The sequence below is a fragment of the Delphinapterus leucas genome, chromosome 6 (genome assembly GCF_059928025.1).
Source record: "Delphinapterus leucas isolate spDelLeu-1000000601 "Yukka" chromosome 6, BTC_Dleu_Yukka2, whole genome shotgun sequence".
Classification (NCBI taxonomy): domain Eukaryota; kingdom Metazoa; phylum Chordata; class Mammalia; order Artiodactyla; family Monodontidae; genus Delphinapterus; species Delphinapterus leucas.
Genome location: NC_143134.1, coordinates 28,812,472 through 28,884,560, shown reverse-complemented (window position 1 = coordinate 28,884,560; position 72,089 = coordinate 28,812,472). Strand labels below are relative to the sequence as shown.

General features: G+C 40.0%; 1 pseudogene; it reads left to right on the top strand.

Moving 5' to 3' along the window:
- Nucleotides 1-36,434: 36,434 nt before the first annotated feature.
- LOC111171385 (nuclear pore glycoprotein p62-like) lies at nt 36,435-39,133 on the top strand (annotated as a pseudogene).
- Nucleotides 39,134-72,089: the final 32,956 nt, after the last annotated feature.

The window sequence follows — 72,089 nt, the reverse complement described above, 5'->3', positions numbered from 1 at the left end:
TGTACACATTCATGTACTTTATTATTATAATTTTGCTGTAGTTCATCTGAAATTTTGAAATCAATGGAATGGCAAGTTTAGGAATTAGATAATAAGATGTATCACATCCTATCACATCAGAAGTTCACAATTAACCCAAGGTTGCCTGTTTGCTAGGAAAACACTGGTACATGTTTTAAAGTGAAAAAAGCCATCCAGGCCAAGCAAGATTGGATGCAACTATGAAGCCCAGCTGCTTGTCCCTCCAAGATACTCGCAAAAAAGGCATTTATCTTCCAGATTAATTTTAATCTTCATAACAACACTATGATAAAGGTATTTTTCATTTTATTATTCTTTACATTTAATTTTATAAATGATGTTGATAACTTGCCCAAGTTAAGGCAGGGTATTTGAGTGCAATCAGTCTGAATCCAAAGCCTGTGTGTTTAATCTGCATATTCTGTTATACTCTTCTCTACTGGACACGGCTCACCATCATCTAAACTGGTCCTAGTAAGGTACTCAGTATGGGAGAAAGTAGACACAAATATCAGACAGAAGAGATTATTCAAAAATCCTGTAGTCGTGAATTTCAATTGAAAGTATTAGTATGAACTCATGATGCATTTTATCTTATAAACAAAAGTCCTAGCTCTACTCACAGAAAAGTTCTAGAACCTATTACCTGGATTGCAATCTTGAAATAGTATTGCCAGCCCAAAGGAACCAGAGCTTTATGGAGACATGGCTGATTCCTGATTACGGCAGGAATTGTGCAAGTTAAGCCTGAAGCATCTTGTCATATAAGAATGCAAGAAAGTTGTCAAAGATTGCTAGGGTCATGTCAAAGGGTTTGGAGACAACTCACGCAGGCTCCCACTGGCCAAAAAACAGAAGATCTGACCTTCAAAATGGATAGAAATTGCACAACTGTTATGACTATTTATAGTTTTGTCGGCTAGTTGTACATCCCAACAGACTGCAGTTCAGTTGATTTCTTAGATTTCTTTGTATTCCAACTAATTTTTTAATATAATCTTTCTTATTCTTATAATTTATCCATTGAAAAACTCAGGTCACTTGATCTGTAGTCTCCCACAGCCTGGATTTCATTGATTCAAACTCAAAATTCAGGTCAGCATGTTCCTTTGTCCTGTGTGTTTCTTGGCAATTGGCAACTAGACCTGAGGTTCTAGTAAACTCAGGTTGGCTTCCTTTGGGTAAAACTGTCATACTGTCAGTGATGGCATTTCATTTCATCATGATACATATGAGTATTATTAGGGTATGTTTCCCCTCATTTATTCTTGACTTAACCAGTAGTACAGCTCATTAGGAAAGAGAAGATAAACGCTGATTCTATTTCCCAGTTTCCAACCTAGCAAATTGATTCTTTACCATCCTCAGGGAATCATAAATTATATTTCATAATATGATTATGAATTCATGGATTTAAATATATTTGAATGTGTAATCTGTTGTAATTATATCTAGAAATAGTTAAAACAATTTATGAGTTCATACTGCTATTCCCAATTTAAATTCAGGACTACAGGGTTTCACTTTATCTTCATTGCTTTATGTCTGTATTTCCTTACTTCCACAGTGAAAATTTTGGTATTCAAAAACACAAGAAGTAAGAGAATTAGAATATCTCATAATTTCTAATTTGTTACTCCATATTACACATACAATAAACTCAGAATAACAGTGTTAATTCTACCGCTACTGATTATAATTACTGGACACAGTTGATTTTTTAAATATGTATCTCTTTTTTCCATTATTTTTAAAATGATCATATCAAATCTACATTGTCAGGTCACATACCTGATATATATCTAAATACTCTCTTTTAACCCTCACTTATTCTTCTACAAGTAATTAAATATTTAATGTTCCCCACTGTTAATGCTCTCTAGATAGTTTGGTTTTCTGCAGCTCTTTCTCTAGCGTAGTACTCAGAAATATATTTCCTGGATTCTTGTAGGTTAATTATACTCATTTTTTCCCCTGAGGATCTTTAATATGTTTGTGTTTCTTCTGGCAGTGCTTCAACAGGTGTGATGATAGCCTAATTTACTTTCCTTACAAATCATAGGCTCTTTTTGCTTAGCTGCTTTTTAAGTTCAGTCATTTTACTAGAAATATCTTTATATTGGTCATTCTGGATTAATATGTGTAGATATGTGGTGTTTCAATATATAGATTAAAATCATTTTGTTTAAAATTAAGAAAAGATTTATTAAATTATATTTTAACTATTTGTTCTGTCCTCCTTGCTTTGGTTTCTCCTTCAAGGATTCCTGTTATTCCTGTGTTGGATCTCATTTGCCTACATTCATCAGTGTCACTTCTCAGGTTTTTTTTTACATCTTTCATCATCATTTCTTTATTTCTTTTTTTTTTTTCTCTTAGTACTCGTGCTTCTCTCAGCATTGTTCTCAAGTTGGCCTGCTGCACTTTGCAGTGAATACCTGCAGACTCTTTTGTGTCCTTATACCTGCAAGTCCATCAGGGGTTCTACTGCTTTCCTCAGCTTTCTCCTGCACAGACGTGGAAAACAACTAGGTCTTGTAGCTGTTGGTATTTTGAGATCCATGGGAACAAACACTTAGTCATGTAGCTTTGTTGTAAATGTTGTCCATGGTTTGTGGTTTTCTTATCTAGTTTACTACACAATTTTACTATCTATTCTTGCATGGGAACTTGAGAAGATTAAAAAACTAAACTAGTTTCCAGTGCTGCCAGTATCACCCCAGAATCTATCTGATTTCTGGCTTCTTTTCATTGAAAATGCTCTTTCAAGATCAGAATCTGGGCATAGGGATGTTCTTTCCTACTGAATTGGCCATGAATTTTACCTCTACCATGAAAAGAGCTAGTCGTTTACCATGCATAGAACTAGGAAATTATTTAAGAAATTAAATTTGAGCACGATTAATTCTCTAAATCCAACTAACAATTATAAAAATAGCATATACACCAAACGAAGTAATCAGCAAAACACACACTATGAGAAATTCCATAAGACAATGATTTGAGTCCTTGTCTTTCAGAAATCTGCTTTTAAATTACTCAGTGGTGGAGCTCCAGGAAGATAGCAGAAGAGTAAGAGGTGGAGATCACCTTCCTCCCCACAGATACATCAGAAATACATCTACACATGGAACTGCTCCTATAGAATACCCACTGAACACTGGCAGAAGACCTCAGACCTCCCAAAAGGCAAGAAACTCCCCCACGTACCTGGGTAGGGCAAAATAAAAAAGAAAAAGCAGAGACAAAAGAATAGGGATGGGACCTGCACCAGCGGGAGGGAGCTGTGAAGGAGGAAAGGTTTCCACACACTAGGAGCCCCTTCATGGGCAGAGACTGCAGGTGACGGAGCCGGGAAGCTTCAGAGCCGTGGAGGAGAGAACAGCAACAGGGCTGCGGAGGGCAAAGGAGAGAGATTCCCACACAGAGGATCAGTGCCGACCGGCACTCACCAGCTGGAGAGGCTTGTCTGCTCACCCGCCAGGGTGGACGGGGGCTGGGAGCTGAGGCTCAGGCTTTGGAGCTTAGATCACAGGGAGAGGACTGGGTTTGGAGGCATGAATACAGCCTGAAGGGGGATAGTGCGCCATGGTTAGCTGGGAGGGAGTCCGGGAAAAGGTCTGGAACTGCTGGAGAGGCAAGAGACTTTTTCTCCCTCTTCGTTTCCTGGTGCGCGAGGAGAGGGGATTAACGGCGCTGCTTAAAGGAGCTCCAGAGACGAGCGTGAATCATGGCTATCAGCGCAGACTCCAGAGACGGGCATGAGACACTAAGGCTGCTGCTGCCACCACCAAGAAGCCTGTGAGCAAACACAGGTCACTATCCACACCGCCCCTCTCGGGAGCCTGTGCAGCTCACCACTGCCAGGGTCTCGTGACCCAGGGACAACTTCCCCGGGAGAACACATGGTGCGCCTCAGGCTGGTGCAACGTCACGCCGGCCTCTGCTGCCACAGGCTCGCTCCGCATCCATACCCTCCTTCCCACTGGCCTGAGTGAGCCAGAGCCACCGAATCAGCTGCTCCTTTAACCCTGTCGTGTCTGAGCGAAGAACAGATGCCTTCTGGCGACCTACACACAGAGGCAGGTACAAATCCAAAGCTGAACCCCGGGAGATGTGCGAACAAAGAAGAGAATGGGAAGTTTCTCCCAGCAGCCTCAGAAGCAGCAGATTAAAGCTCCACAATCAGGGGCTTCCCTGGTGGCTCAGTGGTTGAGAGTCCACTTGCCGATGCAGGGGACACAGGTTCGTGCCCCGGTCCGGGAGGATCCCACATGCCGCGGAGCAGCTGGGCAGGTGAGCCATGGCCCCGGAGACTGCCCGTCTGGAGCCTGTGCTCTGCAGCGGGAGAGGCCACAACAGTGAGAGGCCCACAATAAACTTGATGTACCCTGCATCTGTAGAATAACTGAGTAGACAGCGAATCATCCCAAATTGAGTAAGTGGACTTTGGGAGCAAGATATATTATTTTTTCCCCCTTTTCCTCTTTTTGTGAGTGTGTATGTATATGCTTCTGTGAGAGATTTTCTCTGTATAGCTTTGTTTTCACCATTTGTCCTAGGATTCTGTCCATCCATTCTTTTCTTTTTTTTACTTAAAATTTTTTTTAATAATTATTTTTTACTTGTTATTTTAATAACATTATTTTATTTTATCTTTATTTTATTTTATCCTCCTTCTTTCTTTCTTTTTTTCTTTTTTTCTTTCTTTCCTTCTTTCTTTCTATTTTTTCTCCCTTTTATTCTGAGCCGTGTGGATGAAAGGTTCTTGGTGCTCCAGCCAGGAGTCAGTGTTGTGCCTCTGAGGTGGGAGAGCCAACTTCAGGACACTGGTCCACAAGACACCTCCCAGCTCCACATAATATCAAACAGTGAAAATCTCCCAGGTATCTCCATCTCAGCACCAAGATCCAGCTTCACTCAATGACCAGCAAGCTACCGTGCTAGACACCCTATGTCAAACAACTACCAAGACAGGAACACAGCCCTATCCATTAGCAGAGAGGCTGTCTAAAATCATAATACGGCCACAGACACCCAAAAGCACAGCACCAGACGTGGACCTGCCCACCAGAAAAACAAGATCCAGCCTCATCCACCAGAACACAGTCACTAGTCCCCTCCACCAGGAAGCCTACACAACCCACTGGACAAACCTTGGCCACTGGGGACAGACACCAAAAACAACGGGAACTACAAACCTGCAGGCTGCAAAAAGGAGACCCCAGACACAGTAAGATAAGCAAAATGAGAAGACATAAAAACACACAGCAGACGAAGGAGCGAGGTAAAAACCCACCTCACCTAACAAATGAAAAGGAAATAGGCAGTCTACCTTCAGCTCTATTTACAATAGCCAGGACCTGGAAGCAACCTAAGTGTCCATCAACAGATGAATGGATAAAGAAGATGTGGCACATATATACAATGGAATATTACTCAGCCATAAAAGTAAACGAAATTGGATTAAAGACCTAAATGTAAGACCAGACACTTCAGAATAATGATAGTAAAGATGATCCAATATCTTGGATATAGAATAGAGAAAATGCAAGAAACATTTAACAAGGACCAAAAAGAACTAAAGAGGAAACAAGTATTGGTGAACAACACAATAAATGAAATTAAAAATACTCTAGAAGGGATCAATAGTGGAATAACTGAGGCAGAAGAACGGATAACTGACCTGGAAGATAAAATAGTGGAAATAACTACTGCAGAGCAGAATAAAGAAAAAAGAATGAAAAGAACTGAAGACATTCTCAGAGACCTCTGGGACAACATTAAATGCACCAACATTCAAATTATAGGGGTCCCAGAAGAAGAAGAGAAAAAGAAAGGGACTGAGAAAATATTTGAAGAGATTATAGTTGAAAACTTCCCTAATATGGGAAAGGAAATAGTTAATCAAGTCCAGGAAGCACAGAGAGTCCCATACAGGATAAATCCAAGAAGAAATATGCCAAGACACATATTAATCAAACTGTCAAAAATAAAAGACAAAGAAAACATATTAAAAGCAACAAGGGAAAAACAACACACAAAGGAATCCCCATAAGGTTAAGAGCTGATCTTTCAACAGAAACTCTGCAAGCCAGAAGGGAGTAGCAGGACATATTTAAAGTGATGAAGAAGAAGAACCTACAACAAAGATTACTCTACCCAGCAAGGATCTCATTCAGATTTGATGGAGAAATTAAAACCTTTACAGACAAGCAAAAGCTGAGAGAGTTCAGCACCACCCAACCAGCTTTACCAAAAATGCTAAAGAAACTTCTCTAGGCAAGAAACACAAGAGAAAGAAAAGACCTACAATAACAAAACCAAAACAATTAAGAAAATGGGACTAGGAACATACATATCAATAACTACCTTAAATGTAAATGGATTAAATGTTCCCACCAAAAGACACAGACTGGCTGAATGGATACAAAAACAAGGCCTGTATATATGCTGTCTACAAGAGACCCACTTCAGACCTAGGGACACATACAGAATGAAAGTGAGGGGATGGAAAAAGATATTCCATGCAAATGGAAATCAAAAGAAAGCTGAAGTAGCAATTCTCATATCAGACAAAATAGACTTTAAAATAAGGACTATTAAAACAGACAAAGAAGGACACTACATAATGATCAAGGGATCGATCCAAGTAGAAGATATAACAATTGTAAATATTTATGCATCCAACATAGGAGCACCTCAATACATAAGGCAAATACTAACAGCCATAAAAGGGGTAATCAACAGTAACACAATCATAGTACGGGACTTTAACACCTCACTTTCAGCAATGGACAGATCATGCAAAATGAAAATAAATAAGGAAACACAAGCTTTAAATGATACATTAAACAAGAAGGACTTGATTGATATTTATAGGACATTCCATCCAAAAAAACAGAAAACACATTTTTCTCAAGTGCTCATGGAACATTCTCCAGGATAGATCATATCTTGGGTCAGAAATCAAGCCCTGGTAAATTTAAGAAAATTGAAATTGTATCAAGTATCTTTTCTGACCACAACGCCATGAGACTAGATATCAATTGCAGGAATAGATTTGTAAAAACTACAAACACATGGAAGGTAAACAATACACTACTTAATAACCAAGAGATCACTGAAGAAATCAAAGAGGAGATGAAAAAATACCTAGAAACAAATGACAATGAAAACACGATGACACAAAACATATGGGATACAGCAAAAGCAGTTCTAAGAGGGAAGTGCATAGCAATAAAATCCTACCTTAAGAAACAGGAAACATCTCAAATAAACAACCTAACCTTGCAACTAAAGCAATTGGGAAAGAAGAACAAAAAAAACCCAAAGTTAGCAAAAGGAAAGAAATCATAAAGATCCAATCAGAAATAAATGAAAAAGAAATGAATGAAATTATAGCAAAGATCAATAAAACTAAAAGCTGATTCTTTAAGAAGATAAACAAAATTGATCAACCATTAGCCAGACTCATCAAGAAAAAAAGGGAGATGACTCAAATCAATAGAATTAGAAATGAAAAAGGAGAGGTAACAACTGACACTGCAGAAATACAAAGGATCATGAGAGATTACTACAAGCAACTCTATGCCAATAAAATGGACAATCTGGAAGAAATGGACAAATTCTTAGAAAAGCACAACTTGCCACGACTGAACCAGGGAGAAATAGAAAATATGAACAGACCAATCACACGCACTGAAATTTACACTGTGATTAAAAATCTTCCAACAAACAAAAGCACAGGACCAGATGGCTTCACAGGCGAATTCTATCAAACATTTAGAGAAGAGCTAACACCTATCGCTCTGAAACTCTTCCAAAATACAGCAGAGGCAGGAACAATCCTAAGCTCATTCTGTGAGGCCAACATCACCCTGATACCAAAACCAGACAAAGATGTCACAAAGAAAGAAAACTACAGACCAATATCACTGATGAACATAGATGCAGAGATCCTCAACAAAATACTAGCAAACAGAATCCAATAGCACATTTAAAGGATCATACACCATGATCAAGTGGGGTTTATCCAGGAATGCAAGGATTCTTCAATATATGCAAATCAATCAATGTGATCCACCATATTAACAAATTAAAGAGAAAAACCATATGATCATCTCAATAGGTGCAGAGAAAGCTTTCAAAAAAATTCAACACCCATTTATGATAAAAACCCTGCAGAAAGGAGGCATAAAGGGAACTTTCCTCAACATAATAAAGGCCATATATGACAAACCCACAGCCAACATCATACTCACTGATGAAAAACTGAAACCAATTCCACTAAGATCAGGATCAAAACAAGGATGCCCACTCTCACTACCATTATTCATCATAGTTTTGGAAGTTTTAGCCACAGCAATCAGAGAAGGAAAAGAAATAAAAGGAATCCAAATCTGAAAAAAAGAAGTAAAGTTGTCACTGTTTGCAGATGACATGATACTATACATAGAGAATCCTAAAGATGCTACCAGAAAACTATTAGAGCTAATCAATGAATTTGGTAAAGTAGCAGAATACAAAATTAATGTCTAGAAATCTCTGGCATTCCTATACAGTAATGATGAAAAATCTGAAAGTGAAATTTGGAAAACACTCTCATTTACCATTGCAACAAAAATAATAAAATACCTAGGAATAAACCTACATAAGGAGACAACAGACCTGTATGCAGAAAATTATGACACTGATGAAAGAAATTAAAGATGATACAAACAGATGGAGAGATACACCGTGTTCTTGGATTGGAAGAGTGAACATTGTGAAAATGAGTCTACTACCCAAAGCAATCTACAGATTCAATGCAATCCCTATCAAACTACCACTGGCATTTTTCAGAAAACTAGAACAAAAATTTTCACTATTTGTATGGAAACACAAAAGACCTCAAATAGCCAAATTAATCTTGAGAATAGCCAAATTAATCTTGAGAATGAAAAATGGATCTGGAGGAATCTGGCTCCCTGACTTCAGACTATACTACAAAGCTACAGTAATCAAGACAGTATGGTAGTGGCACAAAAACAGAAATATAGATCAATGGAACAGGATAGAAAGCCTAGAGATAAACCCACATGCATGCCTGGTCACCTTATCTTTGATAAAGGAGGCAAGAATATAGAATGGAGAAAAGACAGCCTCTTCAATAAGTGGTGCTGGGAAAACTGGACAGGTACATGTAAAAGTATGAAATTAGAACACTCCCTAACACCATACACAAAAATAAACTCAAAATGGATTAAAAACCTAAATGTAAGGCCAGAAACTATAAAACTCTTACAGGAAAACATAGATAGGACACTCTATGACATAAATCACAGCAAGATCCTTTTTGACCCACCTCCTAGAGAAATGGAAATAAAAACAAATGGGACCTAATGAAACTTCAAAGCATTTGCACAGCAAAGGAAACCATAAACAAGACCAAAAGACAACCCTCAGAATGGGAGAAAATATTTGCAAATGAAGCAACTGACAAAGGATTAATCTCCAAAATTTCCAAGCAGCCCATGCACCTCAATAACAAAAAAACAAACAACCCAATCGAAAAATGGGCAGAAGACCTACATAGACATTTCTCCAGAGAAGATATACAGATTGCCAACAAACACATGAAAGGATGCTCAATATCACTAATCATTAGAGAAATGCAAATCAAAACTACAATGAGGTATCACCTCACACTGGTCAGAATGGCCATCATCAAAAAATCTAGAAACAATAAATGCTGGAGAGGGGGCGGGGAAAAGGGAACACTCTTGCACTATTGGTGGAATGTAAATTGATACAGCCACTATGGAGAAAAGTATGGAGGTTCCTAAAAAAACTAAAAATAGAATTACCATACGACTCAGCAACCCCACTACTGGGCACATACCCTGAGAAAACCATAATTCAAAAAGAGTCATGTACCAAAATGTTCATTGCAGCTCTATTTACAATAGCCAGGACCTGGAAGCAACCTAAGTGTCCATCAACAGATGAATGGATAAAGAAGATGTGGCACATATATACAATGGAATATTACTCAGCCATAAAAGTAAACGAAATTGAGTTATTTGTAGTGAGGTGGATGGACCTAGAGTCTGTCATACAGAGTGAAGTAAGTCAGAAAGAGAAAAACTAATACCGTATGCTAACACATATATATGGAATCTAAGACAAAAAAAAAAAGGTCATGAAGAACCTAGGCGTAAGATGGGAATAAAGACACAGCCATACTAGAGAATGGACTTGAGGATATTGGGAGGGGGAAGGGTAAGCTGTGACAAAGTGAGAGAGTGGCATGGACATATATACACTACCAAACATAAAATAGATAGCTAGTGGGAAGCAGCCACGTAGCACAGGCAGATCAGCTAGGTGGTTTGTGACCACCTAGTGGGGTGGGATAGGGAGGGTGGGAGGGAGGGAGACACAAGAGGGAAGAGATATGGGAACATATGTATATGTATAACTGATTCAGTTTGTTATAAAGCAGAAACTAACACACCATTTTAAAGCAATTATACTCCAATATAGATGTTAAAAAAAATTACTCAGTTTACTATAAAAGACAAAACGCATAAACAAGAAACCAAGAGAGATAAATATGGGGGAATCTATAACTTAAAATAGATTTAAGGGACACCAATCACAATGTATTCACCCAATGTTGATCCTGATTCAAACAAACATTTGAAATATGTCATGATATTTCTTAGACGGTTAGAAATTTGAACATTCAAAGGCATCATTTAGTAGTGATGATTAGAATGACTATGATGATGAGGTTTAAAGGACTAAAAATCATAGGTGACATATAGTTATTGTAGAGGGAAAAAAGCAGTGACTTTTGACATATACTGATTGGTTATCATGTGCCAGGCATTATACTAAGCAATGCACATGTATTACTACCTCCAATATATCTTAGTTGCTGTAGGCATCAGCATTATGAAAGCTTTCATTAGTCAATTAAATCCCAGAGCTCTTTTTTGTGGGCCATTATAATCTTTCCTGAGGCTGGGGACCCCATTCTTAGTGCCCTGACTCCCTAAGCCCACCATAGCTTCAGCATCTGTGAGATCTCACCGTCTCTCCCAAGAGATGCAGAAAAAAATGCAAGTGCTGTTGATACTGAAGAATTCCCAGGCCCCTCTCTGCTTCTCAGCTGATCTCTTTCCCCCTCACCCATTCAGAATGTCTTGCATGTGTAATCTCCTCTCTGGCTGAGGCTTATGCTCAAGGTAGGCTGCCAAAGGCTGCCTCTCTTCTAGGCCAAAATTCTCAAGGCAAGAAATTTCAAAGCTTTGGTACCTGCTGGAAATATGGAGCAGATACTGGAGGAAAATTAAATAGATATTTAAAGACAAATTGTTTCTCAGCACTTGTTCAGAGATGTATGTGTTACTCAGAACTTGTTCAGAGATGTATGTGGCTAACAAATTAGTTTTTCTTGGATGGGAAACATCCATTTCCCCTTGGTCCAGCTCCTGCATTGGACCACAGAATGCTCACTCCATTGTAAATATGGTAGCTTCCACTCTAAGTCCTCAGGGGATCCCAGGGGTTTCATCTTGTTCTAGAGTCCCTGCCGGTAGAGTGCATGTGCAGGGAGGGCTGATGTAAGGCCAGGGCTGCCCTAGACAAAAAGGAGGGCTGAAAGGTGGGTATCCAGATTACCGCAATGATGAGAGTGCTTGCTCAGTTCTGTTAAGTTAGTTTGGTTAACTAAGTATGAAATTTAGGTCCAAAGCACAATGCATTTTTTAATCTATAGGTTATCATAGACTTCAGTGGCCTGCTTTTCAAGGAAGCCACAAAGCCCCCGTCCGATCCAGAGCCTCTGTATATTCACATTTTGTTACGACGGGACTTGCAAGGCCCCAAGCATCGCTGCTTAGATGGAGAACGCACAACTCAGTGCCGTTCTTCCTTGATTCAGGAAATCCTGAAGAGGAGCTTCTCAGCTATAATTTCAATGAAATCTAGCAGGATGATGCCTCATCTGCTTTGGAAATGCAAAGAGAAAATCTTCACTGCCATCAATTTCTCCTGATCAGACACTAAGGTAATTAAAAACCTAAAGATTCTACAGAGATAATCAACCACTGAGGTTCTTCTGAGTCTCTATGTTGAGTTTCTAAGTTGCTGGTTGGATTGTAAACTTGTTGACTGTCACTGCCTGCAGTTCCCGGGCCCCCACTGAAGTCCTGTGATGTATAAAGAAGGCAGGGAGGGCTTCCCGGCTGGTGCGGTGGTTGAGAGTCCGCCTGCCGATGCAGGGGACACGGGTTCATGCCCCGGTCCAGGAAGATCCCACATGCCACGGAGCGGCTGGGCCCGTGAGCCATGGCCACTGAGCCTGCGTGTCCGGAGCCTGTGCTTTGCAGAGGGAGAGACCACAACAGTGAGAGGCCCGTGTACTGCAAGAAAAAAAAAAGAAGGCAGGGAATATAAAATCACAAATGCAAACCTGCCTTTGAAGAGCTCTTGGACAGATGTTACACTCAGAAGTGTTAAATCAGAATTTATTGTCTAGATTGTTAGTTTCCTCCTCAATATGTTATGTGCATTTGAAAGCAATACTGCAAAATGCTGCAAATCAGCTCTCCTTAGAGTCTCTAAAATTCCATTTCATACTCAGGAGCTGTAGAGTAGAACTTCTGTGGGTCCAGTCATGTTTAAAAATAGTAAATTAATAAAGTCCCCAAAATTACCAGGACATGCCACCAGTTAATACAGTAGATTCATATGTGAATTGATCGTGAATTCAATGAAAATTACACAGTAACTAAACCCAAGGGCAGCAGAGAGCACCCTAGCAGGATTGCTCTGCCCTCTTTCCACCCAGAGTATGTCTGCCCCAGGAATATCAGGGGAAGTGAAAGATGAACCTACTACTTACACCTCTCACTCCCCATGAATCTTATGTGAAATGAGCACACTTCCAGGTTAAACATGAATCTTAAATTTTATAGGAGATCAGAACATGCCATTCTGAAATGTACCACTTTAGCATAAGGACTATTTTGAGCTGGAGAGAATTGAGAAACAGCAGACACCAAAAAATGTCTCTGCCCTCCTCACCATTTGTGTAAAAGCAGGCTTAGAGTTTTATTCCATCAGAGAATCTTATCAGCTCAGAGAGAGGAGGAAAGGATTCTAGGTGACAAAAGTTACTAAGATGAATCTTATCTTCCATTAATTCCCCTCATATATTTACCTTTCTATATCTGCCACCCCTAAAATCCTGATCCTGTATCTTGTCATTTCTATACAAATTTGTCATTCTTTGTTAAGAGGCTATGTTAGCCCAAGTTCTAACAAAACTTTGAGTTACTCATCACTGAGGGCTCACATATAAGTGTGATGCATTCATAAATTCTGTTTGTTTTTCTGTGCATCATCTGTCATTTGTCAGATTAATTTGCAAGGCCCCAGCTGAGAAGGATAAGGGAAAGGGTTTTATCCTTCCCTTACAATTTTAAAATGTATGACTGGGTGGCTTCAAGATGGCAGAGGAGTAAGATGTAAAGATCACCTTCCTCCCCAGAAATCCAATAAAAATACATCTAGTGGAACAACTCCTACAGAACACCTACTGAACGCTGGCAGAAGACCTCAGATCTCCCAAAAGGCAAAAAACTCCCCATGTACCTGAGTAGGGCAAAAGAAAAAACAGAGACAAAAGAGTAGGATGGGACCTGCACCTCTGAGAGGGAGCTGTGAAGGAGAAAAAGTTTCCACACACTAGGAACCCCTTCACTGGCAGAGACTGGAGGTGGCAGGAGGGAAGCTTCAGAGCCACAGAGGAGAGCACAGCAACAGGGGTGCAGAGGGCAAAGCGGAGATATTCTCGCACAGAGGATTGGTGCCGACCAGCACTCACCAGTCTGAGAGGCTTGTCTGCTCACCTGCCTGGATGGCTGGGGGCTGGGAGCTGAGGCTCAGGCTTCGGAGGTCAGATCTCAGGGAAAGGACTCGGGTTGCACTTCCTGAAGGGGGCTAGTGTGCAACAGCTAGCCGGAAGAGAGTCTGGGAAAAAGTCTGGAACTGCCGAAGAGGTAAGACACCATTGTTTGGGGGTGTACAAGAAGAGGGGATTCAGAGCACCACCTAAACGAGCTCCAGAGACAGGCACGAGCTGCAGGTATCAGCACAGACACCAGAGACGGGCATGAAACGCTAAGCCTGCTGCTGCAGCCACCAAGAAGCCTGTGTGCAAGCACAGGTCACTATCCACACCTCCCCTCTCAGGAGTCTGTGCAGCCCACCACTGCCAGGGTTCCGTGATCCAGGGACAACTTTCCTGGGAGAACACACGGTGCACCTCAGGCTGTTGCAACATCACACCAGCCTCTGCCACCTCAGGCTCACCCCGCATTCTGTACCCCTCCATCCCCCCTGGGCTAAGTGAGCCAGAGTCCCGTAATCAGCTGCTCCTTTAACCCCCTCCTGTCTGGGCAAAGAACTGATGCCAGAGGGTGGCCTACATTCAGAGATAGGGCCAAATCCAAAGCTGAACCTCAGAAGCTGTGCAAACAGGGAAGAGAAAGGGAATTTCTCCAAGCAGCCACAGGAGCAAAGGATTAAATCTCCACAGTCAACTTGATGTACCCTGCCTCTGTGGAATACATGAATAAACAACGAATCATCCTAAAGTTGAGGCGGTGGACTTTGGGAGCAACTGTAGACTTCAGGTTGGCTCTCTGCATATAATTTGTTTCTAGTTTTATGTTTACCTTAGTTTAATAGTTAGAGCTTATCATAATTGGTAGATTTGTTTATTGATTTGGTTGCTCTATTCCTTTCTTCTTTTATATATGTATATTTTGCTCCCTTTTTCTATTTTTGTGAGTGTGTATGTTCTTTGTGTGATTTTGTCTCTATAGGTTAGCTTTTACCATTTGCCCTAGGGTACTTTCTGTCTGTTTCTTTTTTTAGTATAGTTTTTAACACTTGTTATCATTGCTGGATTTATTCATTGGTTTGGTTGCTCTCTTCTTTCTTTTTTTTAATTACTTTTTTAATTTTTTAATATTTAAATTTTTTTTATTTTAATAACTTTAATTTATTTTATTACTTTTTTTCCTCTCCCTTTTCTTCTGAGCCACATGGCTGACAGGGTCTTGGTGCTCCTGCTGGGTGTCAGAACTGAGCCTCTGAGGTGGGAGACCTGAGTTCAGGACAATGGTCCACGAGAGACCTTCCAGCCCAATGTAATATCAATCGGCCAGAGCTTTCCAAGAGATCTCCGTCTCAATGCTAAAACCCAGCTCTCCTCAACTACTAGCAAGTTCCAGGGCTTGACAGCACATGCCAAACAACTAGCAAAACAGGAACACAACCCCACCAATTAGCAGAGAGGCTGCCTAAAACCATAAAAAGTTCACAGACACCCCAAAACACACCACCGGACACGGTCCTGCCCACCAGGAAGACAAGATCCAGCCTCAGCCACCAGAACACAGGCACCAGTCTCCTCCACCAGGAAGCCTACACAATCCACTGAACCAACCATAGCCACTGGGGACAGACACCAAAAACAACATGAACTACAAGCATACAACCTGCAAAAAGGAGGCCCCAAACACAGTAAGTTAAGCAAAATGAGAAGACAGAGATATACACAGCAGGTGAAAGAGCAAGGTAAAAACCCACCAGACAAAACAAATGAAGAGGAAACAGACAGTCTACATGAAAAAGAATTCAGAGTAATAATAGTAAAGATGATCCAAAATCTTGGAAATAGAATGGAGAAAATACAAGAAACATTTAACAAGGACCTAGAAGAACTAAACAGCAAACAAAAAATGATGAACAACACAGTAAATGAAATTAAAAATTCTCTAGAAGGAATCAATAGCAGAATAGCTGACACAGAAGAAAGGAAAAGTGACCTGGAAGATAAAATAGTGGAAATAGCTACCACAGAGCAGAATAAAGAAAAAAGAATGAAAAGAATTGAAGACACTATCAGGGACCTCTGGGAAAACATTAAACATGCCAACATTCAAATTATAGGGGTCCCAGAAGAAGAAAAGGAAAAGAAAGGAACGGAGAAAATATTTGAAGAGACTATAGTTGAAAACTTCCCAAATATTCCTGGGAAAGGAAATAATCAATCCCAGCTCCCAGCAAATTCAGAGAGTCTCATACAGGATAAATCCAAAGAGAAACACATGAAGACACATATTAATGAAATGAACAAAAATTAAATTAAAAAATTAAAATTAAAATCAGCAAGGGAAAAGCAACAAATAACATACAAAGGAATCCCCATAAGGTTAACAGCTGATCTTTCAACAGAACCTCTGCAAGTCAGAAGAGTGTGGCAGGACATATTTAAAAGAATGAAAATGAAAAACCTACTACTAAGATTACTCTACACAGCAAGGATCTCATTAAGATTTGACAGAGAAATAAAAATCTTTACAGACAATCAAAAGCTAAGAGAAATCAGCATCAAGAAACCAGCTTTACAACAAATGGTAGAGGAAATCCTCTAGGCAGAAAACAGAAGAGAAGGAAAAGACCTACGATAACAAACCCTAAACAATTAAGAAAATGGTAATAGGAACAAACATATCGATAACTACCTTAAATGTAAATGGATTAAATGCTCCAACCAAAAGACATAGACTGAATGGATACAAAAATGAGACACATATATATGCTGTCTACAAGAGACCCACTTCAGACCTAAGGAAACATGCAGACTGAAATTGAGGTGACGGAAAAAGATATTCCATGCAAATGGAAATCAAAAGAAAGCTAGTGTAGCAATTCTTATATCAGACAAAATAGACTTTAAAATAAAGACTATTACAAGAGATAAAGAAGGACACTTCATAATGACCAAGGGATCAATCCAAGAAGAAGGTATAACAATTGTAAATATTTATGCACCCAACATAGGAACACCTCAAAGCATAAAGCAAATGCTAACAGCCATAAAAGGGGAAATCAACAGTAACACAATATTAGTAGGGAATTTTAACACTCCACTGTCACCAATGGACAGATCATACAAAATGAAAATGAATAAGAAAACACAAGCTTTAAAGGATACATTAAACAAGATGGACTTAATTGATATTTCTAGGACATTCCATCCAAAAACAACAGAATACACTTATCAAATACTGATGTAATATTCTGCAGGATAGATCACGACTTGGGTCACAAATCAAGCCTTAGTAAATTTAAGAAAATTGAAATCATATCAAGTATCTTTTCCTACCATAATGCTATGAGACTAGATATCAACTACAGGAAAAAATCTGTAAAAAATACAAACACATGGAGACTAAACAATACCCTACTAAATAACCAAGAAACCACTGAAGAAATGAAAGAGGAAATCAAAAAATACGTAGAAAACAATGACAATGAAAACATGATGAGCCAAAACCTATGGGATGCAGCAAAAGCTGTTATGAGAGAGAAGTTTATAGTAATACAATCCTACCTCAAAAAGCAAGAAACATCTCAAATAAACAACCTAATCTTACAGCTAAAGCAGTTAGAGAAAGAATAAAAAACTCCCAAAGTTAGCAGAAGAAACCATAAAGAATAGATCAGAAATAAATGAAAAAGAAATGAATGAAATTATAGCAAAGATCAATAAACTAAAAGCTGGTTCTTAGAGAAGATAAACAAAATTGATAAACCATTAATGAGAATCCTCAAGTAAAAAAGGGAGAAGACTCAAATCAATAGAATTAGAAATGAAAAAGGAGAAGTAACAACTGACACTGCAGAAATACAAAGGATCATGAGAGATTACTGCAAGCAACTCTATGCCAATAAAATGGACAACCTGGAAGAAATAGACAAATTCTTTTTTTTTTTTTAACATCTTTATTGGGGTATAATTGCTTTACAATGGTGTGTTAGTTTCTGCTTTATAACAAAGTGAATCAGCTATACACATACATACGTTCCCATACGTCTTCCCTCTTGCGTCTCCCTCCCTCCCACTCTCCCTATCCCACCCCTCCAGGCTGTCACAAAGCACCGAGCTAATATCCCTGTGCCATGCGGCTGCTTCCCACTAGCTATCTACCTTACTACGTTTGTTAGTGTGTATATGTCCATGACTCTCTCTCGCCCTGTCACAGCTCACCCTTCCCCATCCCCATATCCTCAAGTCCGTTCTCCAGTAGCTCTGCATTTTTATTCCTGTCTTACCCCTAGGTTCTTCATGACATTTCTTTTTCTTAAATTCCAAATATATGTGTTAGCATACGGTATTTGTCTTTTTCTTTCTGACTTACTTCACTCTGTATGACAGACTCTAGGTCTATCCACCTCATTACAAATAACTCAATTTCGTTTCTTTTTAAGGCTGAGTAATATTCCATTGTATATATGTGCCACATCTTCTTTATCCATTCATCCGATGATGGGCACGTAGGTTGTTTCCATCTCCAGGCTATTGTAAACAGAGATGCAATGAACATTTTGGTACATGACTCTTTTTGAATTTTGGTTTTCTCAGGGTATATGCCCAGTAGTGGAATTGCTGGGTCATATGGTAATTCTTTTGGTAGTTTTTTAAGGAACCTCCATACTGTTCTCCATAGTGGCTGAACCAATTCACATTCCCAACAGCAGTGCAAGAGTGTTCCCTTTTCTCCACACCCTCTCCAGCATTTATTGTTTCTAGATTTTTTGATGATGGCCATTCTGACTGGTGTGAGATGATATCTCATTGTAGTTTTGATTTGCATTTCTCTAATGATTAATGATGTTGAGCATTCTTTCATGTGTTTGTTGGCATTCTGTATATCTTCTTTGGAGAAATGTCTATTTAGGTCTTCTGCCCATTTTTGGATTGGGCTGTTTGTTTTTTTGTTATTGAGGTGCATGATCTGCTTGTAAATTTTGGAGATTAATCCTTTGTCAGTTGCTTCATTTGCAAATATTTTCTCCCATTCTGAGGGTTGTCTTTTGGTCTTGTTTATGGTTTCCTTTGCTGTGCAAAAGCTTTGAAGTTTCATTAGGTCCCATTTGTTTGTTTTTGTTTTTATTTCCACTACTCTAGGAGGTGGGTCAGAAAGGATATTGCTGTGATTTATGTCATAGAGTGTTCTGCCTAAGTTTTCCTCTAAGAGTTTGATAGTTTCTGGCCTTACATTTAGGTTTTAATCCATTTTGAGCTTATTTTTGTGTATGGTGTTAGGGAGTGATCTAATCTCATACTTTTACATGTACCTGTCCAGTTTTCCCAGCACCATTTATTGAAGAGGCTGTCCTTTCTCCACTGTATATTCCTGCCACCTTTATCAAAGATAAGGTGTCTATATGTGCGTGAGTTCATCTCTGGGCTTTCTATCCTGTTCCATTGATCTATCTTTCTGTTTTTGTGCCAGTACCATACTGTCTTGATTACTGTAGCTTTGTAGTATAGTCTGAAGTCAGGGAGCCTGATTCCTCCAGCTCCTTTTTTTGTGCGCAAGATTGCTTTGGCTATTCGGGTTCTTTTGTGTTTCCATACAAATTGCAAAATTTCTTGTTCTAGTTCTGTGAAAAATGACAGTGGTAGTTTGATAGGGATTGCATTGAATCTGTAGATTGCTTTGGGTAGTAGAGTCATTTTCACAATGTTGATTCTTCCAATCCAAGAACATGGTATATCTCTCCATCTATTTGTATCATCTTTAATTTCTTTCATCAGTGTCTTATAATTTTCTGCATACAGGTCTTTTGTCTCCTTAGGTAGGTTTATTCCTAGATATTTTATTCTTTTTGTTGCAATGGTAAATGGGAGTGTTTTCTTGATTTCACTTTCAGATTTTTCATCATTAGTGTATAGGAATACCAGAGATTTCTGTGCATTAATTTTGTATCCTGCTACTTTACCAAATTCATTGATTAGCTCTAGTAGTTTTCTGGTAGCATCTTTAGGATTCTCTATGTATAGTATCATGTCATCTGCAAACAGTGACAGCTTTACTTCTTCTTTTACAATTTGGACTCCTTTTATTTCCTCTTCTTCTCTGATTGCTGTGGCTAAAACTTCCAAAACTATGTTGAATAAGAGTGGTGAGAGTGGGCAACCTTGTCTTGTTCCTAATCTTAGTGGAAATGCTTTCAGTTTTTCAACATTGTGGATGATGTTTGCTGTGGGCTTGTCATATATGGCCTTTATTATGTTGAGGAAAGTTCCCTCTATGCCTACTTCCTGCAGGGTTTTTATCATAAATGGGTGTTGAATTTTGTCAAAAGCTTTCTCTGCATCTATTGAGATGATCATATGGTTTTTCTCCTTCAATTTGTTAATGTGGTTTATCACATTGATAGATTTGCGTATATTGAAGAATCCTTGCATTCCTGGAATAAACCCCACTTGATCATGGTGTATGATCCTTTTAATGTGCTGTTGGATTCTGTTTGCTAGTATTTTGTTGAGGATTTTTGCATCTATGTTCATCAGTGATATTGGCCTGTAGTTTTCTTTCTTTGTGACATCCTTGTCTGGTTTTGGTATCAAGGTGATGGTGACCTTGTAGTAGGAATTTGGGAGTGTTCCTCCCTCTGCTATATTTTGGAAGAGTTTGAGAAGGACAGGCGTTAGCTCTTCTCTAAATGTTTGATAGAATTCACTTGTGAAGCCATCTGCTCCTGGTCTTTTGTTTGCTGGAAGATTTTAATCACAGTTTCAATTTCAGAACTTGTGATTGGTCTGTTCATATTTTGTATTTCTTCCTGATTCAGTCTTGGCAGGTTGTGCATTTCTAAGAATTTGTCCATTTCTTCCAGATTGTCCATTTTATTGGCATAGAGTTGCTTGTAGTAATCTCTCATGCTTTTTTTTATTTCTGCAGTGTCAGTTGTTACTTCTCCTTTTTCATTTCTAATTCTATTGATTTGAGTCTTCTCCCTTTTTTTCTTGATGAGTCTGGCTAGTGGTTTATCTATTTGTTTATCTTCTCAAAGAACCAGCTTTTAATTTTATTGATCTTTGCTATCGTTTCCTTCATTTCTTTTCCATTTATTTCTGATCTGATTTTTATGATTTCTTTCCTTCTGCTAGCTTTGGGGTTTTTTGTTCTTCTTTCTCTAATTGCTTGAGGTGCAAGGTTAGGTTGTTCATTCGAGATGTTTCCTGCTTCTTAAGGTGGGCTTGTATTGCTATAAACTTCCCCGTTAGAACTGCTTTTGCTGCATCCCATAGGTTTTGGGTCATTGTGTCTCCACTGTCATTTGTTTCTAGGTATTTTTTTATTTCCTCTTTGATTTCTTCAGTGATCACTTCATTATTAAGTAGTGTATTGTTTAGCCTCCATGTGTTTGTATTTTTTACAGATCTTTTCCTGTAATTGATATCTAGTCTCATGGCGTTGTGGTCAGAAAAGATACTTGATACAATTTCAATTTTCTTAAATTTACCAAGGCTTGTTTTGTGACCCAAGATATGATCTATCCTGGAGAATGTTCCATGAGCACTTGAGAAAAATGTGTATTCTGTTGTTTTTGGATGGAGTGTCCGATAAATATCAATTAAGTCCATCTTGTTTAATGTATCATTTAAAGCTTGTGTTTCCTTATTTATTTTCATTTTGGATGATCTGTCCATGGGTGAAAGTGGGGTGTTAAATTCCCCTACTATGAATGTGTTACTGTCGATCTCCCCTTTTATGGCTGTTAGTATTTGCCTTATGTATTGAGGGGCTCCTAGGTTGGGTGCATAAATATTTACAATTGTTATATCCTCTTCTTGGATCGATCCCTTAATCATTATGTAGTGTCCTTTTTTGTCTCTTTTAATAGTCCTTATTTTAAAGTCTATTTTGTCTGATATGAGAATTGCTACTCCAGCTTTCTTTTGGTTTCCATTTGCATGGAATATCTTTTCCCATCCCCTTACTTTCAGTCTGTATGTGTCTCTAGGTCTGAAGTGGGTCTCTTGTAGACAGCATATATAAGGGTCTTGTTTTTGTTTCCATTCAGCCAATCTGTGTCTTTTGGTGGGAGCATTTAGTCAATTTACATTTAAGGTAATCATCGATGTGTATGTTCCTATTCCCATTTTGTAAATTGTTTTGGGTTCGTTATTATAGGTCTTTTCCTTCTCTTGTGTTTCTTGTCTAGAGAAGCTCCTTTAGCATTTGTTGTAAGGCTGGGCTGGTGGTGCTGAACTCTCTCAGCTTTTGCTTGTCTGTAAAGGTTTTAATTTCTCCATCAAATCTGAATGAGATCCTTGCTGGGTAGAGTAGTCTTGGTTGCAGGTTTTTCTCCTTCATCACTTTCAGTATGTCCTGCCACTCCCTTCTGGCTTGTAGGGTTTCTGCTGAGAGATCAGCTGTTAACCTTATGGGGATTCCCTTGTGTGTTATGTGTTGTTTTTCCCTTGCTGCTTTTAATATGCTTTCTTTGTATTTAATTTTTGACAGTTTGATTAATATGTGTCTTGGCATATTTCTCCTTGGATTTATCCTGTATGGGAATCTCTGTGTTTCCTGGACTTGATTAACTATTTCCTTTCCCATATTAGGGAAGTTTTCAACTATAATCTCTTCAAATATTTTCTCAGTCCCTTTCTTTTTCTCTTCTTCTTCTGGAAACCCTATAATTCGAATGTTGGTGCGTTTAATGTTGTCCCAGAGTCTCTGAGACTGTCCTCAGTTCTTTTCATTCTTTTTTCTTTATTCTGCTCTGCAGTAGTTATTTCCACTACTTTATCTTCCAGGTCACTTATCCGTTCTTCTGCCTCAGTTATTCTGCTATTGATCCCTTCTAGAGTATTTTTAATTTCATTTATTGCGTTGTTCATCATTGCTTGTTTCATCTTTATTTCTTCTATGTCTTTGTTAACTGTTTCTTGCATTTTGTCCATTCTATTTCCAAGATTTTGGATCATCCTTACTATCATTATTCTGAATTCTTTTTCAGGTAGACTGCCTATTTCCTCTTCATTTTTTAGGTCTGGTCCATTTTTATCTTGCTCCTTCATCTGCTGTGTGTTTTTCTGTCTTCTCATTTTGCTTATCTTACTGTGTTTGGGGTCTCCTTTTTGCAGGCTGCCGGTTCGTAGTTCCCATTGTTTTTGATGTCTGTCTCCAGTGGCTAAGGTTGTTTCAGTGGGTTGTGTAGGCTTCCTGGTGGAGGGGACTAGTGCCTGTGTTGTGGTGGATGAGGCTGGATCTTGTCTCTCTAGTGGGCAGGTTCACGTCTGGTGGTGTGTTTTGGGGTGTCTGTGGCCTTATTATGATTTTAGGCTGCCTCTCTGCTAATGGGTGGGGTTGTGTTCCTGTTTAGCTAGTTGTTTGGCATAGATTGTCCAGCACTGTGGCTTGCTGGTCGTTGAGTGAAGCTGGGTACTGGTGTTAAGATGGAGGTCTCTGGGAGATTTCCACCGTTTAATATTATGTGGAGCTGGGAGGTCTCTTGTTGACCAGTGACCTGAAGTTGGCTCTCCTACCTCAGAGGCAGAGCCCTGACTCCTGGCTGGAGCACCAAGAGCCTTTCATCCACACGGCTCAGAATAAAAGGGAGAAAAAGTACAGAGAATTAGTAGAAGTATGAGGAAAGAAAGAAGGAAAGGAGGAAAGGAAGGAAGGAAGAAAGAAGCAAAGAAGGAAAGAAAGGAGGGAGGGAGGGAGGGAGGAAGGAGGGAAAGAAGGAAAAAAGACAGAAAGAAAGAAGATACAGTAAAAATAAAATAAAGTATAATATAGTTATTGAATTAAAAAATATTTAGAAAAAAAATTGATGGATAGAAACTTAGGACAAATGTTGGAAGCAAAGCTATACAGAGAAAATCTTACACAGAAGCATACACATACACCCTCACAAAAAGAGGTAAAGGGGAAAAAATCATAAATCTTGCTCTCAGAGACCACCTCCTCATTTTGGGGTGATTCGTTGTCTAAAGGAGGGAAGGAAGGAAGGAAAGAAAGAAAGAAAGAATGAAGGTAAAATATAATAAAGTTATTACAATTAAAATTAATTATTAAGAAAAAAAGTTTTTAAAAAAACCATGGACGGATAGAGCCCTAGGACAAATGGTGGAAGCAAGACTATACAGACAAGATCTCACACAGAAGCATACACGTACACATTCACAAAAAGAGGAAAAGGGAAAAAAATCATAGATCTCGCTCCTAAAGTCCACCTCTTCAATTTGGGATCATTCCTTGTCTATTCAGGTATTCCATAGATGCAGGGTATATCAAGTTGATTGTGGAGCTTTAATCCGCTGCTTCTGAGGCTGCTGGGAGAGATTTCCCTTTCTCTTCTTTGTTCTCACAGCTCACAGGAGCTCAGCTTTGGATTTGGCCCTGCCTCTGCGTGTAGGTCGCTGGAGGGCGTCTGTTTTTTGCTCAGACAGGATGGGGTTAAAGGATCCGCTGATTCGGGGGCTCCAGCTCACTCAGGCCGGGGGTAGGTGGGGGAGGGAGGGGCACTGCGTGCGGGGGGGGCCTGCGGCGGCAGAGGCCAGCGTGACGTTGCTCCAGCCTGAGGCCCGCCGTGCGTTCTCCCAGGGAAGTTTTCCCTGGATCCCAGGAACCTGGCAGTGGCAGGCTGCACAGGCTCCACGGAAGAGGGGTGTGGAGAGTGACCTGTGCTCGCACACAGGCCCCTTCGTGGTGGCAGCAGCAGCCTTAGCATCTCCCGCCCGTCTCTGGGGTCTGCGCTTTTAGCCGCGGCTCGCGCCCGTCTCTGGAGTTCCTTTAAGCAGCACTCTTAAACCCCTCTCCTCACGCACCAGGAAACAAAGAGTGAAGAAAAAGTCTCTTGCCTCTTCGGCAGGTGCAGACTTTTCCCTGGACTTCCTCCCGGCTAGCTGTGGTGCACTAATCCCTTCAGGCTATGTTCAAGCCGCCAACCCCAGTCCTCTCCCTGCACTCCGTCCGAAACCGAAACCCGAGCCTCAGCTCACAGCCCCGCCCGCCCCGGCGGGTGAGCAGACAAGCCTCTCGGGCTGGTGAGTGCCGGTCGGCACCGATCCTCTGTGCGGGAATCTCCCCGCTTTGCCCTCCGCACCCGTCGCTGTGCACTCCTCCGCGGTGCCGAAGCTCCCCCCTCCGCCTCCTGCAGTCTCCGCCCGCGAAGGGGCTTCTTAGTGTGTGGAAACTTTTCCTCCTTCACAGCTCCCTCCCGCTGGTGCAGGTGCCGTCCTTATTCTTTTGTCTCTGTTTTTTCTTTTTTTCTTTTGCCCTACCCAGGTACGTGGGGAGTTTCTTGCCTTTTGGGAGGTCTGAGATCTTCTGCCAGCCTTCAGTAGGTGTTCTGTAGGAGTTGTTCCACGTGTAGATGCATTTCTGGTGTATCCGTGGGGAGGAAGGCGATCTCCGCGTCTTACTCTTCCGCCATCTTCAAGCCCTCCTCGAAATAGACAAATTCTTAGAAAACATTCCGAGACTGAACCAGGAAGAAATAGAAAATATAAACAGCACAAGCACTGAAATTGAGACTGTGATTAAAATCTTCCAACAAGCAAAAGCCCAGGACCAGATGGCTTCACAGTCAAATTCTATCAAACATTTACAGAAGAGCTAACACCTATCGTTCTGAAACTCTTCCAAAATACAGCAGAGGGAGGAACAATCCTAAGCTCATTCTACGAGGCCAACATCACCCTGATACCAAAACCAAGCAAGGATGTCACAAAGAAAGAAAACTACAGGCCAATATCACTGATGAACATAGATGCAAAGATCCTCAACAAAATACTAGCAAACAGAATCCAATAGCACATTTAAAGGATCATACACCATGATCAAATGAGGTTTATCCAGGAATGCAAGGATTCTTCAATATATGCAAATCAATCAATGTGATCCACCATATTAACAAATTAAAGAGAAAAACCATATGATCATCTCAATAGGTGTAGAGAAAGCTTTCGAAAAAATTCAACACCCATTTATGATTAAAAACCCTGCAGAAAGTAGGCATAGAGGGAACTTTCCTCAACATAATAAAGGCCACATATGACAAACACACAGCCAACATCGCCCTCAATGGTGAAAAGCTGAAACCATTTCCACTAAGATCAGGAACAAGACAAGGTTGCCCACTCTCACCACCATTATTCATCATAGTTTTGGAAGTTTTAGCCACAGCAATCAGAGAAGAAAAAGAAATAAAAGGAATACATATTGGAAAAGAAGAAGTAAAGCTGTCACTGTTTGCAGATGACATGATACTATACATAAAGAATCTTAAAGATGCTACCAGAAAACTACTAGAGCTAATCAATGAATCTGGTAAAGTAGCAGAATACAAAATTAATGTCCAGAAATCTCTGGCATTCCTATACAGTAGTGATGAAAAATCTGAAATTGAAATTAGGAAAATACTCCCATTTACCATTGCAACAAAAATAATAAAATAACTAGGAATAAACCTACCTAAGGAGACAACAGACCTGTATGCAGAAAATTATGACACTGATGAAAGAAATTAAAGATGATACAAACAGATGGAGAGATATACCATGTTCTTGGATTGGAAGTATCAACATTGTGAAAATGACTCTACTACCCAAAGCAATCTACAGATTCAATGCAATCCCTATCAAACTGTCAATGGAATTTTTCACAGAACTAGAACAAAAAAATTCACAATTTTTGTGGAAACACAAAAGACCCCAAACAGCCAAAGCAATCTTGAGAAAGAAAAACGGAGCTGGAGGAATCAGGCTCTTGGACTTGAGACTATACTACAAAGCTACAGTAATCAAGATAGTATGGTACTGGTACAAAAACAGAAATATAGATCAATGGAACAGGATAGAAAGCCCACAGATGGTCAACTTATTTCTGATAGGGGGGTTAAGAATATACAATGGAGCAAAGACTGCCTCTTCAATAAGTGGTGCTGAGAATACTGGACAGCTAAAAGAATGAAATTAGAACACTCCCTAACACCATACACAAAAGTAAACTCAAAATGGATTAAAGACCTTAAGGTATGGCCAGAAACTATCAACTCTTAGAGGAAAACATAGGCAGAACACTCTATGACATAAATCACAGCAAGATCCTTTTTGACCCACCTCCTAGAGAAACGGAAAAAGAAACAAAAAGAAACCAATGGGAACTAATGAACCTTAAAAGCTTTTGCACAGCAAAGGAAACCATAAACAATGAAAAAAGACAACCCTCAGAATGGAGAAAATATTTGCAAATGAAGCAAATGATAAATGATTAATCTTCAAAGTATACAAGCAGCCCATGTAGCTCAATATCAAAAAAACAAACAACCCAATCCGAAAATGGGCAGAAAACCTAAATAGACATTTCTCCAAAGAAGATATACCGATAGCCAACAAACACGTGAAAGAATGCTGAACATCACTAGTTATTAGAGAAATGCATATCAAAACTACAATGAGATTTCACCTCATACTGGTCAGAATGGCCATCATGAAAAAATCTACAAACAATAAACACTGGAGAGAGTGTGGAGAAAAGGGAACCCTCCTGCCCTGTTCGTGGGAATGTAAATTGATACAGCCACTATGGAGAACAGCATGGAGGTTCCTTAAAAAACTAAAAATAGAACTACCATAGGACCCAGCAATCCCACTTCTGGGCATATACCCTGAGGAATCCATAATTCAAAAACAGTCAGGTACCACAATATTCATTGCAGCTCTATTTACAATAGCCAGGACATGGAAAATCCTAAGTGTCCATCAACAGATGAAAGGATAAAGAAGATTTGGCACATATATACAATGGAATATTACTCAGCCCTAAAAAGAAACGGAATTGAGTTATTTGTAGTGAGTTCAATGAACTTAGAGAGTGTCATACATAGTGAAGTAAGCCAGAAAGAGAAAAACAAATACCATATGCTAACACATATATGTGGAATTAAAAAAAATAAATCCTTCTGCAGAACCTAGGGGGAGGACAGGAATAAAGACGCAGATGTAGAGAATGGACTTGTGGACATGGGGAGTGGGAAGTGTAAGCTGGGATGAAGTAAGAGAGTGGCATGGACATATATACACTACCAAATATAAAATAGATAGCTAGTGGGAAGCAGCCACATAGCACAGGGAGATCATCTCCGTGCTTTGTGTCCACCTAGAGGGGTGGGGTAAGGAGGGCAGGCGAGAGATCCAAGAGGGAAGGGATATAGGAATATATATATACGTATAGCTGATTCACTTTTGTTATACAGCAGAAACTAACACATCATTGTAAAGCAATTATATTCCAATAAAGATGTTAAAAAAATAAATAAAATAAAATGTAGGATTTTCTTTCAACTTATATTCAAAGGAGGAAACTGATCTGTTCATACATATGAAGGAAGAAATCATCATTGCAGACCTGGTAGAGAGAGCCTATCCTTCAAGCTTAACTTCCAAGTTGCGTTTTTCCCAAGAAGTGAATCACCTTGTGTACTATTGCTTATACATGATTTTTCATTATGCTGACTCTAAAGCAGAGGTAGTGTGTGTGTGTGTGCACGCGTGTGTGGTATATGTGTCATGCAAGCATGTGTGTACATGTGTGGGTGTGTGTATATGTGTGTAAATTCTAGAACTAAATTTCATTAGCTACTAAGTCTAATAAAAATTTCTACCTAGAGTGGGATCACATACTACATGGTAGCTCTGCTTTCACATTATTAGAAATCCAGGAACCCTCAACCTTGCTCGCCCTTTCTGCCAGGAGAGACCTCTTCCTTCCATAGATGTTTGCAAATGTGTTTTCACCAGGATTCTGCAAGCTCTGCTCTGGCATTCATACTGTCTGATTTGTAATATGTTAAAATTCCTCTCACTTAATTATCACTAAAAAGTGGCTTTTCTTCCAACATGTTTTATCTCACTCTTGTGCTCTAAGTCATGGTAATTAATTTGACTGAAACTCCTCATTAATCAGGCGGAAGTTGAGCTGTGCAGATTCTGGTAATCTGGATCTCCTTTCTTGCCCTAAATCATCTAAGTGCCAAAGGGGTACAGTCTCTGCTGCTTCCTCATGTCAGAAATACATTAGCTTTTATTGAGGAAATTCCCAAGTCACTTGTGAATCTTAGCAACAGCTCCATGACCCTGGCCTTGAGGGCATAATTATCTTTACGGCTTTTTGACTGAGCATCTGTCTCCCTTTGTTAAAAATGTGTTCATTGGTTGTGTGACAGGAAAGCCCACCCACCCTGCCTTGCACAGCAAAGACTGATTAAAAGAAGGGGTTCTCTGGCAAAAAAAAAAAAAAAAAAAAAACCTCAAGGCAGAGAGATGCGCAAGATAATGAACAAAAGATTCTAAGCAAAGGTTAATTGGGGAACAGCAGAAAGGCTGGCTGCATCTGAAATTATCTGCTTTGAGGTCAGTCCACAGTGGTCTCCTCTACTTTGAAGCCCCCAGGCTCTGTGCTGGGATTAGGAACTGTTTCAGGGAGATGCCAAGATTTCATCCAGGACTGCAGAATGGGAGGGTGTCAGCCCTCTGCTCCCATACCAAAAAATGGTCTATAGAGCTGGGTAAGGATGTTTACACAGGTAAGAATAGCAATAATAATGCATTAATGATGCCCCCAGAAGAGCAATAATAATGCTTGGATTTTCCATTAGGGAGGCATTGGGTGGTGGGAGGAGAGGAAGGGGAAGAGATGTGAGTCCCTGCCAGAGGTGCTGGGTAAAGGGACACTGGGGAACGTATATGCACAACTGGACAAGGGAGTTGGGACCATGCATGCTGTGAGTTTACTGGGACAATTTCCATATGAAATTCCATGAGGAAGTATGAGGGGAAGGGAGCCCCTGAACAGTGGCTTCTACTCCTACAGTGACCTACAGAGAAGGCTTAGAGAAAGCAGTATTGAAAGAAAAATCCATGGCTATCTGTACCCTGGCAGAGCTGATGGAAGCTCTCTGGCCGGCACTGGATTCTATGGTGGTTGCTCTCAAACCATGGTCAGGGAAGCAGCCCTGCTCCATGTCGCCAAGTACCAGAGGCTCGGTCTAGTTATGTGGGCTGCACTTGGGCGTTTGGGAAAGAGAAAGTTGAAGGATAAGCTGAGCACAGGATGGAGGAGGAGCTCAGAGGCAGAGGAGCCAGGCAGAATTCTCTAGAGCCACAGGGAACTTGGGCTAAAAATCAGGGATGAAGCATCCATTTACTGTGTGATGGTTCTTGTTTTTAGAATATGGCTTGGTGAGGACAGAGGTTTTCCAGGAAGCATTCGCTATATTCATGGCCACTTGGCAGCTATAGGCCAAGTTATCAAGGGACATCACTCACCATCCTGGAGTACGGCCCAAGCATATTTTGATGGGGGTGAGGCTGGTTTCTACCAATGTGTCTTGACCACCCCCATGCTGCAAGCTCACTCCTTCAGGGACAATAGGATTTCTCCCACCTCTGTGGTTAATTTGAGTGAAGAGAAGAAAACTGTTGATACTAACACCAAAGATGCATGACATGCCCCGGGGTGATGTCTGTGCTGTGGTTGGCAGTACAGAAATAACCCCAGAAGTGCAGCCAAAGAGCAGGGCAATATTCCCAAGGCTACTGACACCGAAGTTCCCCAAGTCCCCACCCTCCAGCTGACAGGCTGGGTGCTCCTGGCTAACTCACATCCCTCCTTAATGGTATAATTGCTCCTGGATGGAAATTCAGGAGTGCTGAAACCCATCGGGGAATGCTTAGGGGTCTACAGACCAGAGATCCCAGCCCCCAACTGCACTAGGCTTGTCCCCAATGCAGACCCCATCCCCATCTTCATAGGTCATGAGCAGTTCCGAGCTTTCTCAATACAGATGGCTTTGGGCCCAGGGACACTAGCCAACTAAGATTCAGAAAGAGCCTTGCCAGGGGATGTTGGACAGTGAGACCTCAAGTCACTACTGATTTGAAAACTTACAGGGGTGCACCCTATGGCTTGAGTAGAGTGTTACCATATCAGAGTGGGTTGTGTGGGGGGACCTTGAAGATGGCGGATGAGTAAGACGCGGAGATCACCTTTCTCCCCACAGATACACCAGAAATACATCTACACGTGGAACAACTCCTACAGAACACCTACTGAAGGCTGGCGGAAGACCTCAGACCTCCCAAAAGGCAAGAAACTCCCCACGTACCTGGGTAGGGCAAAAGAAAAAAAGAAAAAAACAGACAAAAGAATAGGCACGGCACCTGCACCAGTGGGAGGAAGCTGTGAAGGAGGAAAAGTTTCCACACACTAGGAAGCCCCTTCACGGGCGGAGGCTGCGGGAGGCGGAGGGGGGAGCTTTGGCACCGCGGAGGAGTGCACAGCAACAGGGGTGCGGAGGGCAAAGCGGGGAGATTCCCGCATAGAGGATCGGTGCCGACCGGCACTCACCAGCCCGAGAGGCTTGTCTGCTCACTCGCCGGGGTGGGCGGGGCTGCGAGCTGAGGCTCGGGTTTTGGTCGGAGCGCAGGGAGAGGACTGGGGGTTGGCGGCTTGAACATAGCCTGAAGGGATTAGTGCACCACGGCCAGCGGGGAGGGAGTCCTGGGAAAAGTCTGCGCCTGCCGAAGAGGCAAGAGACTTTTTCTTCCCTCTTTGTTTCCTGGTGCGCGAGGAGAGAGGTTTCAGAGCGCTGCTTAAAGGAACTCCAGAGACGGGCGCGAGCCGCGGCTAAAAGCGCGGACCCCAGAGACGGGCGGGAGACGCTAAGGCTGCTGCTGCCGCCAACAAGGGGCCTGTGTGCGAGCACAGGTCACTCTCCACACCCCTCTTCCGCGGAGCCTGTGCAGCCCGCCACTGCCAGGTTCCCGGGATCCAGGGATCTCCCCCCGGGAGAACGCACGGTGGGCCTCAGGCTCGTGCAATGTCATGCCGGCCTCTGCCGCCGTAGGCCCGCCCCACACACAGTGCCCCTCCCTCCCCCCCGGCCTGAGTGCGCCAGAGCCCCCGAATCAGCGGCTCCTTTAACCCCGTCCTGTCTGAGCAAAAAACAGACGCCCTCCAGCAACCTTCACGCAGAGGCAGGGCCAAATCCAAAGCTGAGCCCCTGTGAGCTGTGAGAACAAAGAAGAGAAAGGGAAATCTCTCCCAGCAGCCTCAGAAACAGCGGATTAAAGCTCCACAATCAACTTGATGTACCCTGCATCTGTGGAATACATAAATAGACAACGAGTCATCCCAAATTGAGGAGGTGGGCTTCGAGGGCAAGATCTATGATTTTTACCCCTTTTCCTCTTTCTGTGAATGTGTATGTGTATGCTTCTGTGTGAGATTTTGTCTGCATAGTTTTGCTTCCACCATTTGTCCTAGGGTTCTATCCGTCCATGGTTTTTAAAAAATTTTTTTTTCTTAATAATTAATTATAATTTTAATAACTTTATTATACTTTACCTTCTTTCTTCCCTTCTTTTTTCTTTCTTTCTTTCTTTCTTTCTTTCTTTCTTTCTTTCTTTCTTTCTTTCCTTCCTTCCTTTCTTTCTTTCTTTCTTTCCTTCCTTCCTTCCTTCCCTCCTTTAGACAACGAATCATCCCAAATTGAGGAGGTGGTCTCTGAGAGCAAGATTTATGATTTTTTCCCCTTTACCTCTTTTTGTGAGGGTGTATATGTATGCTTCTGTGTAAGATTTTGTCTGTATAACTTTGCTTCCAACATTTGTCCTAAGGTTCTATTTGTCCCTTTTTTTTTGCTAAATAATAATTTTTTAATTCAATAACTTTATTATACTTTATATTATTTTACTGTATCTTCTTTCTTTCTGTCTTTTTTCCTTCCTTCCCTTGTTCCTTCCTTCCTTCCTCCCTCCCTCCCTCCCTCCTTCCTTTCCTCCTTTCCTTCTTTCTTTCCTCATACTTCTACTAATTCTCTGTACTTTTTCTCCCTTTTATTCTGAGCCGTGTGGATGAAAGGCTCTTGGTGCTCCAGCCAGGAGTCAGGGCTCTGCCTCTGAGGTAGGAGAGCCAACTTCAGGTCACTGGTCAACAAGAGACCTCCCAGCTCCACATAATATTAAACGGCGGAAATCTCCCAGAGACCTCCATCTTAACACCAGCACCCAGCTTCACTCAACGACCAGCAAGCCACAGTGCTGGACAATCTATGCCAAACAACTAGCTAAACAGGATCACAACCCCACCCATTAGCAGAGAGGCAGCCTAAAATCATAATAAGGCCACAGACACACCAAAACACACCACCAGACGTGAACCTGCCGACTAGAGAGACAAGATCCAGCCTCATCCACCACAACACAGGAACTAGTCCCCTCCACCAGGAAGCCTACACAACCCACTGAAACAACCTTAGCCACTGGAGACAGACATTAAAAACAACGGGAACTACAAACCTGCAGCCTGCAAAAAGGAGACCCCAAACACAGTAAGATAAGCAAAATGAGAAGACAGAAAAACACACAGCAGATGAAGGAGCAAGAAAAAAATGCACCAGACCTAAAAAATGAAGAGGAAATAGGCAGTCTACCTGAAAAAGAATTCAGAATAATGATAGTAAGAATGATCCGAAATCTTGGAAATAGAATGGACAAAATGCAAGAAACAGTTAACAAGGACCTAGAAGAAATAAAGATGAAACAAGCAACGATGAACAACACAATAAATGAAATTAAAAGTACTCTAGATGGGATCAATAGCAGAATAACTGAGGCAGAAGAACGGATAAGTGACCTGGAAGATAAAGTAGTGGAAATAACTACTGCAGAGCAGAATAAAGAAAAAAGAATGAAAAGAACTGAGGACAGTCTCAGAGACCTCTGGGACAACATTAAACGTACCAACGTTCGAATTATAGGGTTTCCAGAAGAAGAAGAGAAAAAGAAAGGGACTGAGAAAATATTTGAAGAGATTATAGTTGAAAACTTCCCTAATATGGGAAAGGAAATAGTTGATCAAGTCCAGGAAGCACAGAGATTCCCATACAGGATAAATCCAAGGAGAAATATGCCAAGACACATATTAATCAAGCTGTCAAAAATTAAATACAAAGAAAGCATATTAAAAGCAGCAAGGGAAAAACAACACATAACACACAAGGGAATCCCTATAAGGTTAACAGCTGATCTCTCAGCAGAAACCCTACAAGCCAGAAGGGAGTGGCAGGACATACTGAAAGCGATGAAGGAGAAAAATCTGCAACCAAGACTACTCTACCCAGCAAGGATCTCATTCAGATTTGATGGAGAAATTAAAACCTTTACAGACAAGCAAAAGCTGAGAGAGTTCAGCACCACCAACCCAGCCTTACAACAAATGCTAAAGGAACTTCTCTAGACAAGAAACACAAGAGAAGGAAAAGACCTATAATAACGAACCCAAAACAATTTACAAAATGGGAATAGGAACATACACATCAATAATTACCTTAAATGTAAATTGACTAAATGCTCCCACCAAAAGACACAGATTGGCTGAATGGAAACAAAAACAAGACCCTTATATATGCTGTCTACAAGAGACCCACTTCAGACCTAGAGACACATACAGACTGAAAGTAAGGGGATGGGAAAAGATATTCCATGCAAATGGAAACCAAAAGAAAGCTGGAGTAGCAATTCTCATATCAGACAAAATAGACTTTAAAATAAGGACTATTAAAAGAGACAAAAAAGGACACTACATAATGATCAAGGGATCGATCCAAGAAGAAGATATAACAATTGTAAATATTTATGCACCCAACATAGGAGCTCCTGAATACATAAGGCAAATACTAACAGCCATAAAAGGGGAAATTGACAGTAACACATTCATAGTAGGGGACTTTAACACCCCACTTTCACCCATGGACAGATCATCCAAAATGAAAATAAATAAGGAAACACAAGCTTTAAATGATACATTAAACAAGATGAACTTAATTGATATTTATCGGACCCTCCATCCAAAAACAACAGAATACACATTTTTCTCAAGTGCTCATGGAACATTCTCCAGGATAGATCATATCTTGGGTCACAAATCAAGCCTTGGTAAATTTAAGAAAATTGAAATGGTATCAAGTATCTTTTCCGACCACAACACCATGAGACTAGATATCAATTACAGGAAAAGATCTGTAAAAAATACAAACACATGGAGGCTAAACAATACACTACTTAATAATGAAGTGATCACTGAAGAAATCAAAGAGGATCAAAGGCCATATATGACAAGCCCACAGCAAACATCATCCTCAATGGTGAAAAACTGAAAGCATTTCCACTAAGATCAGGAACAAGACAAGGTTGCCCACTCTCATCACTCTTATTCAACATAGTTTTCGAAGCCTTAGCCACAGCAATCAGAGAAGAAAAGGAAATAAAAGGAATCCAAATCGGAAAAGAAGAAGTAAAGCTGTCACTGTTTGCAGATGACATGATACTATACATAGAGAATCCTAAAGATGCTACCAGAAAACTACTAGAGCTAATCAATGAATTTGGTAAAGTAGCAGGATACAAAATTACTGCAGAGAAATCTCTGCATTCCTATATACTAATGACGAAAAATCTGAAAGTGAAATCAAGAAAACACTCCCATTTACCATTCCAACAAAAAGAACAAAATATCTAGGAATAAACCTACCTAAGGAGACAACAGACCTGTATGCAGAAAATTATAAGACACTGATGAAAGAAATTAAAGATGATACAAATAGATGGAGAGATATACCATGTTCTTGGATTGGAAGAATCAACATTGTGAAAATGACTCTACTACCCAAAGCAATCTACAGATTCAATGCAATCCCTATCAAACTACCACTGGCATTTTTCACAGAACTAGAACAAAAAATTTCACAATTTGTATGAAAACACAAAAGACCCCAAATAGCCAAAGCAATCTTGAGAACGAAAAAAGGAGCTGGAGGAATAAGGCTCCCTGACTTCAGACTATACTACAAAGCTACAGTAATCAAAACAGTATGGTACTGGCATAAAAACAGAAAGATATGTCAATGGAACAGGATAGAAAGCCCAGAGATAAACCCACGCACATATGGACACCTTATCTTTGATAAAGGTGGCAGGAAAGTACAGTGGAGAAAGGACAGCCTCTTCAATAAATGGTGCTGGGAAAACTGGACAGGTACATGTAAAAGTATGAGATTAGATCACTCCCTAACACCTTACACAAAAATAAGCTCAAAATGGATTAAAGACCTAAATGTAAGGCCAGAAACTATCAAACTCTTAGAGGAAAACATAGGTAGAACACTCTATGACATAAATCACAGCAAGATCCTTTCTGACCCACCTCCTAGAGTAATGGAAATAAAAACAAAAACAAACAAATGGGACCTAATGAAACTTCAAAGCTTTTGCACAGTAAAGGAAACCATAAACAAGACCAAAAGACAACCCTCAGAATGGGAGAAAATATTTGCAAGTGAAGCAACTGACAAAGGATTAATCTCCAAAATTTACAAGCAGCTCATGCAGCTCAATAACAAAAAAACAAACAACCCAATCCATAAATGGGCAGAAGACCTAAATAGACATTTCTTCAAAGAAGATATACAGAATGCCAACAAACACATGAAAGAATGCTCAACATCATTAATCATTAGAGAAATGCAAATCAAAACTACAATGAGATATCATCTCACACCAGTCAGAATGGCCATCATCAAAAAATCTAGAAACAATAAATGCTGGAGAGGGTGTGGAGAAAAGGGGACACTCTTGCACTGCTGTTGGGAATGTGAATTGGTTCAGCCACTATGAAGAACAGTATGGAGGTTCCTTAAAAAAACTACAAATGGAACTACCATATGACCCAGCAATCCCACTACTGGGCATATACCCTGAGAAAACCATAATTCAAAAAGAGTCATGTACCAAAATGTTCATTGCAGCTCTATTTACAATAGCCCGGAGATGCAAACAACCTAAGTGCCCATCATCAGATGAGTGGATAAAGAAGATGTGGCACATATATACAATGGAGTATTACTCAGTCATAAAAAGAAACAAAATTGAGCTATTTGTAATGAGGTGGATAGACCTAGAGTCTGTCATACAGAGTGAAGTAAGTCAGAAAGAAAAAGACAAATACTGTATGCTAACACATATATTTGGAATTTAAGAAAAAAAAATGTCATGAAGAACCTAGGGGTAAGACAGGAATAAAGACGCAGACCTACTGGAGAACGGACTTGAGGATATGGGGATGGGGAAGGGTGAGCTGTGACAGGGCGAGAGAGAGTCATGGACATATACACACTAACAACCGTAAGGTAGATAGCTAGTGGGAAGCAGCCATATGGCACAGGGATATTGGCTCCGTGCTTTTTGACAGCCTGGAGGGGTGGGATAGGGAGGGTGGGAGAGAGGGAGACGCAAGAGGGAAGACATATGGGAACATATGTATATGTATAACTGATTCACTTTGTTATAAAGTAGAAACTAACACACCATTGTAAAGCAATTATACCCCAATAAAGATGTTAAAAAACAACAACAACAACAAAGTGGGTTGTGTGATCCTGTAACCTCTGAGAAGCCGAAGCTCCCATTCTGGTGCATGTACTGGCTGGAGGAAGTGCCTCTGGCTGTCCCTGTCTTGGGATTCCATGGCCTGAGGTACCATTGGGCCACCCTCCTCCTGATATAGGCACTTGTGTGAGTACAACCTGAAGAGAGAAGCCTGCTTCAAAGTGAGCTGTTTGTGCCTCTTCAGCCCAAGACCTTCTGGAGGGATAAGTCAGTAGAAGCTTCAAGGTCTGTGAGCTTCTGAGAAATGTAAGGAGAGACTGAGAAAACTATAAACTATGATTCATGTGTTCTCCTTCACATGTGGAAGCATACTTGGATAGTGATACAACCACCAATGCTGTAAGAAGCCTCCTAAAACTTTGCAGTCTGAGATGGATAATCACATCAAAAACCTCTGAACCCTCAGTTAGCATCGCTCCAGTGGGGATGTACTCACTGTGTGTGCCGGCTCTTTCCAGCCCAAGAAGGCCATGACCAGCCTCTCTGGCCGTGCCGAAGTCTTGTCTGCCTTCCTATTTACTTTGGGCACCACCATCAAGGGTTGGCTCCAGCATCTACTGTTGCTGCCACTACTAGTTAAAGCACCATGCAGTTTACCTCATTTTCAAATGCTTCTACCTCCACTGCTCCTACTGGGGTCTCATTTGGTGCCCCAACAAATTTGGCTGGAACACTTGGTGGTTCAACTTTGGGACTGGGATTAAAATTCCCTGGAGCAGGTGGAGCAGCTCCTGTTGCATCTACTACAATGTCAACCACCACCACCACAGCCACCAGGGGCTTTACCTTGAATCTAAAACCACTGACATCAACTGAGATTAATAACACTGTTCAGGTTGGCATTACTTCTATACTTTTTACTTTCACTGTTAATACAATCATAACTACTGTGATGACCTATGGTCAGCTGGATGGTCTGGCAAACAAATGGAGCCTTGAGTTAGAGGATCAAGAGAAACATTTTCTTCGCCAGGCCACCCAGGTCAATGCTTGGGACCATACATTGATTGAGAATGGTGAGAAGATCACTGCTTTACATGGAGAAGTAGAAAAAGTGAAACTGGATCAGAAAAGGCTGGAACAAGAATTGGATTTTATCCTGTCACAGCAGTAAGAACTAGAAGATCTCTTGACCCTTTTAGAGGAGTCTGTAAAGGACCAGAGTAGGTCTATTTATCTGCAGCATTTAGATGAGGAACATGAGAGGACTTACTAGTTAGCAGAAAATGGAGATGCTCAGCTGAAACGAATGGCCCAAGATCTCAAGGTCATTATTGAGCACGTGAATACATTTGGAAGTCCTGCTGACACTACTGACGTGCTCCAGCAGATCTGAAAAATGCTGAATGCTCACATGGACAGTCTACAATGGATTAATCAGACGTCAGGTATGCTGCAAAGGAAGGTAGAAGAGGTAACACAAGTTTTCGAGCATCATCATTGCAAGGAGCAGGAGTGCAATTCAGGATTGCTCTTGATTGAATGACCCTATCTTCAGCATGTTGTTTTTGGATTATACATTACCTACACATTTTGATGGTGTTCATTAGAGTAGTATTTGTGGTTACTATTCAATATTTGGTGGAAAAAAAGTGTGCATATATTTTTTTCCACTTAGATGTTGTACTGTTGGGAACTACAGAGTTTGGCTTTTAGTATCAGCAAATCAAAACTATATCAGCTCTCCAGGCAGAAACCTATTTGATGTCAACTCTGTGTGTGTAATTCATGGCTTACTCTCCCAGATACCATATCTTACTGCCAGCACACATTGTCCTTTTCACTCCAACCAGATCATAGAGAAATGTTTCCCAAAAATTAGATGCCAACCAGTCTTTACTGGGTACCTGTTAACATTCAATGTATAGTGTTTGCTACTGTAAAGTCTCTCTCCTAAAGGAACTTACTGTCTACTTTGAGATATAATTAATGCATGTCTGTATAAAAACAGTATAAACCATACAATAAAGTGTGTTATGAATTACAGAAACTATGCTATAGAAATTCAGAGAAGGGAGGAAAGGTTAGGGTGGATTTGGGACTTGAATTAAGTTATTTTAAAAAGTGTATGGTTCAGACAATTTGTTTATTTTTGATGTACAGATAATCTGGTGTTTTACTTGGTTTTAGCATATGATTTATAGTTGTGGGTTTTATGTATTTGTTTTTCAAGAAAAAAGCCTGTCCTTAGCTTGGGAACAGTCTGATTTCTTGTGTTTCATGTTTTACCTAAGCCAAAAATAAAGGTGACACTCTGAAATATAAAAGTGTAACACTAAAATAAACTACTCAAAAGTTTTTGAGTGACTCAAAAAAAAAAATCTCCAAATGACATCTCAGTTGGGGGCATACAATAGGAACCATTTAAAAGTATGATGTATGTGGATTGTCAGACTCTAAACCAAAGGCACACAGAACACCAATACCTTGTGCATTTAGTCTATCCTAGACTTTTGGGTGGGATTCACACACGGATACATGCCATAATTTTGCAGAATAAACATAGCAAATGAGAAAGTCTGTTGCTGATATATTTAAGGGCATCTGTTGGTGCCCTCCTCAGCTTCATTTCAGAGGTCTGAGGCTTGGCAGCTGGGCCCTAAATAAGGGTGGACGTCACCAGCCCTGATTCATGTGGGGAAAAGTAGAGGAAGCCAGTGAGTTGGCATCTTGACTAGTAGGGAAGTAGCTTGTCAACTGCAGAACTGACTTGTGATTCCAGCATGGAAGGCAAATGGGTGTTGTGTACATCAGGGCTTCTGAACTTCACTATGCAGCAGAGCCACCCAGAGGGCTTATCAGAATGCACTTTCTGGGCCCCCAGCCTCCGTAGAGTTTCCAACTCAGCAGGTCTGAGGTAAGGCCCACAGATTTGCTTTTCTAACAAAGTCCAGATGAGGCTGATGATGGTGGTATGGGGACCCCACTTTGAGAACCACTGTTGTCTAGTATAAGAATGTGCAAGAGCAAAAGCCACAGCTAGTTGGGGACCTATCTGATAGGCCTGATATCTCTTTCATAATATAAGTTCATTAGCTCTACAGAGGACCCAGAAGCAGAGAAGAAGGGGCGTGTGTAAGACAGAGAGGAAGTACCTCAAAGGAGCTCTCACTAATGCTAACGTGGATATTGCTGGGCTGTGAAAGATGGCACCTTGGTCAACAGTGTTACCGAATGTGAGTTCATATGTCTGATGCACAGTGAGGCCAAACAAACCAAAACTTTGGAATAGAGAAAAAATTTTTGAGGGCCATGCGAGGAGAATGGGTGGTTCATTTCCCCCAAACCTCCAAACTCCCTGAAAAGTTTCAGCAAAGCATTTTTAAAGACAAGATTAGAGAGGGGCATGGTTGGTTGTTGCAAACTTCTTGGTGTAGGAATCCTTTGTTCTTGCAGCTGTCCACATAAGTCAGGTCAGGATGTTCCTGTAAACCTCCAACAAGACACATGTTATTCTCTGTTCTGCAACTTTTTATCTCTATGTGAATAGAAAAGTATTATACCTTTAAGGTCAGAGCCTTGAGAATGGGTGATCCTGTATATTTCAGGCTGTAGGCACTATTCGTAATTTGAAGCAAAAGCAATAGAATACGAAGGTTAAAGTAAAAGAAACCTAATATGGATTCAGATTTATTCTTCCCTATTACAACAGCACAGTCCAGAACTAGCCTACCCCAGAGGCTGTACTAAAGGTAGCTTTGGATGCCCTCACCCTGAGCCAATCCCTGCTGCCACAGACCAGAGCACAGAGTGAACAAGGCCTTGAAGAGGGATGGGCATGACCCATCTCCCCAGTCATTAAGGTCCTGCCCAGGGAAGTCCCTGATAATAATGGAATACTATAGAGACTATAGCTGTCCCCACAAAATAGCTTTGGAAATAAAGGGTGGTGCCTGAGATGAGCCAGAGTGCTGATAAATTTGGAAAACAGAGGGATTGATTTTAAGGAAAATTGAGATAGAGTTTTCTTGGTATAAAATGATAGAAGATATTTAGGGAAAAAAAAGAAACCAATCTGACCCCCTGCATCTGTTGTTTCTGGCAGAAGGCATTGCTCACAAAAACCACCTGCCAAGATGATTCAGGCCAGGAATTCCTTGGAAGTAACATACACTGATATGTTGTCCTCAAAGTTACACTTGAAACCAAGATGGTGCATTCACTACAATGTATTACATTACTTGCCATCCCTACAAAGAAGTCTTATAGCTCAGCACAGATATTGTAGGAAAATCTTTCTTGGGTTTTGTGCTCTTTACCCAGACCTATCCAGAAAAAGTGGGTGCATTTGGGATACTGTCAAAATGGATTGAATGCATTCTGGTGGGAACAGAGACAGAAAAGCAAGGCCTTTGATGAAGAACGCGAGGCAGAGAACAAGGCACACCTTTTTTTTCCTTTTTTTTAACATCTTTACTGGAGTATAATTGCTTTACAATGGTGCGTTAGTTTCTGTCTTATAACAAAGTTAATCAGCTATACATATACCTATATCCCCACATATCCTCCCTCTTGCATCTCCCTCCCACCCTCCCTATCCTACCCCTCTAGGTGGTCACAAAGTACTGAGCTGATATCCCTGTGCTATGCGGCTCCTTCCCACTAGCTATCTATTTTACATTGGTTAGTATACATAAGTCCATGCCACTCTCTCACTTCATCCCAGCTTATCCTTCCCCCTTCCCATGTTCTCAAGTCGATTCTCTATGTCTGCATCTTACCTTCCCGTGTTCTCAAGTCCATTCTCTATGTCTGCATCTTAATTCCTGTCCTGCCCTTAGGTTCTTCAGAATGAATTTTTTTTAGATTCCATATATATGTGTGTGTATATATATATATATATATATATATATATATGCATATGGCATTTATTTTTCTCTTTCTGACTTAACTTCACTCTATATGACAGTCTCTAGGTCCATCCACCTCACTACAAATAACTCAATTTTGTTTCTTTTTATGGCTGAGTAATATTCCATTGTATATATGTGCCACATCTTCTTTATCCATTAGTCCGTTGATGGACACTTAGGCTGCTTCCATGTCCTGGCTATTGTAAATAGAGCTGCAATGAACATTGTGGCACATGACCATTTTTGAATTATGGTGGTCTCAGTGTATATACCCAGCAGTGGGATTGCTGGGTCATATGGTAGTTCTATTTTTAGTTTCTCAAGGAACCTCCATACTGTTCTCCATAGTGGCTGTATCAATTTACATTCCCACCAACAGTGCAAGAGGGTTCCCTTTTCTCCATACTCTCTCCAGCATTTATTGTTTGTAGATATTTTGAGGATGGCCATTCTGACTGGTGTGAGGTGATACCTCATTGTAGTTTTGATTTGCATTTCTCTAATGATTAATGATGTTGAGCATTCTTTCATGTGTTTGTTGGCAGTCTGTATATCTTCTTTGGAGAAATGTCTATTTAGGTCTTCTGCCCATTTTTCAATTGTGTTGTTTGTTTTTTGATATTGAGCTGCATGAGCTGCTTGTATATTTTGGAGATTAATCCTTTGTCAGTTGCTTTGTTAGCAAATATTTTCTCCATTCTGAGGGTTGTCTTTTTGTCTTGTTTATGGTTTCCTTTGCTGTGTAGAAGCTTTTAAATTTCATTAGGTCCCATTTGTTTATTTTTGTTTTTATTTCCATTTCTCTAGGAGGTGGTTCAAAAAGGATTGTGCTGTGATTTATGTCATAGAGTGTTCTGCCTGTTTTCCTCTAAGAATTTTATAGTATCTGGTCTTACATTTAGGTCTTTAATCCATTTTGAGGGTTTTTTTTTTTTTTCGCATATGATGTTAGTGAGTGTTCTAATTACATTCTTTACATATAGCTATTCAGTTTTCCCAGTACCACTTATTGAGCAGGCTGTCTTTTCTCCATTGTATATTCTTGCCTCCTTTATCAAAGATAAGGTGACCGGATGTGCATGGGTTTATCTCTGGGGTTTCTATCCTGTTCAGTTGATCTATATTTCTGTTTCTGTGCCAGTACCATACTGTCTTGATTATACCCAAGGTATATATATTATACCTTTGTAGTATAGTGTGAAGTCCAGGACCCTGATTCCTCCAGCTCTGTTTTTCTTTCACAATATTGCTTTGGCTATGCGGGGTCTTTTGTGTTTCCATACAAACTGTGAAATTATTTGTTCTAGTTCTGTGAAAAATGCCAGTGGTAGTTTGATAGGGATTACATTGAATCTGTAGATTACTTTGGGTGCTCTTGTCATTTTCACAATGCTGATTCTTCCAATCCAAGAACATGGTATATCTCACCATCTACTTGCATCATCTTTAATTTCTTTCATCAGTGTCATAGTTTTCTGCATACAGGTCTTTTGTCTCCTTAGGTAGGTTTATTCCTAGGTATTTTATTCTTTTTGTTTCAATGGTAAATGGGAGTGTTTCCTTAATATCTCTTTCAGAATTTTCATCAAGAGTGTATGGGAGTGCAAAAGATTTCTTGCATTAATTTTGTATCCTGCTACTTTACCAAATTCATTGATTAGCTCTAGTAGTTTCCTGGTAGCATTTTTAGGATTTTCTATGTATAGTATCATGCCATCTGCAGTGACAGCTTCACTTCTTCTTTCCTGATTTGGAATCCTTTTATTTCTTTTACTTCTCTGATTGCTGTGACTAAAACTTCCAAAACTATGTTGAATAATAATGCTGAGAGTGGACAACCTTGTCTGTTCCTGATCTTAGAGGAAATGGTTTGAATTTTTCACCTTTGAGAACAATGTTGGCTGTGGGTTTGTCATATATGACCTTTATTATGTTCAGGCCAGTTCCCTCTGTGCCTACTTTCTGGAAGGTTTTTAACATAAATCAGTGTTGAATTTTGTCAAAAGCTTTTTCTGCATCTATTGGGATGATCATATGGTTTTTCTCCTTCAATTTGTTAGTATGGTGTATCACATTGATTGATTTGCATGTATTGAAGAATCCTTGCATTCCTGGGATAAACCACACTTGATCATGGTGTATGATCCTTTTAATGTGCTGTTGGATTCTGTTTGCTAGTATTTTTTGAGGACTTTTACATCTATGTTCATCAGTGATATTGACCTATAGTTTTCTTTCTTTGTGACATCTTTGTCTGGTTTTGTTATCAGGGTGATGGTGGCCTCGTACAATGAGTTTTGGAGTATCCCTCCCTCTGCTGAATTTTGGAAGAGTTTGAGAAGGGTAGGTGTTAGCTCTGCTCTAAATGTTTGATAGAATTCGCCTGTGAAGCCATCTGGTCCAGGGCTTTTGTTTGTTAGAAGATTTTTAGTCTCAGTCTCAATTTAAGTGCTTGTGATTGATCTGTTTATATTTTTTATTTCTCCGTGGTTCAGTCTCGGAAGATTGTGCTTTTCTAAGAATTTGTCCATTTCTTCCAGGTTGTCCATTGTATTGGCATATATTTGCTTGCAGAAATCTCTCGTGATCCTTTGTATTTCTGCAGTGTGTGTTTTTACTTCTTTTTCATTTCTAATTTTATTGATTTGAGTTCTCCCTTTTTTTTCTTGATATGTCTGGCTAATAGTTTGTCAATTTTGTTTATCTTCTCAAAGAACCAGCTTTAATTTTATTGATCTTTGCTATCGTTTCCTCCATTTCTTTTTCATTTATTTCTGATCTGATCATTATGATTTCTTTCCTTCGGCTAACTTTGGGGTATTTTTGTTCTTCTTTCTCTATTTGGTTTAGGTGCAAGGTTAGGTTCTTTATTTGAGATGTTTCTTGTTTCTTGAGGTAGGAATGTATTGCTATAAACTTCACTCTTAGATCTGCTATTGCTGCATCCCATAGGTTTTGCATTGTTGTGATTTTATTGTCATTTGTTTCTAGGTATTTTTTGATCTCCTCTTTGATTTGTTTAGTCATCTCTTCATTATTAAGTAGTGTATTTTTTAGCCTTCATATGTTTGTATTTTTTACAGATTTTTTCCCGTAATTCATATCTAGTCTCATAGTATTGTGGTCGGAAAAGATACTTGATACAATTTCAATTTTCGTAAAGTTACCAAAGCTTGATTTGTGACCAAAGATATGATCTATCCTGGAGAATATTCCATGAGCACTTGAGAAGAAAGTGCATTCTGTTGTTTTGGATGGAATGTCCTATAAATATCAATTAAGTCCATCTTGTTTAATGTATCATTTAAAGCTTTTGTTTCCTTATTTATTTTCATTTTGGATGATCTGCCCATTGGTGAAAGTGTGATGTTAAAGTCCCCTACTATGATTGTGTTACTATTGATGTCCCCTTTTATGGTGTTAGCATTTGCCTTATGTATTGAGGTTCTCTTATGTTGGGTGCATAAATATTTACAATTTTTATATCTTCTTTTTGTATTGATCCTTTGATCATTATGTAGTGTCCTTCTTTGTCTCTTGTAAGTCTTTATTTTAAAATCTATTTCTTCTGGGCTTCCCTGGTGGCACAGTGGTTGAGAGTCCACCTGCCAATGCAGGGGACACAAGTTCATGTCCTGGTCCAGGAAGATCCCACACGCCGTGGAGCAGCTGGGCCCATGAGCCATGGCTGCTGAGCCTGCACATCTGGAGCCTGTGTTCTGCAATGGGAGAGTCCACAGCAGTGAGAGGCCCACGTACCGCAAAGAAAAAAAGAAAAAATAATCTATTTCTTCTAATATTAGAATTCCTACTCCAGCTTTCTTTTGGTTTCCACTTTCATGGAATATCTTTTTTCATCCCCTCACTTTCAGTACCTATATGTCCCTAGGTCTTAATTGGGTGTCTTGTAGACAGCATATATACATGTCTTGTTTTTATATTCATTCAGTCAGTCTATGTCTTTTGGTGGGAGCATTTAATCCATTTATATTTAAGGTAATTATAGATATATATGTTCCTATTACCATTTTATTAATTGTTTTGGGTTTGTTATTGTAGGTATTTTCCTTTTCTTGTGTTTCTTGCATAGAGAAGTTCCTTTAGCATTTGTTGTAAAACTGGTTTTGTGGTGTTGAATTCTCTTAGTTTTTGCTTGTCTGTAAAGGTTTTAATTTCTCTGTCGAATCTGAATGAGATTCCTTGGTGAGTAGAGTAATCTTGTTTGTAGGTTTTTTCCTTTCACACACCTTTATCATGTAATAGGGAAGAACAAATCTGATTCCATATTAGGTCAGTTTCTTTTACTGTAACTTTTGTAGTCTATTGCTTTTGCTTGGAGTTAAGAATGGTGCCTACAGCCTGAAATATGCAGAATAGCCCATTCTCAGAGCTCTGACTTTTAAGGGTATAACACTTTTGCATTCATATAGAGAAAAGTAGGTGTAAAACAGGGAATAACATTTGTCTTGTTGGTGTTTTATAGGAACATTTTGACTCCACCTAAGTGGACAGCTGGAAGAACAAAAGATTCTAGCACCAAGTAGTTTGCAACAACTAACCACAACTCCTCCCCTTTTTAGTATAAAAGAAACCTGAATTCTGACTTGGGTAAGATGCTTCTTTGGGACAGTAATCCACCATCTTCTTGATCTTCTGGCTCTCTGAACACAGTCACTATTCCTTGCCCAACAAATTGTCTCTTAACTTATTGGCATGTTGTGCAGCTAGCAGTATGAGCTTAGACTTAGTCACAAATTTTGGCAAGCCTGCCAGGACACTTGCTGCTTGTGGTAGCTGGCCCTGATTGGGGAATTTTCAGGTAAAGCCCTAGCAGCTGCTAGGACCAATTGTCCTGAGAATCTTCCCTTTAAAATTCCCTGAAGCAGCACAGGCTGCCCTAGCACTTGGCAGTTGGAGCAAGAAATCAATATCTAGGAGCTGATAGGCTCAATCAGTATGACAAGTAGCCCTGGTGTGTACAGCAGAAACTTTATTCCTCTCCTTTTGGGGACTTTTTCCTCCAGAATAAGCCAATTTGTTTTGTATTTGAGTTGGGTACCCTGTTGAAAAGAGGAAATAGTTGCTGGACTTTTACCTGATTTGTGAACCAGTTCATTTCTTTCTTTGGATCCAAACCATTTGTGGGTTTTTTTGTCTTGTATTTTTGTCTTTAAATGTTGGGGAATGTTTCAACTACCCCTAAAGAAAGTCCTCTGGGACACATTTTGTATAAGTTGTCTGATTACAGCTAAGAACCCATGACTAAGAGAAAGATAATATTTAATTGTAGCAATGTGTACCTGTGTACCACAGTACCTGTTAGGATATCAACAAGGGGTTTATGCAGGGTTATCATGGCACCCTGTGTACCAAGTAGTCTCACCCTTGCTTGTTAATTATGCCATTTGTGGTCTCCTGTGTCATTGGTCTAGCCAAGGAATCACATTGCATGGGGGTTGAATTGATGGTTCTTATGATAAGTAAAACCCCAAGACCAAACCTGGGGGTTTATTTTTGGTTTTCCATTTGTCCTTTGGGTTTTTCATGACATTTTGTTTTGGTCCCATTTCTCCATTTACAGCCAAATAAGTTTTGTGATACTTAAAGCTTTTACTGATGTCAAATGGAGGAAAGGAACAATGACAACAACAACAACAACAACAAAACTTGCCTGTTCTTATCTGAGAATGGGACATTCCCAGGAAGAAGAGAAAGTTTTCACTTGTTTCCTAAAGTCACCAAGCCCCTAGTCCAGAATTCAGCCTAGTTGGTTGATGCCAAAGCAAAATGTTTAGAAATGTTAAATTACTATTTATAGATTTACAATAAAGTGCTGAGAAATTATGGCTTTTGAATGGCTCTATACAATCCTGAAATTATAGCTATTCTGTGAAAAGGCAGAGAAGAATGATAAAATCCCCTATGTACAAGCATTTGTGCTATTACATCATAGAAAATAAGAGAAAGAAGGGAATAAGAGTGAGGATATGTTGCTTCAAACCTTAACTCTTCCAGCTGAGCCAGCCATCCTGTCCCTCTGGCCACTATGCCAATATATTCACCCCTTCCACTACCTCCCATTTCTATACAGCCAGCCCTAATTCCCAACACTGGGGTTCAGGAAGTGCTCAGACTGGCTCCCACTCCTTATAGAGATCAAATTGTGTTAGTTCCTGGGGTACAGGGGCCTGGTCTGGTATTGCCATCTAAGACCTTACAGGGCACTCGGTTTGCACCAGAAGCCACTCCTGGTGCAGGGCAATTTCCCTCACACAGGGGGCCTAAATGAAAACATTTAGCAGGCTGGGTTTCTATGGATGACCCATGACCCTTAATAAGCAGCAAAGGAATTTAAACAAAATTCAAGAACTCCAGCAAAAACCAAATGAGGACCCCTCTGAATTTTTGGAAAGGGTTTATCAGAACTACAGACATTAGACTGATGCATATGCCAAGGCCCCTGAAAATGCTAGAATGGTAAATATGAGAAAATTACAAAAATCAGATGGTGCATTTGGAATGAACCCCTTTCAACTGGTAGATGTTACTTTTAAAGATTTCAACAACAAAGAACAACAACAGAAGAAAGAAGATGAAAAAGGGAATGCCACTTTTCTGGCAGTAGCATTGGATTCTCAGAAGGCAAGTAACCTGAAGAGATGTAAGCTGCCATTGGGGAAGGACAATACACTTACTCTAAGGAGGAAACACATTAGAAAAAGACTGCCCCAAGCTAAAACATAAGAAGGAAAACAATAAAAGAAAGGTGGGAGCCTCTCATATGGTAGAAAGAGAGGGACGCTCTGATGATGAATGAAGAGACCTAGGGGCTCCCTTGGACTTGAGGTGCCCAATTCCAATTTCCCTACAGGAGTCCCAGGCAACTTTGACAGTGGGGGACAAGTTGATTGACCTTCTAACAGATATGGGTGCAAGATACTCTGTGGTAAACACCAAGATGGCACAGAAAACATCTCAATCAATTCTGGTCATGGAAGTTTCTGGAGAAGTACAAAATCATTCATTCTTACATCTAGAATGCCAACTAGGAGACCCCACTCTGAAACACAGTGTCATATATAAGCCAGAGTGTCCAATCTCTCTTTGGGGCTGAGATCTCCTTTGTAAATTAAATGATCAAGTAACTTTTTTGCCAGAACAGCTTGACATCAGGGCCCCATTGGAGCATGCTTTAACCCTACAGATGACACACATTGATGCCCCAGAAAAGAGACAGAGCTCTTTCCCTGTGAGGTCTACAAAAATGTAAGGTCAGAAGTGTGGGCTGAGGGAGGAGATATGGGGATATATGTATATGTATAGCTGGTTCACTTTGTTATGAAGCAGAAACTAACACACAGTTGTAAAGCAATTATACTCCAATAAAGATGTTAAAAAAAAAAGAAGTGTGGGCTGATGGTACCCCAGGGGAAAAAAAAAAAAAAACACATGACCAATACAAATCCCTTTAAAAAGGGGCCCTGAGACACCTAATCTAAAACAATACCTTCTGAGGCAAGAGGCCCAAAAGAGAACTCAGACAATTCCTGAAAATTTTTTGGAAGCAGGACTGATTAAATCCTGCAGGTCCCCTTCCCTACAACACCCCTATTCTCCTGGTCAAAAATCCAAACTCAGTAGAGTACTGCTTCATCCAAGACTTAAAGGCTATTAATGAAGTAGTATGAGACTTGTTCCCTGCTCACAACCATTCCAGGAGGTTCTCAGTTTGGGGGCTTGAAAGATGTTTTTTTCTGCATTCTTATTGCAGGAGAATTACAGAAGCTGTTTGCTTTTGAATGGCAAGGCCCAGAAACACAGGTAGTCCAACAGTATTGTTGGACAGTCCTGCCTCAAGGATTGAAGAATTCCCCTACGTTGTTTGGGGAGAGGTTGGCTAGGGACCTTAGAAACTTAATATTGGATGAAAGACTTTTTATTTCAATATATGGATGATTTGCTACAAAATACTCATTATGAGAGAGATGTCACCTTACAATGGATTCAAATGTATATAGTGGAACTTAACTTACAAAAGACCATCCAGAGAGTCACTCAGAATTGCATGACTTGTGCAAAAAATAACCCAAAGACTGCTGTTAGACCTTCCCAGATAGGGACTCGACATAGAGGAATCTCTCCCCCGAGGACTGGCAAATAGACTTTACTCAAATACCTCAAACTGCAGGAAATTTCAGATACCTGCTAGTGTTGGTGGACACTTTTTCAGGATAGCTGGAAGCATACCCCACCCAGACAGAAAAAGCTTCCAAAGTGATTAAAACCATCCTTAAAAAAATTATCCCCCTATTTGGACTGCCTAACACCCTTCAAAGTGGTAACGGGCCTGCTTTTGTCTTTAGCATAATCCAACAAGTGTCTAAAGTATTTCAAATTATATTCATCCTGGAGACCACAATCAACAGGAAAAACCAAGGAAGTGAATTATATATTGAAAAGGAATGTCACTAAAATATGTCAAGAAACTAATTTAACTTGGGATACGGCCTTGCCAAGACAAGTTGCCCTGCTACAGATCAGAGTGGCTTCCAGAAGCAGGCTTAAATTAAGCCCCTTCAAAATATTGTGTGGTAGGTCCTTCTAGGTGTCTGCCCAGGTGAGAGAATCTATAAATGCTCTAAAAGACCTAGCAGTTGTCAATTATGTTAAAACTTTGGGCACTATACTGTTCATGAGTTTGCCTCCAATAGGTCTGCTTATCCAACTGAGGTAGCCTTACATATTTTCTGGCCCAGAGACTGAGTCCTTCTTAAAACCTGGAGAGAACAAAGGCCTGAATATCAGTTGACTGCAAGGTGGACAGGACTGCATGTGGTATTACTTACCACTCACTCATCTGTCAAGTTATCTGGGGTAAAGCCATGGATTCATCACACTCCTGAGAGGCCTGGGGAGCAATGGGTTTGTGAACCCTTAGAATATTTAAGGTTGCTCTCTAAAAAAGATAAATATCGAGATTATAATTTCATTGTAGCTGAAAAAGTGTCAACCTATTTGTTTAATCTTATCCAAATAGATAGCACAGGAATCTAGTGTAATTATGGCAGTCAGAAAGATAAAATTAATAGATATGTATAGGGAAATGGAAACAAAACCCCAAGTTCAGCAAAGTGAGAAGGGGTTTCATCAGGTTCAAGTAATTGTAAATAAAGAAGGAAAGAGGATTGTACTACTGATAAAAGATTCTAAGGAATGTTCCCTGTCCAGAGCTGATTAATTCCATTCCATGATCACCCATTCATCAACCCCCATTCTGCAGGAAGTAGCTGGAACAGTCGTCACCCATTTCTCCACAAGGAATGGACATTGACAGTGGGGAATTGTAATAGGGAAGAACAAATCTGACTCCATATTAGATCAGTTTCTTTTACTTTAACCTTTATATTCTATTGCTTTTGCTTCAAGTTAAGAATGTTGCCTATAGCCTGAAATATGCAGTATAGCCCATTCTCAAGGTTATAACACTTTTCCATTCATATAAAGAGAAAAAGTTGTGGAACAGAGAATAACATTTGTCCTGTTGGAGGTTTACAGGAACATCGTGACCTGACGTATGTGGACAGCTGCAGGAACAAAAGATTCCAACACCAAGAAATTTGCAACAAGCAACCATACCCCCTCCCCATTTTAGTATAAAGGAAACCTGAATTCTGACTTGGGTAAGATGGTTCTTTGGGACACTAGTCCACCATCTTCTCAGTCTGCTGGCTTCCTGAATAAAGTCACTATTTCTTGCCTCAATAACTCATTTCTGGATTTATTGCCCTGTCGTGTGGCAAGCAGTATGAGCTTGGACTTGGTAACAATCATCAAAGAAACAGAACTTTTAGGAGTTTAATCTTCTCCTTGTGAAATGTTTTAGACAATCTGCTCTTGATGCTAAACCAAACCAAGAGCCCCTCCTCTCAGGATACTGAGTGCCCTGCCTGCCATCCCAGGCCAACTCAGCAAGTAACCAGACAAAGTTGAATCCCAGGGTCTTAGCACAAGAAGAGGTGGGAACTAGGAGGGGCTTAACAGCAGAGAGACTGTGGTGGAGGATAGAAGTCAGGAGGCCACAGAGGAGAGGCTCCTCAGTAAACCATAGGGTTAATGGGAAGTCACATGGTCTGCCATTGGGATCTCCCTTGGGGACACAAGGGAGTTGATTGTGTAAAGTCCAGTCCTGATCTGAGTCAGAAGCCAGGAAAAGACTGATGTCCCAGCTCAAACACAGTCAGGAAGAGAGAAGGAATTCTCCCTCCTCAGCCATTTTGTTCTATTCAGGCCTCAATAGATTGGGTGAGCCTTCCACCCCAACACAGGGGAGGGCAAGCTACTTTACTCAGTCTATGGATTTAAATGTTAATCTCATCCAGAAACACCCCCACAGTAACCCCCAGAATCATGTTTAACCAAATATCTGGGCACTCCATGGTCCAGTCAGTTGACACATAATATTAACCATCACAAGTGGTAATAGCAACACGCAGGTAACAACAAAAACTCGCTTACAATCCCCCCACCCCCAACAAATAAATGTGTGTGTGTGTGTGTGTGTACATATGTGTACAGTAGCCTCTTCTTATCTACTGGGGGACACATTTCAAGAACCCAACTGAATGCCTGAAACTATGGATAGTACCAAACCTTGTATATACCAAATTTTTCCTATACATTTGTACCTATGATGATGTTTAATTTATAAATTAGGCACAGTAAGAGAATGTTTTGAATTGCCAGCATCATTGTGTTTGGGTCCATTATTAAGTAAAATAAAAGTTACTTGAACACAAGCACGGCTATGCCCCGACAGTCCATCTAATAACTGAGACAACTACTAAGTGACTAAATGGTAGAGTTTCATCACGCTACCCAGAATGGCCCCAAAATGTAAATGCAAGGGCATTTTAGTGTTTTCTCAGACAGTCCCTGTATGTTGTGGAGGCTGTACAAGAAAGACCGAGAGGCTTTATAATTTGTTTATGATTCAAATGACTGTTCATCCAATCATTGTCTCCTCAATTACAAGGGGAAACTAATTCTAAAATTGTCATCCTTCTTTTGAAAATAGTTTTCTATTCAACGTGACAATCTTTAATTTTTATTTCTGTTACTAAAACTGTGGATATTTGCTTTGTAATATCACAATAGTTTTCCAAATGATGGATTCTAAACTCTTACTAAAAAAATCTTGAAACTCTCTGGAATGCTATACTGTAAGGTCCATGGGTGTACTTTTTTTTTTTCCTTTTTTTTCTTGGTTGGAATATAGTTGCTTTACAATGTTGTGTTAGTTTCTGCTGTACAGCAAAGTGAATCAGCTATATGTATACATATACCCCCTCCTTTTTGGATTTCCTTCCCATTTAGGTCACCACAAAAACTGGAGTAACATGGGTGTACTTTTGATCTGTAATAATTTCCTGATGAAACCCACAGCATGAGCATAGGAAGTTCCTGTTCTGGATCCCAGTGCCACCCCCAGGAGGACCCCTCTTTTCTCCCAGGCCTCTGGTGTTGTGCTGCTGCTCCTGCTACTCCTACCTCAGTTCACTTCAGCAATGAGACCCTGGAACTTGGCCCCACAGCATCTGGACTGTCCCTGGCATGCACATGTGTGTGCTGGGCGGCTAGGGCAACTGCCCTGGGCCTGAGCATGTTCAGACATGTTGCCACCTAGCATATCTCCTCTGCTCACACATTCCCTGTGGTCCTGTTCTTCACTTAAAAAACACAAGCTCAGAGATAAAATTATTAATAATTTCAAGCAGTGACAGCAGTACATTAAACTAAGCACAGGAACACTGCTGAGAGTAGATGCACTGTTGCAAGCCCATGAAGCTGCCCCTGCCTCCCTCCACCATTTGAATTTAAAGCGCCAACTGGGCACTGACTATTTGAACTTACTTTTGGGGAGTTGTGGGAATTCTGGCATGGCTCACTCTTTGGTTGACCACTCCTTCCTTGCATAAAAAAAGGGCTGATGCTAGAGTTACACTGACAGCGTCACCACACTATCTTGATGGAATTCCAGGTTTTCTCTTTGTCTCACTTAGACGATCATTACTAGTTTGCTCAGCCCAGACACTCTGGCTCAAACACTGGGGAAGATATTCTCTCCATTGATGCTCAGTTTAATTGCTCTTCTTTTGCAGTCACTTTGCCCACATTGTGACTGAAACTATTTACAGAGAGAACTTGGGTTTCTGAGAGTAAGATACTTTATTCCAGAGAAGAGCTTAATTATAGTAAAAAGAGTAGAGGAAAGGTTGATTTTTAGGGCAACTCTAGGCCAATCAGGGTTACAAACATAAAATTATAAACATGAATTCTTTTATGCATTTGAATGTCTATATAGTGATCATATTTATGCAAGCATCTTTGCTAGTATATGCTCTGCAGCTGAAAAGTTTTATTACACTTGATTGTAAATGTGATACTGTTGTACTATATAAACAAATCTATAAAATTGAGAACACTCAAAAGCATTTCTTTGAATTACCAGATATTTGCATGACTCTTGGGAACCTATCTTCACTAAAATAAAACATTGGTTCAGAATATTAAGACCAGTGCCACAGAGCTTGCATTTGAGTGAGGGTAAATACACAGTCAGGGAGGAAGGCAGGATTAAAACAGTAAACATTGCAGCACTGACATTTACTCTTGCTGCTGTAGACTAGTTCATGATAATGTCCTTTTAGAATAATATCCTGACACTGCCCATGTCAGCATTCAACTGGGTTTGGAGTAACATAAACATTAAATGCCTAGGTCATCACACTAAAGCAGGAAGACTTTCTGTGATTATCATCCTACATTTCTAAGAAGAAAAGAGATAGTTAATATGAACAGGAAATGGTCATTTGACACAATTCTAACTAGTTCATCTTTTCTCCATCACTTTATTTTGAAAATTTTCAAACACAGATATGTTGAAAGAATGAGGGGTGAACACTTATGTGACCACCACCAAGGTTCTACTGTTAACATTTTACTACACCTGCTTTTGTGTTTATCTATTCGTCCATCCTTCCCTCTATCCATCCATCAGTATACTGCATTTTTTAATGCATTTCAAAATAAGTTACAGACATAACTTCCCTTCACCCTTGAATACTTTGGCATGCAGCATATCATGGACTTAAATTCAATATTTGTTATCTGTTTTATATTGTTTGTGGCTAAAATCACAAATCTTAAGTGGACCACTTAATGTTTTTACAAATGCACACAGCTGTATAACCCAAATCCCTATCAACATATAGAACTTTGCATCCCTCCAGAAGATTCCCTCATAACTTTTCCCAGTCACTTCCAGCCACCTCCAACCTACCAGTAGGGTCACTGTTCTGATCATTTCCACCATAGATTAGTTTTTCCTATTGACTAGTTTATTTTCATCTTTCTTGCGCAGTTGAATAAATAGAATTTTAAAGATTTTGCTTTCAAATCAGTGAAACTCTAGTATTTCAGTGGATGATCATTTTTTTAATATTTAAGGACAATTTCTAATAACAATAAAGAAAAGCCCTCACCAAAAATGTCAGTAAAAATCTCTGATGTGTTTGAGGAAAGTGCAGCCTCTTAAAGCAGGCGAGACTTGCCAAAAGGAAGCAGGATTTATAGTGTCCCTTGAGGTAGCTTGACTGTTGAGGAGAGAAAAAAAGCAAATTCATATGTTGAATATTTCCTTAGGGAAAATCAAAGCAACTCTATCTCTTCATTTATCCATGACTTGATGGTGTTTTCTTTCCCTCACATCACAGGGCAGCAGAGCATTTTTCTTTCCACAAGCTCTGCTTGAGCTCTTCTTCCCTGTTTTACTTTCAGAAGGCACTTGCCAGAGACAACCGGGCTCTCTGCAGGCTGCATGATTTAATCAGCAAGAGTGAGATGTTCCAGAATCCAGTGACTTCTGGGGCCCTGCCTCTTGGAGAACACAGAGGACTTACCATAGATCATTTCCAGTGGCCTGCCCTGTCAAGCCCAAAAACGAAACACAGCGGGAAAGTGGCAAAATACATGTGCCTCACCTCTCTCTTTTGTTGTTTTTGCTCATCAAGTCAATTGAAATTGGAACACTGTGTTCCCCCAAACCCCATACTGTTGTGGCCGTGTACAGCAGAGCTCCCCCACTTTAATCAATCCTTATTTTACCATAAACTACAAATATTAATTCACTCATTTATTCAAGTTTTTCATTCCTAGTATTGGCTTTCTTCTTCCCCAAAATGGTCTTTCCATTTCCTTTCTACCGAGGTTCAAACCAGAATTCTGGAATTACCCCAACACATTCCTCCACCACTGCAGCCAACCTCTGGCTGACTTCTGCCTGTTTTCCCTCCCAAATATTTGTAGAATATGTTTGTCTTCATTCATTCATGAAATAAGTATCTTTGAGCATCTGCATGTCCCAGGTGTCATCTGTGCAACAGGGATATAGGATATAGTGACCCATGAAAAAGAGTAGGCTTCTGCCCTCCTGGAGATTCCATTCTAGGAAGGATAAACACCCACAGAAAAATAAACACATTGACATTTCAGATAATGCTAAGTGCTGTGAGTCAAAAAAAATCAAAGCACTGTGTGAAAAAGAGAGAGCAATAATTTAGAGTGCGGTCATGGGAAGCTTGTTTGAGGTGAAGGTATTGGAACTAAGACTTGAATAATGAGAAGAGATGGTCATGTAATGGTATGGCTGGGACTTTCAGGCAGAGGGGATAGGAATTGGCAATTACACCTCACTTTTATCTACCATGATTTCTTACTTGGCCCAACTAACAGGTCTACCATGATGTATGGATGCTCCAATATATTATGTCTTTCACACTGAGCTTTCTGAAATGTAAACCATATACCATCAATTTCCCTGCCCTCTTGTCATTCCCATCAAAATGCCCCATAGCTCTCTGTTGCTATTGCTCTTAGGGAGAAACAGTCCTTAACTTGACAACAGGCAACCAGAACATCCAGGGCCAGCCCTTGCATTCCTCTCTAGCTCAATGTCACACCACAACTTCCTGGTCCCACTAGCCTTCTTTCAGTCTTCCAGTCCATTATGTTTGCACAGATGACATTCTCCCAAGGTCAGAGGGGCCCATTCCTCCTCTATTTTTGGAGTTAATTCAATTTCATCCTCTAGGTTCCAAATTATTCATCACTACCCCCAGGAAAGCCTTTCCTGACCTGTTTTTTAAAGCCAAATGCCCAAGTTACATGATTTTAGGGAACACTAGCCTCCCATTTATAGCACTTCTCACTCTGGTAATTTTCCATATAAGTTAGGATTATTTGACTTATGTCTGTCTATAAGATTCTAAGCTTATAAAAGGAGGCTCCCTGGAACAGTACTAGAACATAGCTGTTTAAATTGTTAAATTGATTAGTCATGAATATCGTAATTAATCATGAATAACTTCTATGAATTTGAAAGTTGTCAGCATAGAGAAGACATTTCAAGCCATCAGAAAGGATGAGATCACCCTGGGAGATGATAGGCAGAATAAGTCCTGGGAACCTGTGCCATGGACAAGTCTACATTTAAAGAACCAAAGGAAAAGGAGAGTTACCCAATGAAACAGAAGTGGAGCAGCCAGAGAAGCAGGATGAAAATGGAGAGCTCTGCCTCCCACAGCAGGAAAGGAGCTCTCCTAGTCCATTCAGGTTACTGTAACAGAATATCAGAGGCTTATAAATGGCAGAAATTTACTTCTCACAGTTCTGGAGGCTGGGAAGTCCCAGATCAAGGCAACTGATTCAGTGCCTGATGAGAGCTCTCTTTCTGGTTCATAAAGGGCCACCTGCTCATTGTTTCCTCATGAAGCAGAAGGAGCAAGAGAGCTCACTGGGGTCTCTTTACGAGGGCACTAATCCATTATGAGGGCTCCACTCTCAAGACCTAATCACCTCTTAAAGGTCACCACTTTTGAATACCATCACTTTTGGTCTAGGTTTCAACATACGAGTTTGGGGGAGACACAAACAGTCTAGAGCAGAGAGTGTGCTGAAGTAGAGAGAGACCAACTCTATGCTATTGTTTATGGTAATGTTTTAGGAAATACAGAATCACAGGAAAAGAACATGAATGAAAATAAGACATATACACACACATGCACATACCCAATGTTTGGGAAATGTCTTGGAAGACTTTCTAAGTACCTAAGCAAACTGTGTGTGTGAGTGTGTGTGTGTGTGTGTGTGTGTGTGTGTCTGTTTGGAAGAGGAAGGTGATGAACATTATTAAATAATTTTCAGGTCTCTGAATTGTATGCTTTATCCCCTGATAAAAGAAGATGGGTCTTTTTTGTTTTGTTTTTTATTTTTTAGATTTTGTGATTGCATTGTTCTAACAAACTGTGATTTTTGCAAATATAATAAGTTATATTAAATAATCTTAAAGGAACTCTAAAATAGAACTGAATAAAAGTCGGGTAAGTTATTAACTAATAAAGGGGGTGTTTTTTAAAGCCCAAAACATATAAGATACACATAAGAGGGTCCTTGGTAAATATTCTGAAAATAAGTTATATCTCCTGCAGAAATTATTTTTTGTATTTAATGTAGAGAAAGAAATCTGATTTTCTTAAAAATTTGCAAACAGTTTTCATGACACAGCAGCTTGGTGGGTTGAAACAATCATAGATGGTGTGTAGAAATGGTATTTCTCTGGCTCTGCCCACAGGCTCTCTGAAGGAGCATTACTTCCCCTTAGGTAGTTCTGAATATCTGAATCCTGTGTACTCTTAGAGTCCTTGTGGTTACCTGCCAGTGACCAATGAAGACACCAGGGCCAGTGCTAGCTGCCTGATGTTTTCAGCAAAATCAGCATTTCTATGTTCCCCCAACCCCTTTCCTTCTGCTCTCAGCAGCCCTTCCAAGGCTGCAGGCACCAGTTCACTGCTGTCGGTATTCAGAAAGATTTGATAAAAAGAGATATTTTGTTTTCAATCACTCTTTCATTGAATTAATCACACTGGAAACAATTCATGCTTGGGATGGAAAGCAATCTAAGCAAAAGATACCTTTTCTGTACTCCAGATGACAACCTGCAACCCTCACTTGCCAAGTCAAATCATAATATAATCTTCTTTGAAACCAATATCTCAGGTAGTAAAGACCTTCCAAAACAAATTTCTTTGTGAATCTGGGGCAAACAACCACTGACCTGATCCTGAATCACAATCCTGATCCTGAACTTGTGAAACTGGCTTCAGTTGGAGATAAGTCCCCAAAACTAGCCCATGAAACATACATCGATCAGAAATCAGAAGTTTATGCAAATGAGTCCAGTGTGGGTAGCTGGCTACAGACTGAAGTGACAAGAGTGCTAGGACCTACTATGTTTTTCCCTTCTACCTTCAACAACTTCCCCTATATCCCTCTAAACTTATTACTACATATTTAGCCATAAACATAAAACAAAGATAAACTAAGATTCTATCATAAAATTTTGCATGTCTCCACATTTAGGTTGGCTGAAGTTACTATTAATTTATCCTTATACATTGATAGGTTATTTTTTGTGAGCCTCTGTGTGAAGATAATAGGCCTGTGCCTTTTGGGGAAGAAAATTTCTCTGAAAGAGAGAGTGGGTAGGAAATAGGAGGAGAAAGGCAGGGAAGTGCTCTATGTAGGTGATCATTTCTACTGAAATTGCAGAGCTGTACTTATCTATAAGCTGAAAGGTTTAGATGGAACATTTTCAGATCCTTTCTACAGAACCTCTAGGGCTAGAATTATCTAAAATACTTAAAAAATTAGGTTAAAAAATTCAGGAAGAAAAAAATGTATCTTTCTTTTGGCATAACTAAGCCTAAGGCTTTTGTCAACCTCACATGCAAGTGTTGCTTAATTACTCTTAGGGAGAAGGTGAGGTCAGAAGGCTCTTTATTATAGTTCAGCTCCCTGGGAAGAAGTAAACTCAAGTAAGCAAATGATAAAGGAAAACTCTCAATCTGAAAACATGGCTAAAGCGAGAGCAGTGTTTCCGGTTTGGGATGCACTCTATCAGGACTACGGGAATTATATACTGTGTCATTGCTGTTCATTATTGGAAGAAACCTAACATTTCCCTAATGGGAAACAATTGCTATGGAGTGGGCTCTGACGCGTTTATTTGCACTGAGGAGTGTAGCTGTGTTCACCCTGTAATTACAGTGACACAACAAAACTTGGCAAACGTTAGCACAGCAGAGCGACCTTCATCGTCACGGAGTCCTGAGATGTGGGGATACTTGGAGGCACGCAGTGTCTCTCATAGGCTCGTGCTGACCCTCCACGGTATCACTTCCATTGCATCTGGGGGACTACGCTCCATCACCGTGTTTTCAACTTTCCTGACAAGCAGAGAACGCAGAGTCACTCTTTAAGATAGAGGGAACAAAGCCTCTCCCCAAACCAACCACATAGAAATCTCTAGGAAAGGGCTTAGGAATTTGAATGTGGACATTCTCACTTTTCATCAGTTTAAGAAACACTGAGAGATCCCTGAAGTCCCTTGTCTAACTGTCTATGATGACCTCAGCTAGTCGTTCTCAATGAAAACAGAGGAGCTGGCATTTGAGAACCATCCAAGGAGCCTTTCAAAACACAGATTTCTTTTTCTCACAACCCTCAGTTACACTGAAGTCTTTGAAGGAGCTGGATGTATATGTGTTTTGCAGTGACCTCCAGACTAGATACAGCCTCCCTCTCACCTACGACTTTGATGAGAAGGATGCCAGCCCAGGTGCTGCTCATTCAGTCAGTGATTTTCAACAAAGCAGCTACCAGTTATTTATTCAGAAAGTTTGGTGCTTATTCTGTTCTCTACCCTTACGTGTTTCCAGTCAAATAAAACCTCCATGCACATCATAGAGTTGTAAGTTCTGGAGATAAAACAAGATAATACAAGTTTGGTGACCCCATGACACTTACAGTCCAGTTAAACCAAAATTGCAAGGAAAATGCCTCAAACTCAAAGCAAAGAGCATGTCAAACAATTAAGAGACATTCCAAAGGGGACTGTGATTGAGGCTTAAGTAGCAATACAGTCAGTAGGTGTCCTGAAGATGGAGACTTCGCTCTGCAACTTGAATAAGCCACCGTGGGATCACACAGGGGGGCGAAAGGGGAGGCATAATGTGATGGGGAAACTGCTCTCTTAAGTAAACACAAAAATTAATAAACATGTGGATCATTTATTCCTGGCAAATTTAATTTATTCCCAGTTTTTGTCAAATGTCATACATTTTTGTTCTGCTTTTGAAATGAAATTTGTGCATGCTTTGCTTGTACAATATTTGAATGTGTGATAATTTGCATTCATGTCTACAACCTTGAGTCACTAGTAAGTGCACAGAAATAATTGTCCATCTTGAGAACTGAAAAATGTACAACCATATGATGAAAGTAACCATAACTAGTTAGCTCTATTAAAAAAGAAGAGGAAGAAGGAGAAGAAGAAGAAGGAAGAAGAGGAGGAGGAGGGGAGGAAAAGGAGGGGGAGAAGGAGGGGGATGAGGAAGAAAGAGAAATAATAATAATAGTAATAATAATAATAATAATAATAATGGAGGATTTGAAAATAGATGACTATCTAAAGCACCACCAAAATCAAAAACTGAGGCAGGGAAGAGGAGTCACCTGCCTGATGAATTGCATAAGTGAGAAAAATAAGGAATAGATTGGTCAAAGGCCATGTGAAACTCAGGAGCCTTGAGTAGAGAGGTGTCCCTAGGTTATTTATTGTGAGAAACTGGGTGTGGCACACTCAAACATTTTGCATTTTAACTATACATGGAACCTTCTGGAAGTAAAATCTGGAAGCGGGTGGCAAAATAACCTCAGTTTAGGTTAGCAAACTTTAAAGTGTGGTATGTTAAGACTTTATTTGGTCCATTCCCTAAAAGAAGTGTGGGAAGCAGGAGAGAGTCACCCCCAACAAGACCTGGACCCCACAATGGAGGGATTCCTGGTGATCTCAAGATTCTAGTAACAGGAAAGCAGCAACTTGGGAGGCAGGCTCAAATGTGAAGCTGGCAAGGAGGCCTCTCTTCTCCCAGTTTTTTGCCATAAGTGATAGGCAAACACTGGCCTCATCAATAGCTGTCCCTGTCCCCAAATATCAGTCTTATACTCAGGTGCCCACAGTGTCCTACATTTGTGGTGAGGGAAACTCTTCCAAGTGAAATAACATACCACGCTTGCCTCCATGTGGGAAATATTTTAAATATACCCAGTGCTGTAAGGTTGTAAGGAAATTGGCATATAATTGGTTATAAAGATTATTGCATAGCCATATGATAGCACACTATGTTGTTATTAAAGCCAGTTATTTTTACTGGCATTAAAAGATTTTCTCAGTTAAAAGTTAAAAAAACACAGAAGTATGCAACAGAATAAGATCTTTTTTTTTAAACATGTTTATTGGAGCATAATTGCTTTACAATGGTGTGTTAGTTTCTGCTGTATAAAAAAGTGAATCAGCTATACATATACATATATCCCCATATCTCTTCTTTCATGCATCTCCCTCACACCCTCCCTATTCCACCCCTTTAGGTGGTCACAAAGCACCGAGCTGATCTCCCTGTGCTATGTGGATGCTTCCCACTAGCTATCTATTTTACATTTGGTAACGTATATATGTCCATGCCACTCTCTCACTTCGTCCCAGCTTACCCTTCCCCCTCCCCATGTCCTCAAGTCCATGCTCTACGTCTGCATCTGTATTCCTTCCCGGCCCTTAGGTTCTTCAGAACCTTTTATTATTATTATTATTATTTTTAGACTCCATATATATGTGTTAGCATACAGTATTTGTTTTTCTCTTTCTGACTTACTTCACTCTGTATGACAGTCTCTAGGTCCATCCACCTCACTACAAATAACTCAATTTTGTTTCTTTTTATGGCTGAGTAATATTCCATTGTATATATGTGCCACATCTTCTTTATCCATTCATCTGTCGATGGACACCCAAACAAGAAAGAGGGAAAGGATGTACTTCCAAATGAGTATGATCTGAAAGGACTTCCTTATACAGAAATCATAGAACATGACAATTCCTATATATTATTTGCAACTATTCTCAGCATAAGCTGGATATTATTTCAGTTTTTCATAGTTCTCTGTGGGAGTCTGCAGGTAAGACATTGAATTTTTAGCAGACATTCATGATGTAGTCTGATTGGCCTGCCATCCTCCCTGTGATGGAGCTCCCGGGGACAGGAACTTAGTCAAGGGTTCCATTGCTGGAGTTCATGGTCAGTCCTGCCCTGATACCCATCACACACACCTTCCAAAAAGTCACCACCCTGTGCAAAATCATTGTGTAAAACCTACAGAGCAAATGTGAAAATGAGGTTAGTAGCACAACACTCAACAACTTTGTGACTAAAAAAAAGAGATAAGAATCTAATAAAAATAGTCCCACAATTTTTGCATGTAATGTGCTTTAAAAACACAGCAATAAGTATGGCACCTTACCTTAAAAAGGCTTACTTGCTGTGGCAGTATTTTTTCAGAACCCCATGTGCAGAGGAAGAGAACAAAATTAGAGACAGAAAAAGGGTGAGAGAAAAGAACAAAGAGCAATAGAAAAAAGAACCAGAGGCTGACTGCAAACCGGGCTGGGTGACTGGATTGGATGTGGGGCAGAGAGGCATGCACCCTGTGTTCCTGCACACCATGGTTGGCTGGGGGCAGTTTTCCGTGGCCTCGTTGGGCTTCTTGCAGACAAAGTCACCTAAAAAGCAGTTAAGAAGTTTGGAGGTGCTCAGTTGCTGCCAAATACGTCAATTCTGTTGGCACAAATTTGGAGAGGGGAGTCCAAGAAGACCCAGCAGGGGAGCTGGGCTGCAGGCTGCAAGAGTGAAGCCCGTCCAAGGGCACATTCCTGAGCAAATTACTTGTAGGCTCTGAAGGGGGTGGGGTGCATGCAGTACTGCCCTGCCAGGGGCCTGCACCATGAGGTGTTTGCCCACCCAGTGCCTGCCCTATTTGGCTTAAGGGCATTTCTGGCTTCTAGGAGGGAGGTTGAGGGCTGGGCACAAGCATACCCAAGGGCTTAGGTGACCGCCCAGGGATGAGGACAAGGCCCCAGGAGCCTGTTTCAGTCAAAGGGAAGCAATAGCCAATGAGGACACCCTCATCCCATAGCACAGTTTTGTTTCCAGTTGGCTCTCTTGGAGTACAATGATAGGGACTGCTTCACAGCCCAGGATGCTGTGCACTTTCAACAATTAAGCCTTCCATTGCCCAGGGCTGGTGCCTGCTCCCTCCCCACCCACGGCCCATCTGACTACCCTTTCCAAGAAGCATGCTGATTATCCTTCCCAGTTACAGTTACTCTTTAAACTGACATTTGCTGAAGTTCTATGCATTTTTAGTTTAAATGTGAATAATGTTTCAGTTCTAACCCTGGCAGATTTAGCTATTATTTGAAAGAATTGTGTTCCATTAAAATGGAGAGCACACTGGGGTTCCTTTCAAGAATTTGCATTAAATAACGGAAAGTGCTTTTTCAGAACTCTTCCAGCTGCTTAAATATTAGAATTCAAGAGCAGTAAAGGAATGTATAAAGATAAAATCACCTAGTTTACATGAAATAAAACTTTTCTTAAAATTCCTTGAGTATTTTTTTTCCTTGAGTATTTTTAAAGGAAGTAAAGGGCTTTTAAAAAACTCCTTCCCTGGCATCTTCATTTCCCACAACTTTCCCTCCCATTGCCTCAATTCTCTTCTAAAACAGAAATTGCACACTAATTCTACCAGCATATCCCTCATTAAATGAAACACATGCTGCTGAAAACTTTAGCATTACTTACATAGAGAGATGGACTTGAAAGAGTTCTCTCCACAAAACAATAATTTGAAAAGATACATGCACCCCTATGTTCATAGCAGCACTATTCACAATAGCCAAGACATGGAAACAACCTAAATGTCCATTGACAGATGAATGGATACTGAAGATGTGGTACATATATACAATGGAATACTACTCAGCCATAAAAAAGAACAAAATAATGCCATTTGCAGCAACATGGATACAACTAGAGATTATCATGCTAAGTGAGGTAAGTCAGAAGGAGAAAAACAAATACCATATGATATCCCTTATATATGGAATCTAAAGTATGATACAAATGCACCTACCTAGGAAACAGAAACAGACTCACAGACATAGAGAACAGACTTGTGGTTGCCAAATGGTGGGGGGTGGGGGAGGGATAGATTGGGAGTTTGGGGTTAACAGATGCAAACTATTATTATAGAATAGATAAACAATAAGGTCCCACTGTATAGCACAGGGAATTATATTCAATCTCCTGGGATAAACCATAATGGAAAAGAATATAAAAAGTATGTGTGTGTGTGTGTGTGTATATATATATATATATATATATACACACACATATATATATACACACACACACACATATATATATAAAATCACTATATAGCAGAAATTAACACACTGTAAATCAACTATACTTCAATGAAAATAAAATAAAACAGTCCTCTTGAAATGCCATTTGAGTGAGTTCAGGACTATTACTTAGCATGTGTATAAAACTTGAAATCAACCCCAGAGGGTTGAAGCAATGATGTGAACTGCACTACAGTCTGACTCAGCTGGAACTTAGGGCTCAGAAGCTCCTGGCTCTGCCAGAGCCCTGTTAATGGAGCACTTGAGATGATCAGCAGAGACTCTCCAATTATCGTGGCAGCTTGGGAAATGCTAAACTAATTCAACACCACCAAGTACCTCAAGTCTGTGAGCTGCAAACCAGTTTGCATTGCAAGCCAAGTTGCAAGAATTATTAATGGTGAAGCACAAAATGTTCCACCCTCTAATTTTTTTTTATCTATCTAAATATGGGGATATTTCATAATGGCTCAATATTACAGACAAAAGACCTAAAGAAATTGAACAATGCCTTTAAAATGAATAAGTTTTTCCACAAGTGAAAATATAAACATAAAATGTAGCCTAGAGCAGTCAGCTGAGTCCCTGGTTGGTTATGTTTGAAGATGTGAACTATAAGGTCAAGGGAACAAGCAAAAGGAGAAGCAGGATCTGGGAGCCCATTTCTGCAGATGCCTGGGTTGCAGGGGCCTTTGTACAAAATGACTCATACAGTGGCCACAGATCTTTCTTTTAGATCATTTTAAAGGATCTTCCTTTGTGTCATTTACCTTCACAACTTCAGAAGTGCTGTGTTGTTATTTTTACTTGTATTAAGTGTTTTAATCGTGAGATTTGTCCTCTTTTCTCATTAATGCTAGGTGAGGGACATATCTTATTCCAGAACTAAATTCAAGGGTGCACCCCACATGATGAATAAACGGCCTTTCAAATGGACCCTGGTTTTTGCTGTAGACTTAAACATGTTTCAGTAATGCAGATGAGAGCACAGGGAGTGTTTATGCTACACAAGTCCTCCCATTAACTGCTGGGACAGGCTGATGTGAGGTTCTCAGGAAGACCAGGCAGAGATAGGGCTGCAGGCAAGAAACCCAACCAGTAAAGAAAAGATTTGTGCAGGAGAGGTCAGGAGTAATTGGTTAGAGCTTCTTAACCATAGTGGTGTTGCCTTTTATAACTTAAATAGCCTTCTCTCGTTTTTTTCTTAAGTTAATCTAGCTATGTATTTGTCAGTTTTGTTGATCTTTTTAGAGAACTAACTCTTGGTTTTGTCTCTAATGCTTTTTCTAGTCTCTATTTTATCTCTACTCTGATCTTTATTATTTCATTCATTCTAGTTAGTTTCATTCATTCAACCAAACTAACTCTTGGTTTTGTCTCTAATGTTTTTTCTAGTCTCTATTTTATCTCTACTCTGATCTTTATTATTTCATTCATTCTAGTGGCTTTGTGTTTAGCTTCTTTTTCTAGTTCCTTAAGGTAGGGGTCCCCAACTCCCAAGCCATGGACCAGTACCACTCCATGGCCTGTTAGGAACCGGGACACACAGCAGGAGATGAGGAGTGGGTGAGTGAGCAAAGCTTCATCTGCTGCTCTCCATCACTCCCCATCACTTGCATTACCACCTGAACCACCCCTCCCTCCCCACAACCTCATCTGTGGAAAATTGTCTTCCACAAAACCGGTCCCTGGTGCCAAAAATGTTGAGGACTGCTGCCTTAAGTTATAAGGTTAGGTTGTTCAAATCATGAAGTCTTTCTCTTTGTTTTTAACATAAGCATTTACAGCTATAAATTTCCCTCCTGGTACTGCTTTTCCTGCATCCCATAGGTTGTGGTATGCCATTTTCATTTTCATTTGTCTCAAGATATTTCCTAAGTTCCCTAGTGCTTTCTTTAACCAATTTGTTTTTATAGTGTGTTGTTTAATTTCCACCTATTTGTGGATTTTCTAGTTTTCCTTCTGCTGCTGATTTTCCAGTTTTACTTCTAACTGACTTTTTGGAAAGAATTAATGATCTGGACAAAATATTTTTTTAAAAAACCAGAGACTTCTTGTCCAGATAAGATGGTGTGGACCCATTTCTCCCTGCTCCTCCTTGTTAGGCACAATTATAAACCCTGGAAATAGCACAAGAGACACCAAAGTAAAACTATGAAATGTGGGGAGAGGAGGGAAAACAGGTTTGTGGTTCCAGGCCTGAAGGAACAGCAAAAGCATCTTCTAAGAGATGAAGGTCCCCCAGACCTGGCATATCCCAGCCCACACATAGCAGCAGAAAGACACCTGGGTGGACATTCCTACCCCATTGAACATCAGTCCATCTGACAACAGGTGGGACTACACCAACAGGGAAATGGATTGGGAGCCCCGCCAGAAATAATCGCTTTCCACTCTGGGCCTGAAACTTCCCTGTTTGCAGAAAGATACCTAGGGGGCAGGTAGAGCCAGGAAAGCAGGCACAGCCAGAGAAAGTGGCCTGATTTGGAAAGCTGCCTTGTCCCCTCGGACCTTGAGACCCTCCTCCATCACCCAGAGACATAGGGACTACCTGGAGGTTTTGCAGCAAGGGGAATATCGCTACCCCCGTGCTAAGATCCTAGCAGTGATATGCTCTAATTTTGAAAAACATGACTATTCGGGAAAAATAAGTAAAGTATACAAGGAATTTCTCTGTATTATTTCTTAAAGCTGCATACGAATTTTCTTGAAAAATTCAGTAAAAAAGCAGAGAGCAACGAGGATCCAAGATCAAGGAAAGAATGGAGATAAACTATCAAATAACATATTCATCCATTTCAAGTTAGCATGGAATATGTACCAAAATTGACCTTATGTTATACCAGAAGGCAAGTCTTAACAAATTTCAAAGATTTGAAATTAGACCAAGTATGATTGAGCGCCCACGGTAATGCTGGTTGTCAATAACAAAAAGAAAACTGAAAAATCTCTAAATGTAGCAATGACATTTTACTGATTTTTTAATAAATTTATTTATTTATTTATTTTCGGCTGCATTGGGTCTTCGTTGCAGTGCACGGGCTTCTCATTGCAGTGGCTTCTCTTTGTTGCAGAGCACAGGCTCTAGGTGCACAGGCTTCAGCTGTTGTGGCACGCAGGCTCAGCAGTTGTGGCTCATGGGCTCTAGAGCACAGGCTCAGTAGTGTGGCATATGAGCTTACTTGCTCCATGGCACGTGGGAACTTCCTGGACCAGGGCTCGAACCCATGTCCCCTGCATTGGCAGGTGGATTTCTAACCACTGCACCACCAGGGAAGTCCCTAGCAATGACTTTTTTTTTTTTTTTTTTTTTGCGGTATGCAGGCCTCTCACTGTTGTGGCCTCTCCCGTTGCGGAGCACAGGCTCCGGACGCGCAGGCCCAGCAGCCATGGATCACGGGCCCAGCCGCTCCGTGGCATGTAGTATCTTCCCGGACCGGGGTGCGAACCCGTGTCCCCTGCATCGGCAGACTGACTCTCAACCACTGCACCACCAGGGAAGCCCCTAGCAATGACATTTTAAATAGACAATGAGTCAAAGAAATCACAATAGATGTTAGAATATACTTGTACTAATTAATAATGGAAATACAACAGGTCAAATTCATGAAATACTTCTAAAGCTGTGCCTACAGGAAAATAGCTTTAAATATACATATTAGAAAAGAAGGAAGTCTGCAAAGTCAATGAGTACCAAGGAATTAAAAAATAGTATTTAAAAACAAAGTAAAAAGAATAAATTGTTAAAATAAGAGCAGAAATCCTGAAATAGAAAGCATATCTAATAGAGATGGATACATTTCCCTTCAGAATCTTCAGAAGATTAAAATTTTGATAAACTACTGACAATGCTGATCACAGAAAAGAAAGAAGACACAAACAATATCAGGAATAAAAAAGGGAACAAAGCTAGAGATATAATAGACACTAAAATGATAATCAGAGACTATTATAAAAATAATTCATGGCAATAATTTTGGAAAAATTCCTAGAAAAATTAAACTAACTGAAACTCAACAATGACAAGCAGAAATTTTCAATATTCCTAAAATAAAATTCATTCCACAAAGAAAACTTCAGTACCAGAAGTCTTCACCAAGGAACTGTTAAAAAAATATTAATGAAGAAATAACAATAATATTATACATATATTTTTCAGAATGTAGAAAAAGAGAAAAATTCCCAACTTGATTAATGATAACAACATAACCTGCTCACCAACACTTGTACTGATCATTCATTAAGAGAAAGGAAAATTGCAAATCAATCCTTGTCATGAATATAGAGACAGTATTCTAAAAATAGTATCAAACTAAATAAATATATGAAAATGATACTAGATCATAATTGAGTTTTGTTTATTCCAAGAACGAAGAGTAGGTTTAACACTGGAAAATAAATCAATGTAAATAACTACATTAACAGAAAAAAGGTGAAAAATCACAATTCTCCCAAGAAATACAGGAAAAGAACTTCATAAAGTCCAGCCGCTAATTATGATTACAGCTCTCAGCTAACATGTAACACAATGGAGCATCCTTAATGCAAGAAAAGACACAACAAGTTGCAACAAACATTTACTATCACACTTGATAGTAAAACATTAGAAGGTTTCCTCAAAGGCCAGGAGTGAGATAAGAATGTTCATTATCAACAGGCACAGTCAACTTTTTATTTCTTCTGCCCAATGTGATTCGGGCAAGAAGAAGAAAGAAAAGGTGTAAGTATTGGAAAAAAGAAAAGAGATTATCCATGGATGACATGATCGTGTATGCGAAACATCCAAAAGAATCCACAAATAAATTAGGATATCATACACTGAAATTACCAAAGTCTCTGGATACAAAGTTATCATATAAAAATAAATTGTGCTGCTATCAGTCACAGAAAATTAGACAATAAAACTAATCAAATACTTAGGCATAAAACTATCTTGAGACTATAAGACTTATACACAAAACCTGCAAAACAGTATTGAAAGTGATATTACTTAAGCAACACCTAAATAAAGAGAAGGATATATTGTGTTGAAGGATACGTAGAATCAGCACTGTGGCAATGTCAGTTCCCCCCCAAAATGAGTCTAAAACTCCAGTGTCGATCCTATAAAAACTGTCCCTGGTTTTGTTTTTGCTTTTTGCAAAAGTTGACAAGCTCATTCTAAAAAATGTATATGGAATCCAAGGACCAGGAATAACCTAAATAATTTTAATTAGTTTTTTTTTTAAAGTGGTGTTTGAGGACTCACACTATCTGATATCAGTATTTATTGTAAAGGCACATTATATTACTTAAAACAAAGCAGTGTGATACTGGCACAAGGATAGATAAATAGTCCAGCAAAAAGTCCATAAACAGACCTAAGCATAAATGAGCACTTGAATTTTTTACAGAGGTGACCCTATGGAATGTGGGAAATGAAAGTTCTTTAAAGTAAACAGTACTGAGTAAATTGGATATACATATAAAAAAATGAAAATTGTCACTCTACCCCACAGAAAAGTTAATTATTGATGGACTATAGATCCGAATGTGAAATTTAAATTAAAAGATTTATGGGTGCTTCTCTGGTGGTGCAGTGGTTGAGAGTCCACCTGCCGATGCAGCGGACGCGGGTTCGTGCCCCGGTCTGGGAAGATCCCACATGCCGCAGAATGGCTGGGCCCATGAGCCATGGCCACTGAGCCTGCGCGTCCAGAGCCTGTGCCCCGCAACGGGAGACGGGAGAGGCCACAACAGTGAGAGGCCCGCGTACCGCAAAGAAAAAAAAAAAAACAAAACAAGATTTATGGAAAATAACACATTATCTCATGGTACAAAGACATCTCTCAAACAGGATAAACTACACTAAGCATATTGGAAAAGATTGATCAATTAGATTTCTTAAAATCTTCTATTTATCCAAAACTATTAAGAAAGAGAAATGACACGTTGCAGAGTGGAAGAAGAAATTTGCAATACATATAAGTGGCAAAAGACTCATATTCAGAATATATTTTTCAAATCATTAAGAAAAAGAGATACAGTAGTCCAATTTTTAAGTCATAAATAGGCACTTCACAAAAGATGATACCAAAATGGTCAATAACCATAAGAAAAGATACTCAAAAATTAAGCCCCAATGAAATACCATTATACTCTCACTCAAATGGTAAAATTAAGACTGGAAATACCAAATATAAGTGAGGGTGTGAAACACCTGTAACTCCCTTGTATTGGGAGTGTAAATAGATAAAACCATTTGGAAAGCTGCTGTCAGTGTTTATCAAAGCTAAACATACACATGTCCTGAGGTTCAGCAAATCTACACCCATGTATCTATTTAACAGAAATTTTACACATGTTCCAAAGACACAAAAGAAGGGTCGTTTTACTGTTACTTGGAACAACGAATAGTGTTAATAGTGTA